Source organism: Triticum aestivum, chromosome 4D, assembly GCF_018294505.1.
Source record: "Triticum aestivum cultivar Chinese Spring chromosome 4D, IWGSC CS RefSeq v2.1, whole genome shotgun sequence".
Lineage (NCBI taxonomy): Eukaryota > Viridiplantae > Streptophyta > Magnoliopsida > Poales > Poaceae > Triticum > Triticum aestivum.
The window spans coordinates 307605895-307677983 of record NC_057805.1 but is presented as its reverse complement, the minus strand read 5'-3'; positions in this window follow the sequence as shown (position 1 = coordinate 307677983).

Genomic DNA, 72089 nt, shown 5'->3' with positions numbered 1-72089 from the left:
CAAGTTCTAAAGGAAAAGGCGGCACACTTACGACTCGTACGCGTCGCAACCCCGACAGTCCGGCTCGCACGCCGCTCACCAGAGGGGACACGAGTTGTCTTGCAATTTCACTGACATGTGGGACCGTAGTTGAATAAACCGTCGATAGCCGAAATCTAATCGCTCGGCGGGCGTCGGCTGAGAAGAGAGAAACGGGGGAGGGAGAAGAGATCGCCCGCCCGCCGCGCACGGACTCCAAGAAATACATGGTGATAATGTGAGGTGGGCCATGCTGGAGTCCGGACCGCTTCCGGAACCCGCTCTCACCGCCCTGGCCCCTCAAGACGCCAGCTGCCCGCCGCATGCATGCATAGCAAGTAGTACTCCTTATGTGGAGGAGAGAGAGGCATTGACAAAGTCAAGGAGTGGGCTCTGCAAGAGCCCGTCTGTACACGTGCTCCTAGGTATAAAAAAATAATTCTAAAAAAGGCATAAAAAACAATTGTGTCTTAAAAAAAGAAAGGAAAAAATATTTGAGAGGAAATAGATAAAGAGAAAGTGAGAAAAAGCTGTAACCTGGGCATTACATGAGGAAGGAGGGAGTGGTGCACATGCCAAGTTCACTGGGCTGCCATTTTTCACACTCCTCTGTCGTAACAGTGGAGACAATAGCTTTCATCAAAAATAAACAATGAATACTCGTTGCTCGTCCACTATATCGGAAAGAATACTTTCATTCGCCGACATGTGGGACGTCGACCATCCTGGTCCACCTGCCATGCACAAAATTCTCCTGGTCTACCCCGGTCGTATCGCAGGCCCAACCTTTCCCACTATAAGTTGTTCGGACGAAGGAACCATCATGACTTCGTTGAATTCCGCTTCTTCAAGAAAACTTACTGTACCCGCAATACTTCTACCACACGCGAAGACTGGACGGCACTGTACCACGTCATATCACTGAAACCCACTAGGCCAAACTAGCCCGCCTAGGTCATCTATTTTGGAACGGAGGGAGTACGTCTCTGCACTACTATGATTTTGTGTTGCACGTTCTCTGTACTTTTGCTACGATTTTCCTACCCTATGAACCAAATAAGGCCTGAATGTATGTCGACTATTGTCTGATCGATCGCTAAGCCTACAATTTTAGCAGCTAGGGCTATTGGTTGATCGACGAGGGATAAGTATAAGCGTACCACGAGCTCATCAGCCCCAACGTTTCTCTTCGGTGAGTGTTTCGCAAGTACTATAGCTCGCACAGTAGCTAGCCTACTAACACCAAGAATCATCAAACAAGCCCTGCTGATATGATAAACTGTTCAAACTTACATCTAAGCATGCCATATATTACATCAAAAGCTGGTGAGGATACATTTGTTTCCATAACTCAGAGAGGGTTCGCATGATTCACTATCAAACAAAAGTAGGAAGATCCGCCCACACAAGATAGTGCACTAGCCCTAAGATGGTTTGATAACACGCATCGTTCTGGTAATTAAACACGGGGCAATGCAAACTACCCTGAAGGATTAGTGCGACCAACTATTTCTTGTCATCGATCTCTCGGGCAATGACCACAGCACGGACAGCGGCATGGGAATCGATTTCTGGGGCGATGTCCACAGGACTAACCGCGACATCGGAATCGATCTCTGGGGCGATGTCCACAGGATGGACAGCGGCATCGGAATTGATCTTCAGGGCGATGCTAACAGGACGGGCCACGACATCGGAATCATCAAGGACGTCCACCGGCACCTGCACAACCCTAACATATTAGCAAGCACATTGCAAATAATCAAAAACCACAATTATGGTAATAAGCCATTATTTTTTACCTTGTGCAGCTCACCGGGGGATCTCATCCCTCCGGGCGCCATCTCCTCGTCCTCGATGGGGGCCATCACCTTGCTAGGGGAATACTGCTTCTCAACGGCGACTATCTCCTCAAACTCGGTCTTGAGCCTCACATAGGTGGCAATCAGAGTTCCTGGGGTAGGCACGGTGGGGCCCTTGCTGTTCTTCCAACTTTCTTTGAGGAGTTCGTCCGCCAACGTCCTCAACTATTTGGTCAGTGCTTGTTTCTTGGAGTTCTTCGTCTCCATGGGTTGGCCCGCCAACATGGTCAACTCGTTGGTCGGTGCTCGCTTCCTGGAGATCGCTGTCTCCAGTGGGTTGTCCGTCGGCAACTCTTTGCCTAGTGCTCCAGGATCCATTAATTAACTGACAAACAAAAAGCAATCGAAAGGAAACCACAATCGCAATGAAAACGGGAAAAGAATAGGATGTGAGAATCAGACAGTGCTTCGCAAAAAGAAGATTCTTGGAATGAAAATATAGCAGCATAACTGATTCGCCCACCTTTCCTTCGTCGGTACAGAAGAAAAATGGCAGAAGTGAGTAGCCTGGAGTGAGGTTTTCTTCAAGAAAGGGAAGAAAGGGCTTGAACGAGCGTTCCAGTGAAATGATGGTTGCTTCGTCCAGTCCAACTTGGAGGCCACCTTACCACTGTTGGTAAAGGTTTGGGTTTTGTGATATGACGGGTCATGACGGCCACACCGGGGTGACAGGTGAGTCTCGACTGTAGCACCTCGCTGTGATTTGGTGGATGGCACGCGGGCCCGGATGCTTTGAAATGTCCCACATGTAGATAGAGCGGCTAGTCATATAGGAGTGCTCAATATTGTGCACCGCGACCAAGGCGGAGAGGAAAACGAGAGAACTACGTAATTAATGCATGAGTTTAATTAGGGTAGTTTTGTAAAGTACGAGATACATTCCTCCAATTGCAAAATGCCTTGGTTCATGAGATTTGAGATTTGAGCCCTATAAACCGGAAGGGAGGGAGTACTGCACATGGTGTAGTCTAGACACTTGTTGAAATCTCTAGAAAGGCAAATACTCCTTTCCGGTTTACAGGGCTATACTACTCCCTCCGTCTAGGTGTGTAAGTCATCTTACGAAAACCAAATAGTCCCAAAACACTTAGGCGCGGTGCATTAACTTCTACCTTGTTTCTTGTTTCTTGACATATCAACCAATAAGAGATGAGAGGTGTGCAAGCTTTTAATGACTTGCAATGGCTAGTTCATTGCATGCAATGCTATTAATTAGCAAATAAACATTGGTGACCCCAGGAGGAAACGGTGCTAAGCGTGTGGACCTATGCAGAATGAGTATCAACCAATGGATAATGGAGTTTAATTGTTAAACAATAGCAATTTTGTCTCATGCAAGAGCCTGGCTAGTACTCCAAGGAACCGCACCACGCGAGCGTTCGCAACTGCCACGTTCGGGTTGCGCTTGGCTCTTCGCCTCTTCGAGAAGACGAACAATGATGTTACTCCTACTTCTACAGTATCGAATCCACTGCTGCATGTCCGTCCACCTCGTGCGGGAGGGATAGCGTGTAGCGAAAGCTTCTACTTACTGCTCCTGCCTTTACGTCTATGACAGGTGGGCCCAACAGGTGGTTGGCCCTCCTGTCATGCAGCCAAAGGCAGGTGCAGTTAAGGCACCGGAGCTCAGTCCGCGAGGGACAGGGCGTTGTAGTAATCAAATTTCTCGGTCTTGTACGAGTTGACGCGACGCATCAAAGCACTGCACTCGATATAAGTCTTTTTACACATTTCAAATGGGCTACTTCGTATGTAGGAGTAGACATATTCTGCTTCGTATGTAGTCACTTGTTGCAATCTCTAAAAAGTCTTATATTTGGAAACGGAGGGAGTACAACGCATGCATGCATGCATGCCGTGACTTTCCTTTTGATACTTGCATGTGTTGATTTGATGCACCTTGCCAAATTTTGACTATAAATTTAACAACCAAATTTTCATGCATGTCACAAAAAATTACGGGGCTGTTTGGATTGTGAATATGTTTGTCTTCTGTTGCCACATTATTTTTCCCACACTTGCCTAACCTGAGTTGCTCAAATTGATAGACACACTTTGGCTTGCCTAAGGGAATCTTGCCACAATTTTTGTGTCTATGACATGTGGGGTTCACTGCTAATAAAAAAATTCTTGTCTTAGGTGTGGCTTATAAAAAAGACATATATTTAGGAACGGAGGGAGTAGAAAATATAAATAATAATGCATGTTGGGGCAACCCACGTTTCCGCTAATTTTAGCCATGGGCTTGTTCACAATTTTTACGAGGGGGTGGTTGTTCATTTAATGGAGGGACTTGTAGTACCAGACTTGAACGATACAAAGTGCGACCTGGCACACCGTAACACCACTTGGAACAAGCGGGTAGCTATCTCAAAAAACAATCAACAACTAAAAAAAACCGCGACCTGGCATGTAGTAGTACACAATTTTAAACGATTGTTTTGATGGAGTGAAAAAGGAAAACTACCCCACTATGTATATATAGGCCGGAGCCTCCGCGCTTGCTTGCTAGGGTTGCTCTATTCACACACTCTCATCCTCTCCAGATTTAAACAAGATAGGGGTAGTAACACTGTCTTTCTCCCTTCAAAAAACACTGGCTTTCTATCCTCACCGCTGGTTACAGATCCGGACGTATCCCCCTCCGCCGGTGAAGGGGAGGAGGGGCAGCGTTTAGGTCGTCGTCGACAGCGAGGGAGGAGACCCACTACCGGCCGCACCGTTATGTCTGGCTGACCGCTGGCGCGGGAGATCCCCCGATCCCTTCGTCATTGCCTGTGGGCGGATCCGGCCTCCCGCCGCCCACCTATCCACATCTCGACGACCTTCAGGTATATCTTCGTTCGAAACCACCTTAGCTCTACTTCCCCAGCTCGCTACGTCGCTGCATGTGCATCATTTTCTACCTCTCAGCCCCTCTCGATCGGATGGTCCAACGTCACATATTTTTTTTCTTCTATTGTTAGAGGTAAAGCTACTTCATGCAGTCGAATCTTGTACTCCCTCCGTCCGAAAATACTTGTCATTGAAATGGATGTATCTAGATGTATTTTAGTTCTAGACACATCCATTTTGATGACAAGTAATTCTGGACGGAGGGAGTACTTGGTTCAAACAAGAAATAAAGTGGGGGTGGGGGAATTTAGTATGTACATCGGACTTGGTACAAACAGGAAGGAAAGGGAGTGAAAGTAGTACAGACTGGTCATCCAACCGGTCTCTTGGTCGAAAAGGGAAATATAGGGGTAACGCTGTACACAGTGGTATGACCAGGACTAGATTTGCTATCCACACATAGGAGTAGGTGGCTAGAGTGAACAAAAATGGGACCAACCCAGATATGTTTCTTGGATGTTTGTTTCTCGGGGCAACAAACTATGAATCACCACTTTATGCCCCTGTTTACGTACATGGTGCTGGACTGCTGGTGCACCCACTGTCCCATGCCCTTATAACAGATATTTAGGCTCCGTTCGGAATAAAGGGGCAGAAAACATAGGTCTTGATGAAAATAGAGTAATAGGAAAGGAATGTAGGTATAAAACTATGGAACAGCGAACCAGAGGAAACTCTCAAGAGAATGTGTTCGGATGGACTACGAAATGTACGTATTTGTTTTTTTAGAGTAGCATGCTTGGCAGTATGTGATGCTATTTGTTTATTCTGCTGCACAGTGACTACTCTTATCCTCACCTCACGTACCACACATAGGTTGATTTTTTTATTCTGGCAACATAGCACAGCAACATGTCTAACGCATGGCAGCGAGCGCCTGCCTCGGGCTTCCGCCCAAAAAATAAGCAGCGCGTGGATGTTTCTAATCCTATGGAATCAGTACTACCAGACCAGCTTTCCTATGAAACACTATTCACCTTTCCCGTGTTCCGAACGGTTGGAAGGGAAAGAATACCGTAGGAATTGTGTTCCTACGAAAATCCTGCACCAAACCTGTGAACCGAACACAGCCTTAGCTGTTCTTAATCTAATGTCCCTGGTAAAAATGAAGCCATGCCACTGTTATAAGCCATGACAAGTTTAGCCAAATGTTTTTGCCTGTAATTGTTTGAGACTCTGACTGTTTCCTCTGTGCCTTTTTGTGCAAACAGGGATATCCAATTCACCTGGTTGTTGTTGTGACCTTTTGGTGCACTGCACAAAACTCTTCTTAAAAGAAGTGACTTTTGTGCTGTTTAACTAGAATGTCAGAATGGAACAGTTGGTTCATTTTGGTGGAACTGCACAAAGGGAGATCTGTGTTCCAATCCTCATCATCCATATTGGCGCCATAACCTTCCTTTAGGTAAGAATGATATTTAATGCATGTGTTCATCTCTATTTTCCGACTGCCATGAGAAAATAATGCTGTTTTTTTACTAGTACACTTGTACTCCCTCACTGACAAAACCAATTCTGAATTAGAAGGCCAATCATGTACTTGGTTTCACCAACTGGTGAGGAGAAAGAGAAACAAAGCATGAAGAGGAAGAAGAAGAATAAACAGTGGCAAGGCGATCTTGCTGAAGCCAAAGGCCTCAGTCGAGGCCATTCAAGGGCTCCGGCAACGACTACCTTACATGTGAGACGATCCTCCAGGGAGCCCTTCCACTTCTGCTGTCTCACTTAATTAATTAGGAGTACCTAAGTACCACTAATTTATTACTGCCTAATTTTCCTGTTGGAGTTAAACAAATCTTTAGTAGGACCCTATGCTGAATCATGTACGTGTGTATGTTTGTCTATGGAGGTGAATCATGTGGTGGAGCAGGGAGGGAATATTATTAGTGTCATGACATAATAGTGCTATTGTTTTGCATGTCAATTTATTGCCATTGGTTCAATGAGGCAATGTTTTGCGTATTGTCCATCATGAATTTGACGCTACTGTTTGAGTAATATGCTAATGTCTTCCTATCCTTTCTCACTAAGCTAATGAAGGTTTCACCTTGTTCCTACTTGTGCAAACAGGGATCATGTTGTGCCAATCATACATTTTAGTGGAACAACACAAGACAATACAATGAACTGTATCCCAGCCAGTGCTTTAACTCTGCTGGAAGTTCTTGATTATCTTTCGATATAATCTCAGCACTGGTAAACAAGAGTGATTTCAACCATACATTTGAAGTGCACAAAAATATATACTATTGTGTGATTCCAGTGAGTGCTTTATCATCTCTTATGGGACTACATGAATAAGCTTTTTTTCTCAGGTTGGTACGGGCCTAAGGCCTTCATCCATATTAGTTTGCTGTCATCTCTATTTGTATCGTGCTACTGTCATGAGAAGCTCCTTTATCTTTGCACGTTAAAGTTTTGCAACCTATGATAAATGGCAATGCTTTGAGTGTTGAGTTGAGCTAATTGGCACTGATTAAATAAATTAATACCTCTCTTTAAGCAAGACTACTATGTTGCCAACTTTACCCATTAAGATAATGAGGGTGCTTCTATTTGTTAGTGTATGTTTCATCAACTAGTCCCACTATTACAGTAATCTCACTCTCTCAATATATGTGCCAACAGGGATGCTCGATTTTGGTGGGACTGCACAAAAAATTTGGGTGCTTCATTGCCTCGACAGCTTCCGTCCTTTCCTGTCAGTCGCTAATCTCCGCTTGCTTTCTTCCTTTGCTGTCAGTCGCTTGGCTTATCTCGGCTTCCAGTCAAAGGAAATAGTAATTGATATGCTACCTCACACAGGTTGGTACTGGTCTTTATCCTGATTATTGTGCCTGTCATATGTATTGGTAATTTGGTATTGTGCTACTATTTGCCGATTTCATAAAGGAGTAATTTGGAGCCTGAACTCGCAGGCAAATCATTACATCGGGTGATTTCAGTAGAACTGCACAAAATGATCAGATGGACAGGTACTTATGCTGCTGCTATGTACTCCAAAGTTCACTCAGACAAGCATTGATGTTGACAAGAAGTGCCTATATTCATTCGAGTATCAACCGGCGTCAACCAATTGTCAAACTCCAAGTATTAGGAGAGTGAACGCCAAAAATATTGCTTGGTGCATAGCCCAGAAAAACGCAATCCAGTCTTTGGTCCCAACTTGTGCCTTTTGGTTATCGGCACATATGGTAGCGAACTATATGGCATGGAGTCTAAAGATTCCAGAAAAGTTGGTTGACGCGTATATTCATCTGGCACTTAATCAGTCTGCACGCCAAGGATGCCCCATTTCAGTTGAACTGCACAAAAAATTTGGGTGGTTCATTTTCTCAACCGCCTCCTTTCTCGTCTGCAATGTAGAATTTTGGCGAGATACAGGACCAAGATGAGCCAGTAAACTAGTTGGATGAAAGTAGTGGCCAAGTTGCTCAAACCTCCCTCGGCACGAGGCCACTATTTGAGGATTAACCTACAAGCAAAGTTCAGATTGTCTGTGCTGCCTCTTATGTACTCGAAAGTTTACTCGTACAAGAACTAATTTTAGCAAGAAGTACCTCCGATTGAACACCATTTACCAGTCTGTACCCTAGATAATTAAAGTTCGTCCATGGATCATATTGGCTGTGATCTCAATCATTTGGATGCATAAACATACTGAACATGTGTATATCTGAATCTTTTTGTGAATTATGTATGAATATTGTCGTGTGATCTATCAATCATTTGGATGCATAGATATGCTGAGCTTGTGTATATATGAATCTTTTGAGTTGTTGATAGTGAATGTTGGCTATGAATATGAACGTGTCCAGTGAACCTGAGTTTGATATGAATTTTTACCTTTTCTGTTGTATTTGTGTGTGAACTTGTTGGTATGCCTACTATGGGGTATAAAACGCAGGTCTTTTATAAAAGTAATGCTGTGTCCAATTTATGTTTTCCCTTCTAACCACATTATATATATTTATATTAGTACTATTATCGTATATTTTATAGAGACTTATATATACATTATAAAAACATCCCACGTGTTATTAACTTATAAGTAAATGTTTAACGGAAGTTGGCAAGGAAAATCCTGGTTGTTTTTGACTCACAGGCAAGGAAAATCCTGGTGATTGCGTACAAAAGCTTGCGAAGATTTTAAGGACCAATTTAATAATAACGCGCTCATTTTTATTTTGAGAAATAACTCGCTAATTTCTTAATTATATATATATATAATGTGCCTCTCCGGTTTTTTCTTTGATATTAATTGCTCCTTCTAACATAACATTATATATATAACGAGCCCACCTAATACGTGTATTTCAAGGAAGTGCAAATGGGCTGGGTTTTCTTAGAAAATATAAATAGGCCTGATTGACGCGAAATTATTTGTTCACCCAGCCTAGCAAATGGACTGTACATTCTAGAAAACATGGGTTAAATATATGCCAGATTTTTGCAGGCTGACATGTGGGCCAATAGGTCGAAGCCTACGCAGGGCGTTGTCAACTTGGTCAACAAATGATTGTGTTATCCACAGCCATTGGGTTTATATCCAACGGCCGGCATGCACCTTCAATCTCTCGTCTTCTTCCTCCAGCGTCGCCGGGACCGCCTGGTCCGGCCTCCGGCGGCTAGCAGCTCTGCTTAGAACGCATCGCTGCGAAGCGCTACCCCACCGCCGGCCAGGCTATCCCTCCACCCCTCGACACCTCCTGTGATTCTCCACAGACTACAACCCCACGCCGCAAGAGAACCAGTTATAACCCTTCTCCTCCACTCAATCTGCGACTCCACTGCCGCGTTTTCCCATCTCCGAGTCGTTCCCGTCCGTGGCCTCGCCGTCGTCCACCGCCTCGCTGCGTTCAGTGTGGCGTGGTCAACAAATGAGAGTCATCGGAAGAGGACTGTACGTGGAGAGCTTGATGGCTGGGACCCACGAGGTCCATGGTCGCATGCAAGGAAAGTTCCTCCTTATTAAGCTGAAAAAATGTTTCCTCCACCTGACAGCTGGGACCCACCGGCTGTATCTTCGCAAGGAAGGAAGTGCCTCCTTGTTTTGCAAAAAAATTATTCATCCCGTTGACAGCTGGGACCCGTCAGATTTGGTGACTGACTTGTGGGCCTACTAAGCGAACGTGTACGCACGGCTTTGTCAACTTAATCAACAAATGATTCTAGCAGCTGGACCGTTGGATGTTAATCCAACAGCCATGCTCCTTCTTCAACCTCTGTTCTTGCTCCTGTCTCCCGTGGGCGGAACCGCGGCTGTGCTGCTGCGCACCCGAACCAGTGAAGTTTCCCACTCCTCTCCATCTGCGACTCCACTGGCCCGTCTTCCCCATCTCCGGGTCGTTCCAGTCTGGGTGCGCTCGGCACGGTGTGGTCAACGTGGTCAACAACCGAGAGTCATCGGAAGATGACTGTACGTGAGAGGCTGACAGTGGGGACGCACCACGCCCATGGACGCATGCATGCAACGGAACGCGGCGAGGTCAACGTGGTCAAGGAACGACTTCCATCGGAAGTATACTGTACGTGGAGAGTCTCATCTGGGTCCACAGCCGCAGCAAGTAAGTGCCTCCTTATTACGCGGAAAATAATGATTCCTCCAACTGACCGCAGGGACCCACTCGACGGGCCACCGTATTTTGCGAAAAAACGTTTGCCCCCTGACTGCTGGGACCCACCTGACAGGCCACCGTATTTCGGAAAAAAACGTTCCCCCCGCTGTCAGCTCGGACCCACCGCAGCGCCGGTCATGCCGCATGCTCCTGCCTCCCGTGGCCGGCTGTGCTGCCGCGGAGGCCTCACCGCCTCCTACTATTCCCACCGCTGGCCAGGCCCTGCGGCGATGGCAGCCTCACACCGCAGCCGAACCAGTGAACCCTCGTACTCCTCTCCGCGCGGGCTTCCACTGCCGCATCTTCCCCGGCTCCGCCTCATCCCCTTCCTAGGCCTTGCCATCGTCCACCGCCGTGGTGCTCTCTGCGCGGCGTGGTCAACGTGGTCAAGGAACGACTTCCATCAGTAGAGTACTGTACGTGGAGAGGCTGACAGCTGGGTCCACGGCCACAGCCCAGTTTTTTTTTGTGATTTGCCAAGTAAGTCGCTTTGTCAGGCCTGTTGGGTTGCAAATCTTTCAAGACGAGGAGAGCTTTCATTCGGCTGGCCGAGAAAATGGCCCATCAGTAATGAGAAATGGGCTGTACATTTTTAAAACACATCAAACCGGCAATTAGTTTCAAATATCTTTCTTTTTTCATTTCGAGATTTTAAATTACATTAATTTTTATGCGTGGAGAATTTGTTGGATTTTATATTGATATACATTTATTTTTAAAATCAGTTTGAATGTGAGTCGAAATTTCGGGATTAAAAACAGTTCGGACCGCACCGAAATATGCAAAATTTCGTATAATTTTTTAACCGTGGCCACAATATGGGCTGTAATGCTAACAAAAAGAATATGGGCTCCAAAAAAAACCTTAATAATTAGTAAATGGGCTGTAAATTATTAGAAATAATGGAAGATGGGCTGTATGCTGTTTTCCACAGATTTGAGGCTTTCCTAAAAAAAGGTTGACGCACAAGCAGTCACTGTTGGATGGCCATCCAACGGCCGTCGTGCTTCTTCAATCTCTGCTCTTCCTGCTCCAGCCGCTCAAACAAGCGCCGGCGGGACTGCCTGCTCCCTCCTCCCCGCGGCCGGCTCTGCTGCCGCGCAGGACTCACCGCCCCACCGTACTCCCATCGCTGGCCTAGCCATCCCTCTACTCACCCACACCTGTTGTTATTCTCCGGCGACGGCAGACGAACCAGTAAACCCTCGTACAGTCATACTCCCCTCCGCGTGGGAAACAACTGCCGAGTCTTCCCTGCCTCCGTGTCGTTCCCTTCCTAGGCCTCGCCGCCGTCCACCACCCTGGTGCTCTCGGCGTGGCCTGGTCAACGTGGTCAACGACCGACATGCATCTGAAGTGGACTGTACGTGGAGAGGCCGACAGCTGGGTCCACGGCCGCACACAAGGAAATGCCTCCTTATTACGCGCAAAATAATGATTCCTCCACCTGACATCAGGGACCCACCGAAAGGGCCTCTGTATTTTGCGAGAAAAGCGTTACCGCCGCTGACAGCTCGGACCCACCAGCTATATCTTCGCACGCGAGGAAGTGCCTCCTTATTACGCACAAAAAAATGAATACTCCCCCTGCTAGCTGGGACCCACCATGGTGGGAGGCTGACTTGTGGGCCTACTAAGTTGACTGGGACGGGGGCCTTTGTCAACTTTAGTCAATATGAACGATTCAAGCTCCAGCGACCGTATGATGTCCATCCAACGGCCGTAGTGCTTCTTCAACCTCTGGTCTTTTTGCTCCAGCCGCCCAAAGCAGCGCCGGTCGTGCCGCATGCTCCTGCCTCCCGTGGCCGGCTGTGCTGCCGCGGAGGCCTCACCGCCCCCTACTATTCCCACCACTGGCCAGGCCCTGCGGCGACGGCAGCCTCACACCGCAGCCGAACCAGTGAACCCTCGTACTCCTCTCCGCGCGGGCTTCCACTGCTGCGTCTTCCCCGGCTCTGCGTCGTCCCCATCCTAGGCCACGCCATCGTCCACCGCCGTGGTGCTCTCCGCACGGCGTGGTCAACGTGGTCAAGGAACGACTTCCATCGAAAGAGTACTGTACGCGGAGAGGCTGACAGCTGGGTCCACGGCCACAGCCCAGTTTTTTTGTGATTTGCCAAGTAAGTCGCTTTGTCACGCCTGTTGGGCTGCAAGTCTTTCAAGACGAGGAGAGCTTTCATTCGGCTGGCCGAGAAAATGGCCCATCGGTAATGAGAAATGGGCTGTACATTTTTAAAACACATCAAACCGGCAATTCGTTTCAATTTTTTTTTTCATTTCAAGATTTTAAATTACATTAATTTTTATGCGTGGAGAATTTGTTGGATTTTATATAGATATACATTTATTTTTAAAATCAGTTTGAATGTGAGTCAAAATTTCGGGATTAAAAACAGTTCGGACCGCACCAAAATAGCAAAATTTCGTATAATTTTTTAACCGTGGCCACAATATGGGCTGTAATGCTCACAAAAAGAATATGGGCTCCAAAAAAACCTTCATAATTAGTAAATGGGCTGTAAATTATTAGAAATAATGGCAGATGGGCTGTATGCTGTTTTCCACAGATTTGAGGCTTTCCTAAATAAAAGGTTGACGCACAAGCAGTGATTGTTGGATGGCCATCCAACGGCCATCGTGCTTCTTCAATCTCTGCTCTTCCTGCTCCAGCCGCTCAAACAAGCGCCAGCGGGACTGCCTGCTCCCTCCTCCCCGCGGCCGGCTCTGCTGCCGCGCAGGCTTCACCGCCCCACCGTACTCCCATCGCTGGCCTAGCCATCCCTCTACTCACCCACACCTGCTGTTATTCTCCGGCGACGGCAGACGAACCAGTAAACCCTCGTACAGTCGTACTCCCCTCCGCGTGGGAAACAACTGCCGAGTCTTCCCTGCCTCCGTGTCGTTCCCTTCCTAGGCCTCGCCGTCGTCCACCGCCCTAGTGCTCTCGGCGCGGCCTGGTCAACGTGGTCAACGACCGACATGCATCTGAAGTGGACTGTACGTGGAGAGGACGACAGCTGGGTCCACAGCCGCACGCAAGGAAATGCCTCCTTATTACGCGCAAAATAATGATTCCTCCACCTGACATCAGGGACCCACCGAAAGGGCCTCTGTATTTCGTGAAAAAAACGTTACCGCCTCTGACAGCTCGGACCCACCAGCTATATCTTCGCACGCAAGGAAGTGCCTCCTTATTACGCACAACAAAATGAATACTCCCCTTTCTAGCTGGGACCCACCATGGTGGGAGGCTGACTTGTGGGCCTACTAAGTTGACTGGGACGGGGGCCTTTGTCAACTTTAGTCAATATGAATGATTCTAGCTCCAGTGACCGTACGATGTCCATCCAACGGCCGTAGTTCTTCTTCAACCTCTGGTCTTCTTGCTCCAGCCGCCCAAAGCAGCACCGGTCGTGCCGCATGCCCCTGCCTCCCGTGGCCGGCTGTGCTGCCGCGGAGGCCTCACCGCCCCTACTATTCCCACCACTGGCCAAGCCCTACGGCAACGGCATCCTCACACCGCAGCCGAACCAGTGAACCCTCGTACTCCTCCCCGCGCGGGCTTCCACTGCCGCGTCTTCCCCGGCTCCCCGTCGTCCCCTTCATAGGCCTCACCGTCGTCCACCGCCCTGGTGCTCTCGGCGCGGAGTGGTCAACGTGGTCGAGGAACGACTTCCATCGGATGTGGAATGTACGTGGAGAGGCTGACAGCTGGGTCCACGGCTGCAGCAAGGAAGTGCCTCCTTATTACGCGGAAAATAATGATTCCTCCACCTGACAGCTAGGACCCACCGGACGGGCCACTGTATTTCGCGAAAAAACGTTTCCTCCTGACTGCTGGGACCCACCACCAGCTACATCTTCGCACGCAAGGAAGTGCGTCCGGGCAAAAAAAATATTCGCCCCCCTGACTGCTGGGACCCACCAGCTACATCTTCGCAGGCAAGGAAGTGCCTAACAGTCGGGACCCACTGGTCGAAGCGTACGTAGCATTGTCATTCTGGCGTGTATGTACATACTGGTCGATGTTGAGGCGCGCACGTGTCGTAGTAGAGGCACGCACGTAGCATGTACACGTACGTACATCGTCCAGTGTGCAAGAAAGAAAATACGGCCACGTACGTACATACGGGCAGGGTCTTGAACGCCTACTCGCGCATACGTACGGCCAGGGCTCGTGTACATGGCTGGGTCGAAACGGAGATACAGCGTCGTCGTCGTGTTCATGGGGAGCCAACCGGCTGGGTCGGAACGGAATGCGTCGTCGTGTTCATCAGGAGGGCTTGGACGGAACAGCCGATGGAAACGAGGCCTGGCGTACCGCAGAATGGAGGAAACGGCCTTGTGTTCGACCGGCCACGTTTGAAATGGGATCCTGTTCATCGGGAGGGGTCTGGCGTAGCGCAAAATGGAGGAAACACACCTCCTACGGTCGAAACGGGGGTCCTGTTGATCGGGAGGGGTGTGGTGTACCGCAAAACGGAGGAAACGGACTTGTGTTGGAGCGCTACGGTCGAAACGGGGGTCCTGTTCATCGGGAGGGGTATGGCGTACCGCAAAACGGGACTCCACGGGACACTGTCCATCTCCACCGTCGACCCCCTCCCGCCTCCACGGGCTACTGTTCATCCACCATCGACCTCCTCCAGCCTCCACCTACGACAGTTCATCCACGGGCTCCTGTTCATCCAGCCTCCACCACGCGCTACTCCACTGGCTACTATTCAACTAGCCCTCTCCACGGGCTCCTGTTTAACCACCCCTCCACGGGCTCCTGTTCATCCAGCCCTCCACCGTCTACTGTTCATTCTGCCCTCCACGGGGTGGTCCTGTTCATCCTGCCCTCCACGGGGTCCTGTTCATCCAGCCCCAACCGGCTCGATCGATCGGGGTCCTGTTCATCCAGAGGCAACACCACGGGGTCCTGTTCATCCACCCCCACCGGGAACTGTTCATCCAAACCCCCCAGCAACGCTCACTGTTCATCCAGAGGCAGCATCGATCGGCTTCAGTTAGCAGCAGTACCGAAGGAATCGCTCGATCGGGTTCAGTTAACAGCCATCGATCGATCGCTCGGGTTCAGTAACGCGTAGCCTGCAGTGCATTCACTCGGGTTCAGTTAGAGCCCAACGCCTCGCTCGGGTTCAGTTAGAGCCAACGCCTCGCACACACGCGCGTACGTGTACGAGAGAAACGCGCATCACTCGGCCCCCGACCTCCCACCGTAACCGGGAACTCCCCAAAATTTTCCTCGCCCTCGCTTCTACCACGGGTTTTTTCGTCATGGACGGCCCAAAGAATGTCATGCAGTTGCGTCTCCGGCCCGCCCAGGACAAAAAGCCCATTTTCTGTCATGATTTTTTGTCATAGAAGTAGGATCCCACCACATCTATGATGATACCGGGTTTTGTCACAATTATCGTCATAGAATTGTCATATGTATGACAGAAAAAATTTCGTTCGTCCCAAAATGTCACGGATGTGTCTTTTTTTTTTGTAGTGCTAGTGTGAGGACTTAGTCGTGAGGCCAACGCATCTATGTGGTAGCTTGAGAGGGGTTGAGCAGAATCGAGAGACGCAAGACAAGACAAGGATTTAGACAGCTTTGGGCCCCGGGAAACATCATCCGGTAACAACCCTACATGCTGTTTGTGGCTAGGTCTCATTATCATCACGAGGGAGTCACCGTAAACCGGCTCTCCTAGTTGTGTCTAGCCCTAAGATTATTTCCTCCCTCCTCTTGGGGTGCCCTACCCCTCCTTATATAAGTTGAAGGGGCGGGTTACATGTAGAGTCCAACTCGGAGTAAGACTTAAACTATTCTGACTTCTCTTCATGGGCTTCTTAACATCTTGGGCTTCTTAAAGTCTCGGGCTTATTAACCCCAGGCGACTCTGTGTGCTGGGTTATGACTGTCTGCCGGGTTATGATTGTCTGCCGGGTTATGATTGTCTGCCGGGTTATGATCTGACTTAACACCTGCCGGGTTATCATCTGACTTAACACCTGTCGGGTTATCATCTGACTTAACACCTGCCGGGTTATCATCTGACTTAACACCTGTCGGGTTATCATCTGTCTTAACACCTGCCGGGTTATCATCTGACTTAACACCTGCCGGGTTATCATCTGGATTAACTGTCTGCCAGTTTACCACCTGTCGGTTTACCGTCTGGCTTAGCCATCTGTCTTAACTGTCTGCCGGTTTACCAAGTCCCAGCCGGGTTATAACTCCAGCTGGGTCATACCGCGAGGTATATCCCCGACAATACCTCTGACCTCCAAAGATACTCTGCAAAAGAAAGGCCTTACCAGCCGCTATCTGCCTCGCCTGATGGATCTCTTTGCGAGCACTCCGGGACTCGCTCCACGCCTCTTTGGCATCATGGAGAGCCTTGGAAAGCTCGGACGAGTGGTCCGAAGTCTTCTGCTCCAAGGTTTCGCATTTGCTGATGGCATCCTTCAGCTCCTGCTTGACTTCAGCCACCCGAGCTTCGTGTTGGCGGCGGGCAGCTTGCTCGGCCTTCAATTATGCAGCCGCTTTGTTAGTGGCTGCCTTATTCGCCTCCGCCTCTTTCTTGGTCTGGGCGAGGGCACCTTTGAGGGTCTCAACCTCGGCTGCGCCAACTATGATCATAATCAACGCATTCTGTGAGCTAAACTCTAAATATACATATCACTCTTGACATGAAAAAAAAAATTAACATCATGCGCATACCTTGCGTTTCGTGAAACCGCTTGTTGATACGGTCGACTTCCTCATTTGCCACCTAAAGCATCCAATTGAGTTTGGAAACTTCTGCGGCCTAGGCAGTTGCCGCCAACATGGAGGTCTGTTACAATAACAGCACAGTACGTTACTCTCCCGAATACTATGCGGATCCTCTGTCTGGTTTCTTCTATACTGGACAGAGTCCCGGGGGCTACTGTTTGTACACAGGTTTATTCTTCTATATGAAAAGTTTTTAGAACATTACGTCGCATACCTCAAAGCCTGTCAATAGGCTGCAGAAGGCTTTGTTCAGTCCGTTTTCAGCAGACTGAACCTTCTCCATAACCACACCCATCAGGGTGCGGTGCTCCACCACGACGGAAGCACTTTACAGTGCTTCCTCCAGAGTGTTGGGTGCCTCTGGATTAATGGAGGCTATCGATGGAGCTGTTGCTCCTCTGCCCTCTTTCGAAGGGGGCCGCTTATCCGATCCCGAAGCCATGCTGGCCTCCGGAATGGTGTTCGGCTGGGGCCCGAATTGTTGGGGCTCCCCACCGTCAGTTGTCATAGCGGATGCCTCCCCTAGGTCTTCGGCGACCGAGGTATTAACCTCGGGCGCTCTCTCGACGGCTTCGTTCGCCCCCTCTCGTCCAGGAGATGTCCTTCGGGACGACACTTCGGTGTCCTCCACGGTGACAAGCGAGGGGGCTCGTGGCGGCGCGTCACTCTCTGCCATTTTGGGCGGCAGAGAATTCCCCTCCGATAATGGGGTATGCGGGAGCACGCGGGGAGGGCTGAAAGGCGAATGACAAAATAACTTACATAATGGAAGCAGGTAGACCGAAGATAGACAATAAGTTTCTGAATACAGCAGGGAAATACAAACGCAATCTCAAGAAGTAGCAGACATTAATTACCAAAGTCACCCAGGGAGCACGTGTGCTTTCAACCGCGCTCGCACGCCCGCGCGCGCCCGCCACCACGCCCCGCGAGCCCCGAGTGCCCCGTGCACCGCAAGCCCCAGGCGTCGAGCTCCTGCCGCCGCTCCCGCAAGGAGGACCCGCGATTGGCGCATGCTTGAGAGGCTGGTGCTGGTTGTTCCGCCAGCGGGGAGGAGCACCGGCTCGGCCGTGCTCGACCCGCTGCTCAAGGACAACACATGCAGCTGCATCTAGCACGCTGCGACTGTTGCTCTTGCCTGGGCAGGAGCGGGGGAAGAAGTGGCAGCGGCGCGTGCTGCGTAGCCAAGCAGGGGCGGCGGCGGCCAAAGAGCCGGTGTCGACGCGGTGTCAGGCTCTCCAGAAGCAGCCATGCATGTGTTGGTGGGTTTGTGCAGAGAGGGAAAAAGGAAGAGAGAGAGAGTGGTGGGAGGTGGGTTGGTGGCTGACAAGTGGGTCAACCCCGAACCTGCACAGATGCGGAGGACGCAGAAAGTGTTCATTTGTGTCCACTTTGGACGCAAATTCGGTGCAGGTTTTGTTTGGAAATGCGGTCAGACGGACCTGAAACAGACAAAATTATGGGATGAGGGTGCACATCGGGTTTGAAACAAATTGTCTGTATGCGACATACGAACACGGACAGACGATTTTGGGTCGCCCGTTGGAGTTGGCCTTAAGGGTAACTCCAACGGACGACCCCAAATCATTCGGGTCTGTCCGTTTGGAGGTAAACAGACAGACAAGACGGCCCAGCACGCGACCCCATCCATAGAAGCATCCAATCCGACTCGCCCCATCCTGGGCGCAAAATCAGTGCGGCTTTGCGTTGAAACGGACATAGACGAACAATTTCTACGCCATCCTCGTCCGGGCAGTGTCCTTTGCGTGTGAGCCCAGGCCCGCCTACCCACCCACCTACCCCCTCTCTCATTTCTATACTCTTCCCTACCGTGTCGGCTCCGGGCTCGAGCACGCCAGTCCCACCAACAACACCCGTCGGCTTCGATACTCTTGGGGCTGCAGGGCGGGGCTGCGGTGGCATCGGCGGGGCGGGGCTGCTGTGGCATCAGCGGGGCGGGGCAGCGTCTCGTGCTCTCCTGACGGAGCGGCGTGGTGGTCGGAGGTGCGGAGAGCTTCGAGCGAGCACGGCGAGCAGGGTGGGTGAAAAGTGCAACTAATCCCCGGGTGGTTTTGGTAATTCATAACAACATATATCTCATTGAACTAATGTCCATTCAAGATAAATATTTTAGGAAGTTCATTGATTGGCATGGCATGGACTAGAGATGTGGACCCCTCAAAATGATAAGGACAAGGATTGCCAAAAGCTCAAGACTCTACATTTTTGTTTAAGTGATCCAAGATCACATTGAGTCCATAGGAAAGCCAATACTATTAAAAGCGAATGAGGTGTTGCTTAATGATCTTGTTGCTCAAGTGCTTAGTGATATTGCTCCAAAACCCTAAGCCACTTTCTCTATCCACATATGTCCAAAACCTAATTTCCAACTCAGCCCCACCTATATTTCCCATCCGGAGCCACCGAGTTCATCTAGACTTAGCCACTGCCAAAACCACTAACAATTCGGTTCCACCGATATGGATCTCGGTCTCATCGAGATGGCCTTGCCAGCGCTTTGTGACTTGTTGCAATCATTTCGGTCTCACCGAGAAGTTGCAAATCGGTCTCACCGAGTTGGCTTGACTGATTCTCTGTTGCTTATTACTTCACTTCGGTCCCACCAAGATGATGCAATCGGTACCACAGAGATGAGGTTTTCCCTAAGCTCTAGCACATCGGTCCCACCGAGTTGTTCTAGTCGGTCCCACCGAGATTCCTAATGTTCATATTTTTGCATAGATCGGTGCCAGACCGAGTTTTCTGATCGGTGCCACCGAGATGGGTCAAAAGTGTGTAACGGTTGGATTTTGTGTGGAGGCCATATATACCCCTCCACCCCCTCTTCGTCATAGAGGAGAGCCATCAGAACGTGCCTACACTTCCACCATTCATTTTCTGAGAGAGAACCACCTACTCATGTGTTGAGATCAAGAGATTCCATTCCTACCATTTGAACCTTGATTTCTAGCCTTCCCCAAGTTGCTTTCCACACAAATCCTTCTTCCACCATAGCCAAATCTGTGAAACTGAGTTGATTGTTGGGGAGATTATCATTTGAAGCACAAGATCAAGGAGTTCATCATCAACACACAATCTATTACCTTTTGGAGAGTGGTGTCTTCTAGATTGGTTAGGTGTCGCTTGGGAGCCTCCGACATTATGTCGAGTTGAACCAAGAAGTTTGTACGGGCAAGGAGATCGCATACTTCGTGAACATCTACCCGAGTGAGGCAAGCCCTCCATGGGCGACGACCATGGTGGGATAGACAAGGTTGCTTCTTTGTGGAGCCTTCGTGGGTGAAGCCCTCCGTGGACTCACGCAGCCGTTACCCTTCGTGGGTTGAAGTCTCCATCAAAGTGGACGTATGATAGCACCACCTATTTGTACCACGACAAAAATCTTCGTGTCTCAATTGCGTTTGGCTTCTCCAAACCCTTCCATTTACCTTCATATGCAATGTTTTACATTCTGCTGATATACTCTTAGAATTGCATGATTAGGTTGATTGCTTGACTTGTCATAATTGCTAAAATCTGCCCACAACTAAAATTGGAAAAATGAAAGATTTTATTTGGTCAAGTAGTTGATGCGGTTTTTAAACTTCGTCGATATTTCCCCAAAGAGGAAGGGATGATGCAGTATAGCTATGGTAGGTATTTCCCTCAGTTGTGAAACCAAGGTATCAATCCAATAGGAGAACCAAGCAACACTATGTAAACGGTACCTGCACACAAAGAACAAATACTTGCAACCCGACACGTAAGAGGGGTTGTCAATCCCTCCTCGGTAAAAAGATAGATAAATTTGTATGAGTTTGGATAAATAGGTCTGAATAAAACATGAAATAAAATAAGTAAAGAAAAAGTGTAGCAAGGTATTTTTGGGTTTTTGGAACAATATATCTAAAAACAAATACGGCAAAAGATAGATCGGAAAGCAAATATGATAAAAGATAGACCCGGGGGCCGTAGATTTCACTAGTGGCTTCTCTCAAGAAAATAACACACGGTGGGTAAACAAATTACTGTTGGGCAATTGATAGAAGAACAAATAATTATGATGATATCCAAGGTAATGATCATGAATATAGGCATCACATACAAGATTAGTAGACCGACTCTTGCCTGCATCTACTACTATTACTACACACATCGACCGCTATCCAGCATGCATCTAGTGTATTAAGTTCATGGAGAAATGGAGTAATGCAATAAGAACGATGACACGATGTAGACAAGATCTATTCATGTAGGAATAGATCCCATCTTTTTATTCTTAATAGCAACGAAACATGCATGCCTCGCTACCCCTTCCGTCACTGGATGAGGACACCGCAAGATCAAACCCATCACAAAGCACCTCTTCCCATTGCAAGAAAAATCAATCTAGTTGGCCTAACTAAACCAAAGATTCAGAGAAGAAATATGAAGCTACAATTAATCATGCGTAAAAGAGATCAAAGAAGACTCGAAGAATATTCATGGATAAAAATCTGATCATAAACTCGAACTTCATTGGATCCCAACAAACACACCGCACAAGTCATTACATCAAATTGATCTCCAAGAGACCATTGTATTGAGAACCAAAAAGAGAGAAGAATCCATCTAGCTACTGCCTATGGACCTGTAGGTCTATGGTTAACTAGTCACGCATCATCGGAGAGGCACCAATGAGGATGATGAACCCCTCCGTGATCGTGTTCCCCTCCGGCAAGGTGCCGGAATAGGGCTCTAGATTGGATCTTGTGGTTCTGGAACTTGCGGCGGCTGGAATTGTGTTTCATCGACTCTCTTAGGGTTTCTGGAATATTTGGGTATTTATAGAGCTAAGAGGCTGTGGAGGAGAGCCTTGTGGGCCCGACAACCCATCAGGGCGCGCCAGGGGCCTCTGGCACACCCTGGTGTCTTATGGGCCCCACAGGCCTCCCCGCAGGTGCTTCCTTGGCTCCCAAGTTGTCTTCTGGTCCAGAAAAATCTCCAAAAAGTTTCGTTGTGTTTGGACTCCATTTGATAGGGATATTCTGTGAAGTAAAAACAAGCAAAAACAGCAACTGGCACTGGGCACTATGTCAATAGGTTAGTCCTGAAAAATGACATAAAGTTGCTATAAAATGATTGTAAAACATCTAAGAGTGATAATATAACAGCATGGAACAATAAAAAATTGTAGATACGTTGGAAACGTATCAGTAGTCTAATCACCCCCCTCTAGACATACTTTCAATCCTACAAGTGGTATCAGAGCTTTGGTCTCCGTAAGCCTTGATCCAACTTTGGTTATCATAGCCTTGGTTTCACGACCTAGGAGAGCATGGAATCTAGCAAGGGTAACTATCACCGTAGAGGTCCTTATTTTGATGGTACAAATTTTGCTAGTGGGAAGCATAAGAAGAAAAAGCATATTCTTGGTCATAACCTCGCCGTTTGGGTTGTTGTTCGTATTGGCTTGCAAGGTAAATTCTTTGAGGATGGTAGAGAACCAGATTGTGAAGCGACGGTGGAAGAATTGAAGATGTTGCAATACAATGATCAAGCTTGTGATATTCTCTTCAATGGATTGTGCCCCGAGGATTTCAACAGAATCAACCGCCTTGAGAATGCAAAGGAAATTTGGGATACTTTGGTTGATATGCACGAAGGTACCGAGTCCGTCAAGGAATCCAAGTTGGATGTGCTTCAAAGTCAACTTGACAAGTTCAATATGAAGGATGGTGAAGGAGTCGCCAAAATGTACTTTAGTCCTGCTCTTATCACAAATGAGATTGCCGGCTTGGGAAGTGAAGAGATGACCGACAAATTCATCATCAAGAAGATCCTTAGAGCTTTGGATGGAAAATGTGATACCGTGTGCACATGGATCCAAATGATTCCCAATTACAAAGATCTAAAGCCCACAGAAGTCATTGATACAATTGTTGCCCATGAGATGTCACTAGAGGATAAGGAAGAGCTCCACAACAAGTCAAGTGGTGCATACAAAGCTTCAAGTGATGCTCCTGCAACATCAAGTGACAAGCTAGTCTCCAATGAAGAATTGAGCTTAATGGTGAAGAACTTCAACAAATTCTACAAGAGTAGAAGCAAAGAGAGAAGCTCCAAGTGAAGGTCCTATAATGACAAAAGATCTTCTAGTCGTGATCATAATTGCTACAATTATGGAAGACCCGTACACTATTCCAATGAGTTTACGGCTCCCTACAAGAAAAGAGAAGACTCACTAAAGAGGAGGAGTAGAAGAGATGAATCACCTCCAAGAGAGAGGAGTAGAGATGATCGTTATGAATGAAGACTCTCTCGAAGAAGAAAAGATTTGGAAAGGAAGGACAAGTCATCAAAGAGCTACACAATACGAAGACATCAAGCTCATGTTGGTGAATGGGTTTCCGGCTCCGACTACGACAACTACTCCGAGAGAAGCTATCACTCTGACTCCAAATATACTCAAGATGAAGGTGTTGCCGGACTTGCTCTAGTATCATCTAACTCCCACGACATATTTGATTCACCAAATGAAGGAATTGGAAGATTCTTCATGGCTAAAGGCCCCTAGGTATCACACCCCAAGTATCTTGATTTCAATAGTGATGAAGATGATTTGCTAGGTGATGATGATTTACTTGTTGAAAAAACTAGTGATGAAAACTACAATGAACTTGCTAGTGATCATGCTAATCAAGATGAAACGAATGACAATGATAGTAAGGAGATTGAGCGTCTAACTAAAAAATTAAACACTCTTAAATCAGCTCATGAAACAACTCAAGAGGATCATAGAGAGCTCCTAAGAACTCATGAGAAGCTATGCTTTGAGAAGCTAAATTTAGAGCAAGAGCATGAGTTCCTAAAAGCTATCAATGATGATCTTTGAAAGAAGAGTTCTTCTTACATTGCCAAACGTCTCCTCTTGTCTACTTACATGCCACAAGTTAAACCTAGTAACAAGAGCAAGAGAGATTCTTCTTCCAGTAGTAACAACAACCATGCTAAATCAAATATTGTTGCTTCTAATAATTCTCTTGATTCCACTAATGATTCTCTTAGCCAAGTTACACTTGAGCAAGAAAATAGCTTATTGAAGGGAATTAAAGAGAAAGGTGTTTACAAGAGTCATGCCAGGACTAATCAATTCGAGGAAATTGTATGCAAGCAAGGAAGACACCGGAAGAATCAAGGTGTTGGTTCTGAACGAAAGTTCAATGCCAATGGAATTGAATGGAATATGATCAATACCCCAAAACAAAGTTTGTTCCTCAATAAGAAAAGTATGACCCCACTTCTTTTGAGGGAACACAATCTCAAGATGATCTTCCACCACAAGACTGTCGGTGTCAAAACCGGCGAATCTTGGGTAGGGGTCCCGAACTGTGCGTCTAAGGTAGATGGTAACAGGAGGCGGGGGACACAATGTTTAACCAGGTTCGGGCCCTCTCGATGGAGGTAATACCCTACTTCCTGCTTGATTGATCTTGATGATATGAGTATTACAAGAGTTGATCTACCACGAGATCATAGAGGCTAAACCCTAGAAGCTAGCCTATGATTATGATTGTTCTTGTCCTACGGACTAAACCCTCCGGTTTATATAGACACCGGAGGGGGCTAGGGTTACACAGAGTCGGTTACAAGGGAGGAGATCTACATATCCGAATTTGCCAAGCTTGCCTTCCACGCAAAGGAGAGTCTCATCCGGACACAGGACGAAGTCTTTAATCTTGTATCTTCATAGTCCAACAATCCGGCCAAAGTATATAGTCCGGTAGTCCGAGGACCCCCTAATCCAGGACTCCCTCAGTAGCCCCTGAACCAGGCTTCAATGACGATGAGTCCGGTGCATAGATTGTCTTCGGCATTGCAAGGCGGGTTCCTCCTCCGAATACTCCATATAATATTTTGAACAGAAGGATCGTGTCCGGCTCTCCAAAACAAATTCCCATACCACCATAGAGAGTATAATATTCCACAAATCTAATCTGCTGACAACTTTTCATAACGTGACATCCTGCCGTGGTCCGGTCATTACGAACCATTTTTCCCAGCCTGCCACTGCACGTGTTGCGAGGCGGTTTTCTTGGCACGTCTTGCAGAGATCATGTCCCCTTATTACGAGATTCTCATCAATACGGGTGTGGGTAACCCAATCATGCCTGCTGGTGCGACTCCTTGATTTCAGGCAAGTTCCAAACGGCCACGCGGAGGACGCTTGATATTCGCCCCCTTATAAAGGGGCCAAGGCTTGTCCTTTTCTTCTCACGCTCGATCCTTCTCTCCCCCCACCTCGGATTCCAGCACCCAAGGTTCAGGCTAAGCGCTTCGGACCTTCAATCATGTCTAGATCCAACCTTCAAGGCCGGTGGATGGCCTCCTCTGTCACAGAGGAGGACATCAAGAAGCTAAGAGGAGCCAGGTATTTGACCGCCGAAATCTCGCATAGGCTGCCTGCTCAAGGGCAGGTCACCCCCACTCCCGAACCCAACGAGAGTGTCGTATTTGTTTCCCACTTCCTCCGAGGGCTAGGCTTTAGTCTGGATCCCTTTGTTAGAGGGCTTATGTTCTATTACGGGCTTGATTTCCATGATCTGGCTCCGGATTCCATCCTTCACATCTCGTCGTTCATCGTCGTGTGTGAGGCCTTCCTCCGCATCGCCCCACACTTCGGCTTATGGCTCAAGACTTTTAATTAGAAGCTGAAGATGATTGATGGGCGACATGTAGAATGCGGAGGTGCCATAATAAGCAAAGGCGCCGATGCTCCATGGCCAAAGGGTTCCTTCCCGGAGACGTCCAACTTATGGTAGCGGGAGTGGTTTTACATCACAGCTCCCCGAAGTACTAAGTGGGTAGCTGCCCCCGCCTTCCATTCGTGCCCCCCGCCACAACTGGCGTCATGGGTCAACAAGGGGCTGGACTGGGGGTCAGTTAATGACGTGCCGACATTGCAAAGTCGCATCCGAGATCTCCTCAAGAGAGATGTCGGTCTTGTCAAGGTAATGCAAGTTATGCTAGTTCGTCGGGTCCTGCCATGCCAACGTCGCTCTCTTCGTATGTGGGAGTTCAACCCGGAAGGACCGTGAACTATTCAGCAATTCTTCGGCGTGACGCTCGAAGAGATGTATGGATTGTTCTTAGGATCACGAATAAAGTGTCCGGACACCACCGAGGAGGCGGGTCTCGACTACAACCGTCCAGATACCCACGTAAGTAATTCTGCGGCCGAACATGCTGTCTTTTTATTTGTCACAACATTATTCTGAAAAAATCGCTCTTTGACTAGGACTGGATAAAAAAGGCGAAGATGATCAGGTGTTCGGCCCGCCTTCCCGAAGGCTCACCGGATACTGTAATAGCCAGGATAATTGAGCATGCACCTTATCAAGTGCCATCAGAGGAAGATAAGGAGAGGAATAAAGAAGCCGGAAGCGGGCCTCACGCATTACTCATCCAAACCGGGGGAATTAGTGTATCCGCGAAGGAGGATAATCGGGGAGAAGACTCTAAAATCCCCTCTCCCGAAGGAAGGAAAAGGACCGCCTCTGAAGACTTGGAAACGAGGGTTTCCAAACAAGTGAAGAAACCTTCGCCAGGAGGCCCCGCCTCGGGGGGCATCCTTGCCGCACAGTGTCCGCAAGGGGGCCAGCCCTCCACCGAGCTGTAAGTGAACAAGAGTACTTCGGTAAATATATCCTGCTTTATCTCTGAGGAAAATAACCGAGACATATATCTTGCAGTCCGGCTCGCAGCCCTTCTCGACAGAGTTCGTCTTCGGGGGATCATCTTCCAGAGATGATGGAGAGCGAAACGCCTCCCCTTGTCTCCCCGCCTCATGGGGCGGACGACCCTGAGGTGTCGTCACGGAGGATTTCTCCTAATCCGCCAAAGTCAAAAGGTAACCCTTTGGCCACCTGAAGTCCGGAGTATTCGGCTCCTAGGGAGAGCCACAGAAATAATCCGGGACTGTCCGGTGCACAACCGGACGTACTGATGGGCCTTCTGGAGCAAGCGGCTATCTCAGTGGTTCATCGTACCTTAATGGGTACAGTGGTTGAGAGGATTTCATCTGCCAAAAGTGGGTTGCATGAAGCTTTTATGAGCCTGCTAAGAGGCTTTGAGGTACACAAAGTAATATATATTTTTTGACGGTACCGCACACGCTAGGTGTGCCCTATACAGACAATAGCCCCTGAGACTCTGGTTGCTGTCCAAAGGGGGCAAATAGAGGATCATAGTCCCAGGTAATGATCATGCTGCTTTCATATGCAGGCGGCTGAGGATCCAGTGGCTGGCCGGACTGGTGAGTTTGCCGAACTGAGGCGGCAGCTTGATGCGGCAGATGCCGACATCGTGCTTGTAAACAAGCGGCTTGACGAGGCACAGGGTATGTATTTTCCGGTGGTCAACAGATATTAAGAGGAGCATGATGCTAGTATCTGTAATATGCTGTGACTGCAGATGGAGCTACCGTCGTTGAGACCCTTCGGGCGGAGCTTGCCCGAGCGAAGGAACAAGCCAGGAGAAGTGATGCGGCCGCACTAAAGGCGACCGAAGAGTTAAGAGCCGAACAGGCTGCTCATCGCCAGAGCGAAGATAAAATAGCGAAGATGGCTGTTGAGCTGAAGGATGCCGCCGACCAGTATGAGCTTCTTGAAAAGGAAAGCCAAGCGAAAACGGCGGACCTAAAGAAAGCCATGGTAGCGGCCAAGGAAATCCGCTCTAAAATCAGAGCGGTGAAGGAAGAGCTTCGTCAAGCCGGAGATATCACGGCTGGGAAGCCCTTTTTGTTGCGGACGAGGTTCGGAGATCCTAAGTATGCCCCTCTGGATCAATTATGGAGTGCTGCAGACGTGTACTTAGACTTGGCAACGAGTGCTGCCGATGGGACCGAGTTTTCCAAAGATCAGAAAGATCATGAAGTGGAAAGATTATTCTGGTCGCAGTTCAGTACTCCAACGCGCCCGCTGCTGTTAAATGAACAAATGGCCGAGTGGGCCGAGCTCCATAGGTTGTCCGGACTTGCCATGAGGTCTGTAGTAGATCATCTTTGGCCGGAGGGACCGAGGCCGAATAGTTATTTTGGTTTAGTGCAACGATTCCTTGGTGTTGTGCTGCATATCGACGCTATAAAGAGGTCGGCGTGCATAGAGGGTGCGCGGATGGCTCTTGCCCATGTTTAGACATATTGGGTAGAGATGGAGGCCACCGCTATCGCAACCCAGGATCCGGCCGTAGGCCAGGTCTCGGCCGAGCACTATTTTGAAGAAGTCCTAGAAGGTGCTCGTTTAATGGAGGCTCAGTGCTCGAAAAGTATCATGTTCGAGTGACATGTATCCCGATTGTAAAAACAATGCTATTTGGATTATAAAGGTCGTGTTTATACTTTTTGCCTGAAAGTATTATGATGCCTCCTGTGCGGCCGTTTATGTATGTATATAACCTGAAAGTTTGCAGTCGTCGGCTTCAGCCCCCACGCATATAATGCGGGGGTGTTCGGAAAAGCGCGTATTCACACTTGATCCAATGTCTTGGTCCATTAAGGAGGTGATAGCGCGGCAAACAAGGCAATCAGACTATATTGCTTTAACACTTTCACTTAGCCATAGGAGTTTGACAGCAGGGCTACTATATAGCCCCTGGTACTTCCGCGCTCGTCCGAATACGGTGCGCGTACATACATGACCGGGAAACCGGTCCTTCGTTAATGCAGAGGAATCGCGAAGATTCCGATGAGTCATCGAGTGGTTGACCAGTCTCGCGCTTTATCATGACAGTCAGTTTTCGGATTTCTCTACTGAGGTGCTCATCCAGATGAACCAGGGCACAATCGCAGCAGTTCCCCTGGTGCCACCATAGCCGATAGAGCGGAACGTAAGGTAGCAAAACACGGGAGCCGGGAAAACCCAACTATTGACCAAAGACATGATTCGGAGCTGATGCATATAAGGCCAAACTCGCGACGCCGAACACTCCCTAAGGTATTCGGACTTTACAACATATACCGAGCTAAGTAACGCCCTTGTTAATGAACCCTGAATTTCCAGGTATGTGCATTAGTCTGACGTGGCGAAATGCCAATAACGCCAGCATCCCTCTCGGTTGTGTTGAGTATCCGGAGGGTGTAAAGCAACAAGAGACAGTAAAGAAGGTTTACACATGGTCTTAATCTAAAAAGAAACCTTTGAGCGGGGCCCTGCTGCACGTCTGCGCCTGTGTCTCCGTTGTGCCGTATCCTGGAAGGGTGTAGCACGATGATCATTTGTAAGAGGGAAAAAACTCAGGTGAAAGTTTTCGTGCAAAAAATTGATTATTCTTAATAAACCATTAAAATTCAATCTAAGTAAGGTCAAGCCGAACTGTATCCCTTTTGACATGCGGGAAGCCCCTAGCACCATCTATGGGGGTATATCCATCTACCCAATCTCAGGTTTATCTGAGCTGTTACAGCTAGTGGTGCGCTGGACTCGTCAAACCGTGTCCGCGGTCTTGACGACCGATCAATTATTCTGGTTGGAGAGGCCGTTCAGTGTTCGGCTACTAGAGCCGTGGCACATTCTTCCGCACGTAAGGGACGCTCTGTGTTTCCGCTAACTATGATGATGCCATGTGGACCGGGCATCTTAAGCTTAAGATAAGCGTAATGCGGTACTGCATTAAAACGAGCGAAGGCCGTTTTTCCGAGTAGTGCGTGATAGCCGCTTCGGAATGGAGCGATGTCGAAGGTTAGTTCTTCGCTTCAGAAGTTGTCGGGAGATCCGAATACGACCTCTAGCACTAGGGAGCCCGTACAGCGTGCCTCTGGGCCTGGTATTACTCCTTTAAAGGTAGTATTGCTTTGGCCAATTCTTGTCGGGTCTATCCCCATTTTGCGGACTGTGTCCTGATATATCAGATTAAGACTACTACCGCCGTCCATAAGGACTCGGGTGAGATGGTATCCATCGATTATTGGGTCTAGCATCAAGGCAGATGATCCTCTGCGTCGGATACTAGTCGGGTGATCCCTGCGATCAAAAGTGATCGGGCAGGCTGTCGGATGTGGGGTTCCGGCAAACCCTTAAGGTTCGAACACTGGGGTGCGCGCGAAGTCTTTCCCTCCTATCGATCTACGCCCTAGCTCGCTAAGATCTCGCGGACGAACTCGATGAACTCGCAACACAGAAAGACACGAGGTTTATACTGGTTCGGGCCACCGTGGTGGTGTAATACCCTACTCCAGTGTGGTGGTGGTGGATTGCCTCTTGGGCTGATGATGAACAGTACAAGGGAAGAACAGCCTCCTGAAGTTGAGGTGTTCTTGTGGCTAGGCTCTCGATTGGATTGGATCAAGCTAAGATGAGATCGTCCCGCCTACTGTGGTGGCAAGACCTATTTATAGAGGCCCTGGTCCTCTTCCCAAATATCGAGCGGGAAGGGAGCGAACAACGGCGAGCCAATTTGAAGGGGGACAACTAGTACAAGCTATCCTGACAAAAGCAGTCTTCGCCTGCGAAAAGCTCTGGTGGTGACGCCGTATTGGGCTCCACGATGACCTCCGTCTCGCCGTCCTCCTGGTCTTGGTCTTGTTGCACCAATATAGCAACCTTTGCCTGATGCCTCGGTACTCTTTGCCTACGCTGGCCTCCTTAGCACCAAAGAGGAAACAAGGACGCTAGGCGCGCTGGCGCCCGCCTGGTGTCGATCGTCATGGCTCACGTCACGAGAGCCTCGTGAGGTTTGCCCCGCCTTGATATCTCCGCTCCTCGTGAGCCTACCTAACTAGGCCACTCCTGAGGAGGTCTTGCGTCGCCCGCTTCGCAAGGCTTGGCCCCTCACGAGGGTCTTGGATGCCTTGTTGATGAAGATGGGCCGTACGGCCTGCTGACTTAGCCACGCCGTGGGCCACAGGCAGGCAAGTCTGGGGACCCCCATTCCCAGAACACCGACAGTAGCCCCCGGGCCCAAGGTGTGCTCGGGCTTGGCTTCGCGGCGAAGCCAAGGGTCAAGTTCGGAGCACCGCGGGCCCAAGAAGCATGCGGCCTCGGTTGACGCGTGGCGGTTGATTGGACGTGGGCGTCCCCGCTTCCCCATCCTGCCTCGGCAACTGCTTGAACTAACAAAAGGCTGGCGCGGGCAGTTCTTGCCTTCATTGCTACTTCCATGCCTTGCTCCAGATCCCCTTTCTTGCTCCTCGCCACCGCTACCTCCAGATCCACTCCAATCTCATCCTGCACCCGCAATCCATGGCGCCGCGCAAAGTCAAGACTTCTTCCGCACCAGCTTGGTATGAGCCGGCCCTTGAGGCGCCCACCGTCACGGAGAAAAGCCTCGCCTCCGTGTGCCCGCTGACGGCGGGCGAGAGCAATGAGTGGGGGAAGACGGAGCTTCGGCTCGCCTCCGACGAGCCGGAGTCCAAAGGGAGCACCTTCTTCCCTTTCTTCTCGAGCAGCGTCGTTGTTGGGTTGGTCCCCCTTTCTCTGATTTCTTTTATGAAGTCCTCGACCACTACGGTCTGCAGGCGTTGCATCTCCATCCCAACTCTGTCCTCCTCCTGTCCATCTTCGCCTACTACTGTGAGGCGTACCTGGGCGTGATGCCGTCTGTGGCGTTGCTTCGCCATTTCCTCTTCCTCAGTGTCGGCGAGGGTCACATCTCCGGATGCGCTAACTTCATCGCAAGCGGCAAGGCCAACTCGATCTCGAGCACCGGGATGAGGGCCGACAACATCCGATCCAACTGTCTTAAAGCAGCGATGCGACCCGCCAAACGCTGAACGTCATTTATACACGCCGGCTTAGCCAGGGAGGTGATGGCCTTGATCTTCTCCGGGTTAGCCTCAATGCCTCTGTCAGAAACCAAAAAACCCAAGAGCTTGCCTGCAGGGACACCAAAAACACATTTGGCCGGGTTAAGCATCATCTTGTAGACCCGGAGGTTATCAAAGGTCTCCCTTAAATCATCTATCAGGGTTTCCTCTTTTATGGTTTTAACCACAATATCGTCCACATAAGCATGAACATTGCGCCCAATCTGTTTATGAAGACAGTTCTGTACACAACGCTGGTAAGTCGCCTGTGCACACTTGAGTCCAAAGGGCATAGACACATAGCAGAAGGCTCCAAAGGGAGTGATGAACGCCGTCTTCTCCTGGTCCTTAACTGCCATCTTAATCTGATGATATCCAGAATAAGCATCCAAGAAACTTAAACGTGCACAACCTGCCGTAGCATCAATGATTTGATCAATACGGGGGAGGGCAAAAGGATCAGCCGGACACGCCTTGTTTAAGTCCGTGTAGTCCACACACATCCGCCAGGTGCCGTTCTTCTTGAGTACGAGCACCGGGTTAGCCAACCACTCTGGGTGAAAGACTTCAACAATAAACCCGGCCGCCAAGAGCCGGGCCACCTCTTCACCAATGGCCTTCCGCCTCTCTTCATTAAACCGCTGAAGGAACTGCCTGACCGGCTTAAATTTTGGATCAACATTGAGAGTGTGCTCAGCGAGCTCTCTAGGTACACCTGGCATGTCAGAAGGCTTCCATGCGAAGATGTCCCTATTCTCACGGATGAACTCGATGAGCGCGCCTTCCTATTTTGGATCCAGATTGGCACTGATGCTAAATTGCTGAGATGAGTCTCCTGGAACGAAATCAACAAGTTTAGTCTCATCAGCTGACTTAAATTTCATCGCCGGCTCCTGCTCCGTAGTCGGCTTTTTCAGAGAGGTCATATCTGTTGGGTCAACATTGTCTTTGTAAAACTTCAACTCCTCTGTAGTACAAACAGATTCTGCATAAGCCGCATCGCCTTCCTCACACTCCAGAGCCACTTTCCGGCTGCCGTGGACCATAATGGTCCCATTGTGACCCGGCATCTTGAGCTGTAAGTACACATAACACGGCCGTGCCATGAACTTGGCGTAAGCCGGCCGTCCAAATATAGCATGGTATGGACTTCTTATCTTGACCACCTCAAAGGTCAATTTCTCCACCCTGTAGTTGTTCTCATCACCAAAGGCCACTTCCAACTCAATCTTGCCGACTGGATAAGCCGACTTACCAGGTACCACACCGTGGAAGATAGTGTTTGACTGGCTGAGATTCTTATCAACCAACCCCATACGGCAAAAAGTCTCATAATAGAGGATGTTGATACTGCTGCCTCCATCCATGAGCACCTTTGTGAACTTAGATCCTCCCACTTGAGGAGCCACCACTAAGGCCAAGTGGCCCGGGTTATCCACCCGGGGAGGGTGATCCTCCCTACTCCACACTATAGGCTGCTCAGACCAGCGCAAGTAGTGTGGGACCGCCGGCTCAACAGCATTCACTGCCCTCTTATGAAGCTTCTGATCTCGCTTACACAGACTGGTGGTAAACACATGATACTGTCCACCTCTAAGCTGCTTTGGATTGGTCTGATAACCCCCCTGCTGCTATTGATGACCTTGGCCACACTGCTGATTAAAGCCCCCTTGACCGTTCTGAGGACCGGAATTTGAGCCGCCGCCCGGGCCATGAAAGCCGCCGGCGCCTGAGCCGTCGCCCGGGCCATTGTAATTCTTAAAGGCCTTCATGATTGCACAATCCTTCCACAGATGAGTCGCTAGCTTCTCTCTAGAGCCATGCCTTGGACAAGGTTCATTCAACAGCTGCTCCAGCGTCGGACCTGACCCGCCGCCTCGGGGAGGGGCCCTCCCTTTGCGTCGCTGGTTATTACCTTGTGAGCTGGCGTTGGCTACAAACTCTAGGCTGCCATCGGCCTTGCGCTTGCCTCCTCCTTGGTTCCCCGGGTAAAACTGAGGACCCTTGCCATTGCCGTTCTTCTTTCCCTTCCCTGTCCTTTCATCATCTGAAGGGGGATCCTTGGTACCATCAGAATCGGTGTACCTGACAAGAGCCGCCATTAGTGTACCCATATCACTGCAGTCGCGCTTAAGCCGCCCGAGTTTCATCTTCAGGGGCACAAAACGACAATTCTGCTCCAGCATTAAAACCGCTGAGCCGGCATCCATCTTGTCTGACGAGTGTATGATCTCCTTAACCCGGCGAACCCAATGTTTCGTAGACTCACCCTCCTGCTGCTTACAGTTAGTCAAATCCACAATTGACAGGTATCTTTGAAGTTTTGGATGAACCGGGCTTTCAGCTCAGCCCAAGACCCAATGGAATTCGGTGGTAGCCCTTTCAACCAAGTGCGGGCAGTCCCATCTAACATCATGGTGAAATACTTAGCCATGGCCGCCTCACTGACCTCCAGCAGCTCCATAGCCATCTCATAACTCTCGATCCAGGCTGCAGGCTATAAGTCTGCTGTGTTATTAGGCACCTTCCTAGGGCCTTTGAAGTCCTTGGGTAGACGCTCATTGCGGATAGCTGGTACTAAACAAGGGACACCCCCAGTCCTGGTGGGGATACCCACGTCGACGGAAGTCGTCGGATAAGCCGGGGGGGTCTGGTAAGCCGTCAATTGAGGCATTTGCTCCGCCTCTTGCCGTGCTCTGTCCTGGTCTGCTGCGTGAAAGGCTCCATTATGAACCGGGCCGTGGCCAGGGGGCGGGTCATGGCGTCGGACGTTACTTGAGCCGGTTGCTGAGACCATGTGCCGGCTGTAACTCGGGCTCTGGCCTGGCCGAGGGGTCGAGTGGATCCTGTCCCGGCTGTAGGAGTACGCCTCTTGCTGCGCCAGTGCTGTCTGAAGAAGTTCCCTGACCCGGCGGGTTTCAATAGTCATCGGAGAGTTGCCGTCGACTGGGAGAGCCGCCAGCTGGGCTGCCGCTGCGACCATGTTCTCCAGTGGGTTATTATAATGACCCGGGGGTATTGGCACGTACTGAGGTGGGGCAGGGGGCACCTGGGGAGGCCCCATCACCATTGGCTGAATAGGGGTTCCAGACCCGGGCACCACGACCCCTGGCGGGTTACTAGACCCTGCACCTGGCGTGTTGAAGAGATTGCGTGGATCGTAAACCGGAGGGAGTCGAGATTGGGTCTTTTGATGCCTCCTCCTCATGACCTCATTGGACGCGTTCTGATCCATCGTGAGTTGGAAGGACCGCGCCTGGATCAACTGAGTTTGGGCCTCGAGAGCCGCCCTCTCCGCAGCCATCCTGATCCCTTCCGCTGCAAGCTCCTCCTTAGCTTTCACTAGATCCAATTTTAACTGTGCCATCTCCGCATCATGCTGAGCTTGATCCGCCGGGTCAACCGTGGCGGTTATCAGGGCCGTCATCTTGTCCGTGAGATCCATCAGTACCTGAGCCGGAGAAGGCACCGGGTTTCCCGCTCCAGCAGCGGGGTGCTGAACAGGCTGCGCGCCAGCCATAAAGATTCCAACCTGACTTGGCGGCTCAAACGGGTCCGGAATACTGTCACCATCGGAACAACCCATGAGCCTGCCATCTTGAAGTTGATACAACGAGTTTGACTCATCGGTGGCTGACTCGCCGTCAGAGCCGGCGGCCGCCTCATCACCGGACCCAGACAGATCAGAGGGCCCTCCATGGATACATCCCACAAACGCGCGCCTTAAGGCAGGCCGGGCCCGGGCGGGTCGTGCACGCTGAGCCGTTTCGATGAGATCGGCGCAGAGATCCGGCTCGGGGCCCGGCTCACCAATCTTGCCAATGAAAACATGAATTCCGCCGAAGGGGACCCGGTACCCGTACTCAATTGAGCCGGCGTCGGGGCCCCAGTTTGCATCGTCGATGTAGAGCTTGCCGCGACGACTATTGGTCATCCGGCCCACAGCGTATCCCTTGAGCCCTTCGAAGCTGCCCTTCAAGAACTCAAATCCACCGTGCGCTGGCCCCACGGTGGGCGCCAACTGTCGTGGAATTGTCACGGCAGATGTCCTTGAGCTAGGACTTAGTCGTGGAGCCATCGCAGCTAGGAAGCTTGAAGGGGTTAATGCGGGACAAGGAACACGAGGGTTATACTGGTTCGGCCCCTTACGGTGAAGGTAAAAGCCTACGTCCAGTTTGATGTGGTATTGATTAGGGTTTCGATAACCAGGGAGCTAAACTGTTATCTCCGGCTCTCGATGAGATTGTTGTCGCCCTTAAACTACTGCCGGGTCGTCCCTTTATATAGGGAGGCTGACGGCCTGCAGCTCTCAGAGTCCCGGCCGGCTCATAGGAGTGTCCGGCTCGGACTCTCAACTATTCTTGCCTTACACTACAAGTTCTACCATAAAAATGATTGTAACTACGGGCCTTAAGAGGAGATGGTGTTGTTGAAGATGTTCATGGAGATTGCTCTCCCCAAGATGGGAGAGTTGTTGGTGATGATGATGACAATGATTTCCCCCTCCGGGAGGGAAGTTCCCCCGGCAGAATTGCTCCGCCGGAGGGCGAAAGTGCTCCTGGCCAAGTTCCGCCTCGAGACGGCGGCGCACCGCCCCGAAAGTCTTCTCCTTATTTTTTCTAGGTAAAAATGACTTATATACTAGAAGATGGGCACCAGAGGTGGGCCGAGGAGGCCACAACCCACCAGGCGCGCCTAGGGGGGCTGGCGCGCCCAGGTGGGTTGTGCCCACCTGGTGGCCCCCCTCTGGTAGTTATTGCCTCCAATATTTCTTAAATAATCCATAAAAAATCTCCGTGAAGTTTTATATCATTTGGAGTTGTGCAGAATAGGTGGCTTGACATAGCTTTTTCAGGTCCAGATTTCCAGCTGCCGGAATTCTCACTCTTGGTGTGTACCTTGCAAATTATGAGAGAAAAGGCATTAGAATTACTCCAAAAAGAAGTATTATGGATAAAAACATTATAAATAACAGTAAGAAAACATGATGCAAAATGGACGTATCACTTCTAAGAGTGGAATTTTGTCGTTTTAGTAGGAAGACCCGATTAACTTGACCCATGGCAGATCATGGTGATTGTAGAACTTATGTAGGTACTTAAGGTGCAATGCGCCACTCTGGATCCTAAGGTTTATTATTCCAAGACCGCCACTTCGTTTTGGTTGACATACCATACTCCAAGCTGCCATAGAATTACATTTATCCCCTTGCTCAGTCTTCTTTCTCCAAAGGCATTTCCTTCGTATTTTGTCCAAGAGATCCAAAATCTTCGGTGGAAATTTGAGTGTGCAGAGGGCAATAATTATCAGAGGCGTTATCACTGTGTTGAGGAGAGAGATCTTGGCACTATATGACATCAGCAAGAGCGTGCTAGTCATCCTCCTATCCACCGTGCAAACAAGAGGCAGCAAGTCTTGCACCGTTGGTTTGGTGATCCCGAGGGGTAAACCCAAGTAAGTGAAGGGCATGCTTCCAACTTTGCAGCCAAAGATATTAGATATCTCATTATAACATCTTTCATCACAGTTGATGGGGATTAGTGTGGACTTGTGGAAGTTTATTTTTAGCCCAATGGAAATAGCATAATCTGCAAGAATATCCTTAATAGTTTGTGCTTGGTTGGGGCAGTCCGGGAGTATTATGATCGTGTCATCGGCGTATTGGATCACCGGGTAATCTTTCTAGTTCTGCCTTTGGAACGGGAGCTGGAATTTTCCCTTGCCTGAAAGCATCATTGATGGCAGCTTGAAGCAAATCGGCTGCTAGCACGAATATAAGTGGAGATAATGGATCACCTTGTCGAACACCACATTTGCACATGAATTGTCTGCCCGGGACACCATTTAGCAGCACCGCAGACTTGCCAGAAGAGAAGATACATTTGATCCAACCAAGCCATTTATCGTTAAAGCCCATATGCTCCATGATTTTAATCATTACATCATGTTCAATCGTGTCAAAAGCCTTGGAGAAGTCAAGCTTTAGGAGAACAATTTTTTCTTCCGAGGCTTGGCATTGATGGATATATTCGAACACCCAAGCGAGGCAGTCCTGGGTTGATCTACCTTTGATGAAACCATATTGATTGCGGTGCACAATTTTAAGTATGAGTTTCTGAAGTCGGTTGGCTAGGACTTCAGTGATAATCTTGATGCAGCAGTTGAGTAGTGTGACGGGCCGGAAATCTGACACTGTCTCTGGTGAGTGAACCTTGGGTATCAGCGTAATGTACCCCTCATTGATGCTTTCAAGGCTGAGGCCACCATCAAAGAATTTGTTACAAAGATCATAGAAGTCTTCTTTGATGATAGGCCAACATTTTTTCAAAAACACACCGGAGAATCCATCCGGACAAGGTGCCCTGTCAACTGGCATCTCATGTATGACAACATCAATTTCCTCCTTGGTGAAGGGGACAGTTAATTGGTCCAGGTCCTCCACCTTTTTGATGATATTTTGAAATTAAATTTCATTTGAAAGTCACCAGATTTGCCTAGTCTTTCTTTGAATGCTTGATATATGATTGCTTCCTTACTTGCATGGTCTTCCACCACAGTATCATCCAAGAGTTTGAGTGTTGGAATGGTGTTGCGTCTATATTGTTCAGAGGCCAAAGCTTTAAGTAATTTAGGGTCTTCCTCACCCAGTTTAACCCATCTTATAGTGCATCTCTTCTTCCAGTATTGTCGTTGATAGTTCAGCAGGCGTAGAATATGCCTCACTGGTGCGCGTCGGTCCTAAACAAACAGTTTTTAACCCCTTTCCGCGACGGCATTTGGAACCGTCGCCAAGTGAGTGTGTGCGATAGGGTGTCCTTCCCACACGACCCAGAAACCGTCGGGGATATGGAGCAGTGATCCACAGGCCTTCCAAAATGTAATTGTGTGCAATGCAGCACACACTAAATTCTTTCGCACGTGTGCTATCGGTGATTAAGCGTTTCTAATGACACAGTGAAACCATACGGTCTGTCGTAACGAACCGTTTGGGAAACAGTATGTAAGGCACACGGGCCAACATATGAACTATGTGCGATTTGAGCCTCATCGCACATGAGTTTTCTGCGTAACCCGTCTGCCATGCTAGACTCCATTGCACACGTTTGCCAACAACTACCGTCTACGATAATGTTCTAACACAAATGGTTCAGGAGCCCCTTCGCACACATACAAGTGCTGCAGACCATTTGTGATTTGTTGGGTATCACTAACGGTTGCCGCAAGAGTGACATGTGCTTTTCGTTTGGGATCCCACACACTTCCTGAAAAAATTATGACTGGGATTGTATCTTTCATTGGGCACGGTTTACTCCCAGTTCTTGTGTGCGATAACGCGATATCACAAACGGTTCCGGAGACCCTACACACACGTAGTAGCGCTGCAAATTGTTTGCGATCTGCTGTGTATCACTGACGGTTCCGCTATGACTGACGTATGCTTTCCAATGTGGATCGCACACACTCATTTAGTTGAACCGTGTGCGGAGCAATTGCCAGGTTAAAACAAAAATATCCCATTTTGAATCGGCACGCAAAAAGCAAATTCGCCACAATATTCAATTGAACAAATAAACAAAAATATCCCATTTTGAATCGGAACGCAAAAAGCAAATTTGCCACAATATTCAATTGAACAAATAGTGTCCACAGGAAGAACATTCATCAAATTTCACAACAATTGCAATTGAACATATGGTAGCTAAATTCCAATGATTTGTCCACACATATATGCATTACATAATTAATCATAGTGTACGAAATATGAAGACCTCATCAGATGGAAAACAATGGATCCATGCGTTATATGTTTAGCGGCTAACTCTTACTCAATGTTTCAGGAGAACGCATGCTGAAATCTTCATTATCACCAATGGGATTGATGTAGTGATCCAGGAAGAAGTCGCTGATAAATCTTCGAACCATCAGCAATTCACCAGCCGGGAGCGGTCCAGGGGTCCTCGGTTTTAAGATGAGCTGCAGTATTTTAAGATCAGAATGTGCCATATGAGTGGAGTAGAAGATATTAATTAAGATAGACTTACTGGTACTAATTCACGAGGATCGTCACACCTATCAGCAGATTTGCAAATGGAGATCATGTGTCTGCAAACATAGTATCCACAAAGGTTGGTCCCTGCTTCTTGCTGAGGACACTGAATTTTTTTGTACAAAATTAGTCATGTATTTGTCCTGTTAGGAACAACCTAACCGGTGTTAGATGCATTATTTTTTATTTGGACAAAATAGAAAGAGGTTTATTTAGAAGCTTGAACATTTGACTAGCATAAGGAAAGGTATTTGCAGACTGTTGGATAAATTTTCCGAAAATAATGGATTTCTCTGTGTTACCAGAGAAACGATCTCGTGCTGCAGAGGTAGTTTCCTCTTGAACATGTTCCCTGGTTTAGTTTGCCACAATGCGAGCACACTGCAAATGATGATGAATTTTGACAACATCAATTATTGAACCAGGTATGAATGCAAATAAATTTCAACATCATAGAATTCAATACATATCCAAGAATTGTTGAACATGCGTCAGATCCTGAGCGTTTGTGACTCTCTGAGAGAATCGATGTAGTAAACTGTGTTCTTGTTTGGAACAATGAATACTGATACGTCTCCAACGTATCTATAATTTATGAAGTATTCATGCTATTATATTATCCATCTTAGATGTTTTATATGCGTTTATATGCTATTTTATATGGTTTTTGAGACTAACCTATTAACCTAGAGCCCAGTGCCAGTTTCTGTTTTTTCCTTGTTTTTGAGTTTTACAGAAAAGGAATACCAAACGGAGTCCAATTGACGTGCCAATTTTTGACAAATTTTTATGGACCAAAAGAAGCCCCGGGAGTAAAAGAGTTGGGCCAGAAGAGTCCCGAGCCATCCACGAGGGTGGAGGGCGCGCCCCCTGCCTCGTGGATGACTCGGAGGGCCCCCTGACGTGAGACCTAAGCCAAAAATTCCTATAAATACAGAAACCTCCAGAAAATAACCAAGATCGGGAGTTCCACCGCCGCAAGCCTCTCTAGCCACGAAAAAACAATCGGGACCCTGTTCCGACACCCTGCCGGAGGGGGGAATCATCACCGGTGGCCATCTTCATCATCCCGGCGCTCTCCATGATGAGGAGGGAGTAGTTCACCCTCGGGGCTGAGGGTATGTACAAGTAGCTATGTGTTTGATCTCTCTCTCTCTCTCGTGTTCTTGATTTGGCACGATCTTGATGTATCGCGAGCTTTGCTATTATAGTTGGATCTTATGATGTTTCTCCCCCTCTACTCTCTTGTAATGGATTGAGTGTTTCCTTTGAAGGTATCTTATTGGATTGAGTCTTTAAGGATTTGAGAACACTTGATGTATGTCTTGCATGTGCTTATCTGTGGTGACAATGGGATATTCACGTGATCTACTTGATGTATGTTTTGGTGATCAACTTGCGGGTTCAGTGACCTTGTGAACTTATGCATAGGGGTTGGCACACGTTTTCGTCTTGACTCTCTGGTAGAAACTTTGGGGCACTCTTTGAAGTACTTTGTGTTGGTTGAATAGATGAATTTTAGATTGTGTGGTGCATATCATATAATCATACCCACGGATACTTGAGGTGACACTGGAGTATCTAGTGACATTAGGGTTCTGGTTGATTTGTGTCTTAAGGTGTTATTCTAGTACGAACTCTAGGATAGATCGAACGGAAAGTATAGCTTCGTGTTATTTTACTACGGACTCTTGAATAGATCGATCAGAAAGGATAACTTTGAGGTGGTTTCGTACCCTACAATAATCTCTTCGTTTGTTCTCCTCTATTAGTGACTTTGGAGTGGCTCTTTGTTGCATGTTGAGGGATAGTTATATGATCCAGTTATGTTATTATTGTTGAGAGAACTTGCACTAGTGAAAGTATGAACCCTAGGCCTTGTTTCCTAGCATTGCAGTACCGTTTATGCTCACTTTGTCGCTTGCTACCATGCTGTTTTTATATTTTCAGATTACAAATACTCATATCTATCATCCATATTGCACTAGTATCACCATCTCTTCGCCGAACTAGTGCACCTATACAATTTACCATTGTATGGGTGTGTTGGGGACACAAGAGACTCTTTGTTATTTGGTTGCAGGGTTGCTTGAGAGAGACCATCTTCATCCTACGCCTCCCACGGATTGATAAACCTTAGGTCATCCACTTGAGGGAAATTTGCTACTGTCCTACAAACCTCTACACTTGGAGGCCCAACAACGTTTACAAGAAGAAGGTTGCGTAGTAGACATCAAGCAATTTCTGGCGCCGTTGCCGGTGAGGTTAGTGCTTGAAGGTATATCTTTAGATCTTGCAATCGAATCTTTTAGTTTCTTGTTTTATCACTAGTTTAGTCTATAAAAGAAAACTACAAAAAAATGGAATTAAGGGTGCCTCATATGCTTCATATTTTCTATGTCTTTCATGAAAATGATCGGAAGGAAAATTGTGCTCAAGTACTAGAAGAAGGATTACATAGAATGCTTGGCATAAAATATGTGAATGATGAGCATGATTGCAATGTTGTTAGTATGAAATCTTTGAATACCCTTGATGCTAATGATATGCAAAGCCACAAGCTTGGGGATGCTATGTTTGACGAAGATGATATGTTTAGTCCCCCAAGTTTTGATGAGCAAATTTATTATGATGAAAGCTTGCCTCCTATTTATGATGATTATTGTGATGACACGTATGCAATGAATAATAAAGATAACCATGAAATTTGTCATCATGATTTTAATTTTCAATTGGATTATGCTTCACATGATAGTTATTTTGTTGAGTTTGCTCCCACTACTATTGATGAGAATAAATTTGCTTATGTGGAGAGTAGTAAAATTTCTATGCAAGTAGATCATGAAAAGAATGCTTTATGTGCTGGTTATATGGTTGAATTCATTCATGATGCTACTGAAAATTATTATGAGAGAGGATCATATGCTTCTACATATTGCAATAATATCAAGTTTCCTCTCTATGTGTTGAAAATCTTGAAGATTTGCTTGTTTTACCTTCCTATGCTAGTTGTTTCATGTTTCCATAAATTGTTTGCTCACAAAATCCCTATGCATAGGAAGTGGGTTAGACTTAAATGTGTTAGTAATATGCTTCATGATGCTCTCTTTGCGTTTCAATTCCTATCTTTTTTTTACGAGCATCATTGAAATCATCATGCCTAGCTAAAAAGGCAATAAAGAAAAGCGCTTGTTGGGAGACAACCCAATATTTACCTTTACTGTTTTTGTGTGTTCACATGATTATACTACTGTAGTAATCATGTTTTATAGCTTTTTTTCAATAAAGTACCAAGTAAGACCTTTAGGATAGCTTACGGTGATAGTTGTGTTGATCCTGCTGAAAATCAGAAACTTTTGCGCCCAGTAAATTAGTTTTGATAATTCACAGAAACATGCTTTTGATCTGATTCTTTTTTCTCTGGATTGATACACAAATTGCTCAGGTTTTCCTAATTTGGTAGGATTTTTGAAGTTACAGAAGTATTCGGGAGTTACAGATTACTACAGACTGTTCTATTTTTGACAGATTATGTTTTCTATGTGTTGTTTGCTTATTTTGATGAATATATGAGTAGTATCGGAGGGTATGAACCATAGAGACGTTGGAATACAGTATATATTACACCAATATGAATTTAGAATGAGTTCACAACAGTACCTAAGTGGTGATTTAGTTTCTTATACTAACGGAGCTTACGAGTTTTCTGTTAAGTTTTGTGTTGTGAAGTTTTCAAGTTTTGGGTAAAGATTCGATGGACTATGGAATAAGGAGTGGCAAGAGCCTAAGCTTGGGGATGCCCAAGGCACCCCAAGGTAATATTCAAGGACAACCAAGAGCCTAAGCTTGGGCATGCCCCGGATGGCATCCCCTCTTTCGTCTTCGTTCATCGGTAACTTTACTTGGAGCTATATTTTTATTCACCACATGATATGTGTTTTGCTTGGAGCGTCATTTTATTTTGTTAGGATTTGCTTTCTGTTATTTAAAATAACGTTTTGCATCTTTATTTTCAATAAAAATGTCAAGGATAGCCTTTACCATGCTTATTTTGCAAATATACATGTTGCTGTTTCAAAATAGAAAGTTTATCGCTGTTGCAAAAATTCCCTAGAAAAGCTAGAATATGATAAAATGTTGAAACTTTTTGCATAATAAGCTCTAATAATTGTTCTACAGTATGGTAGAATTTCGTAATGTTTGGATAAAGGGAAGTATTGATACTCTTGCATTCTTTACAGACTGAACTGTTTTGGCAGATTGCTGTTATGTTTGCATTGTTTGCCTATGTTTGCTTGTTTAATGATTCTATTTGAGGATAGAAATATTAAATATGCAGAGGCATTTAGTATGCAATGTTGAATAATATTTTTTGTGATTTGCTACAGTACAGAATGATAAGGTTTTTGCATTGGTTTATACGAACTTATCTCACGAGTTCTTGTTGAGTTTTGTGTGGATGAAGTTTTTGAGATTTAGGGAAACCGTTATATGAGAGGAATTAAGGAGACACAAAAGCTCAAGCTTGGGGATGCCCAAGGCACCCCAAGATAATATTTCAAGAAGTCTCAAGCATCTAAGCTTGGGGATGCCCCGGTAGGCATCCCACCTTGCTTCTTCAACAATTCTCGGTTAGTATCGGTTGAGCCTGAGTTTTTGCTTCTTCACATGATGAGTGCTATCCTTGAAGTGTCGTTTTATTTTGTTTTGCTTGTTGTTTGAATAATATTCCAAGATCTAAAATTCTTAAATGAGAGAGAGTCTTCACATAGCTACATAATTATTTAACTACTCATTGATCTTCACTTATATCTCTTTGGAGTAGTTTGTCATTTACTCGTGTGCTTCACTTATATCCTATGAGTAAATGGTTGAATGATTTGAATATAATAAATCTGAAATTATATATGTTTCATATGCTTATCCCATGGGGAGTAATGACTTCACTTATAAGAACTAGAGGTGGTAAATTTATTGAAGGTTCGCAAACATTGTATTGGTCACTTGAACAATTCATGAAAGAATATTGAAGGAAGAGAGATTTCACATATAAATATACTATCTTGGACATCTTCTATGATTGTGAGCCCCATTAATTATTTTCAAACTTGATCAAATTAGTTGAAGTTGGACAAGGAAGACAACTTAATGAGTTGTGTTTGGGTATATTTGTATATAAGTTATATTGTTATAGATCCTCCAACATGTGGTGCTTGCTATTTAGAATCCTTTGCTAGCCAAAAGTTCTGTACTAAGCGGGAATACTGCTTGTGCATCCAAATTCCTTGAACCAAGTTTCTTCCATGAGTGTCCACCATATCTACCTACATGCGGTATTTACCTGCCGTTCCAAGTAAATTTGCATGTGCCAAACTCTAAACCTTCAAATAATAATCAATTTTGTATGCCCGAATCGCTCATGTAGCAACTAGGGGCTGTCAGTATCTTCCATGCTAGGTGGGTTATTCTCACGATGAGTGGACTCCGCTCATCATTCACGAGAAAATGGCTGCTAACTGGGATGCCCAGTCCTATGATCAAAAGATCAAAAACAAAATCACAAATAATTTAAACAAAACTCCCCCAGGATTGTTGATAGTTGAACGGCACCCGTTGTTTCGGACAAGCCGTGGAGTGTGATTGTTGGTGGAGGGGGAGTAAAATCTTTACCTTTCTGTTTGGGAACCGCCTATAATGTGTCTAGTATGGAAGATATTGGGAACTCTTGGTCATTATGTTGACAATGAAAGGATACCTCTCAAAATTATTTTCATCTCCGTTTTAAAGCTTCGAGCTCTGGCACCTCTGCAAATCTCTGCTTCCCTCTGCGAAGGGCCTATCTTTTACTTTTATGCAAGAGTCAGTAGTATTCCTTCTCATTCCAACCTACTTTTTAGTTGGCAAGCATCATGTGATGGGGAAAGATCTAAGCATATATCGCCATTCAAATATATTTGATCATGAATTATTATTGTTGACAATTATCTATATGATAAGTAATTTGGGAGGCGAAACATTAAGCCCCTATCTTTCTCTGTGTTTGATGGATGCTATTTGTTCTAAAAATATGCTTTGAGTGGTACCAATCATGGAAGACTATATGATAGTTGAGTATGTGGGATTTGCTAAATCAAAGCTCTTACATAGACCCTTCCTGAAAATAAGATGAATTGCAATTGTTTGATGACTGAGAACGTAGTTTAGTTTTCAAGAAAGTTTATGGTATATGCTAGTTACTTGATCATGAGAAGTTTTATGAGATGAGCTACTGTTATGACATATAATGATGCTAGAAAAGGTGATTGAAATTATCATTGATTAAACGTGCACCTGCTAGCATTCACACTTCATAAATTATTTCTTTTATCATTTACCTACTTGAGGACGAGCGGGAATTAAGCTTGGGGATGCTGATACGTCTCCAACGTATCTATAATTTATGAAGTATTCATGCTATTATATTATCCATCTTAGATGTTTCATATGCATTTATATGCTATTTTATATGATTTTTGGGACTAACCTATTAACCTAGAGCCAGTGCCAGTTTCTGTTTTTTCCTTGTTTTTGAGTTCTACAGAAAAGGAATACCAAAAGGAGTCCAATTGACGTGCCAATTTTTGACGTTTTTTATGGACCAAAAGAAGCCCCCGGAGTAAAAGAGTTGGGCCAGAAGAGTCCCGAGCCGTCCACGAGGGTGGTGGGCGCGCCCTACCCCCCTGGGTGCGCCCCTGCCTCGTGGACGACTCGAAGACCCCCCCCTGACGTGAGACCTACGCCAAAAATTCCTATAAATACAGAAACCCCCAGAAAATAACCTAGATCGGGAATTCCGCCACCGCAAGCCTCTGTAGCCACGAAAAACAATCGGGACCATGTTCCGGCACCCTGCCAGAGGGGGGAATCATCACCGGTGGCCATCTTCATCATCCCCGCACTCTCCATGACAAGGAGGGAGTAGTTCACCCTTGGAGCTGAGGGTATGTACCAGTAGCTATGTGTTTGATCTCTCTCTACTCTCGTGTTCTTGATTTGGCACGATATTGATGTATCGCGAGCTTTGCTATTATAGTTGGATCTTATGATGTTTCTCCCCCCTACTCTCTTGTAATGGGTTGAGTTTTCCCATTGAAGTTATCTTATCGGATTGAGTCTTTAAGGATTTGAGAACACTTGATGTATGTCTTGCATGTGCTTATCTGTGGTGACAATGGGATATTCACGTGATCTACTTGATGTATGTTTTGGTGATCAACTTGCGGGTTCAGTGACCTTGTGAACTTATGCATAGGGGTTGGCACACGTTTTTGTGTTGACTCTCCGGTAGAAACTTTGGGGCACTCTTTGAAGTACTTTGTGTTGGTTGAATAGATGAACTTGAGATTGTGTGATGCATATCGTATAACCATACCCACGGATACTTGAGGTGACATTGGAGTATCTAGGTGACATTAGGGTTTTGGTTGATTTGTGTCTTAAGGTGTTACTCTAGTACGAACTCTAGGATAGATCGAACGGAAAGTATAGCTTCGTGTTTTTTTACTACGGACTCTTGAATAGATCGATCAGAAAGGATAACTTTGAGGTGGTTTCGTACCCTACAATAATCTCTTCGTTGGTTCTCCTCTATTAGTGACTTTGGAGTGACTCTTTGTTTCATGTTGAGGGATTGTTATATGATCCAGTTATGTTATTATTGTTGAGAGAACTTGCACTAGTGAAAGTATGAACCCTAGGCCTTGTTTCCTAGCATTGCAATACCGTTTACGCTCACTTTTATCGCTTGCTACCTTGCTGTTTTTATATTTTCATATTACAAATACTCATACATCCATATTGCACTTGAATCACCATCTCTTCGCCGAACTAGTGCACCTATACAATTTACCATTGTATTGGGTGTGTTGGGGACACAAGAGACTCTTTGTTATTTGGTTGCAGGGTTGCTTGAGAGAGACTATCTTCGTCCTACGCCTCCCACGGATTGATAAAAACATTAGGCCATCCACTTGAGGGAAATTTGCTACTGTCCTACAAACCTCTGCACTTGGAGGCCCAACAACGTCTACAAGAAGAAGGTTGCGTAGTAGACATCAAATACCAATATCCAGTGATTACTACATATTAGCCATGAACTTACGAATGATGTCGAAATCCGTCAGCGTATGTGTGGTTGTTTACTTGACTTACCGTTCATGATATGGCCAAAGAAATGGTTCTGCATGGGACGTGTTTTCAAAGATACGGACGACTGTGTTAACGGCCCAGTCCCGTCGATCCTTACCATCTAATGTTGTGCCATTTGCTAATGCAGGATCTGTGAAATACACACTCTCCCTTTTTCTTCTCCGCATGTTCAATCCCCTGAAAGGAATAAAATGCAGTTAGCTGTTTATCTTTTACAGCCTTGTATGGAGAAATTGATCAGAGTTTGTTAAGTACTTACAAAATCAGGCATCTAACAAGATTGGCATCGAGCACGTTGAAGTTGAAGAAGAGATGTAAGTCCTCGAAACTCACATTGATGGAACTAGCATCGTCTCAGAAATGATCTCTATTGTAGTGGACTAGCAAACCATGATGACCTTCTGACATTTGATCCATGCAATATTCATGTAACTCGCGGCAACTGGAGCTGCACTCATCAAAGTATTCTCCAACAAGAAATGGCTGGCCATGGACGTAATTGCGTGCTTCAAGTACGTCTGCTTTACTTTTAGCAAGCAACAAACGTACTTCTTCATCATCCATGGCGTCAGAAATAATATTACTCCCCGATTCGAACAAGCTACTGTTAATTTGGTTCTGGGCGATGAGTGCTTTAAGTAAGAGGCAATCGTTCTCTTTCCTCTTCACTCTTCTGCTGCGCTTCCTCGTGGTCGTGGGTGTAGCCTTTTGGCCACTTCCTTCTTGATACTTGAAGCATTTCTGGTAGAACGTCTGGTTGCCTGCAAGGTAGTATGCCGAGCATACGGTGAAGCTTGGACGGACTGCTTAGCAGACGGTTTATCTATGCCGAACTGCTGAGCTGGCGGTGCTGCTGTGACAGACTGCTGGGCTGTAGGAGCAGAGGCATCGGACTGCTGACCATGCGTTGAAGCTATGTCGGGTTTCTGCGCAGGTGGTGCCAACTTGTCGGCGTGCTGAGGAGGTCGTGCCAACGCGTTGGTTTGCTGAGCAGGATGTGCTGACGCATTGGTATGCTGATCACGCAACTGTGGAGCGACGGATTGATGAGCAGTCGGTTCTGGACCTACAGACTGCTTAGCACGCGGTTCCGAAGCATCAGACTGCTTAGCAGTCTGTTCCACCAGGTTGGTCTGCTGAGCATGTGCTGCAGCTGAGTCTCCCCCCGCTGCTTCAGCGGCCGGCGTCTGAACCGGTGGTGCGTCATCAGCAGTTGTAGGCCTTGCCACTAGCTGCTTTGGGGCGGAGGATGACATGGCCTATACGCCACAAAGTCGGGCCGGCTGATCACAGGTTGATGCATCAGCCCGCGAGAGCTGCTGTGGCAAGGAGAGCGTCACCGGTTGAGGGCGACAGTGGTTGATTGATATATTGAGCTGCTGTGGCGGGGCTTCAGGAATCTCATCGATGAACTCTATTTCCTTTCGTGGCCACTGGATGTGATGTAACAGTGTTTCTCCCAAGGTCCTTTGCTCATCGAAGTCTCCTAGGACATTCTTCAGGGCAAATTCATTGAATCCAGGCTTTACTTCAGTCACGTAGCACTTCACACAGCCCGGCTTCAATGGCACATTGTCCAAGTAGAGGCCATCTTCCAGGAAGGGTGGGCAAACCCAGGCTGTTGCACATTTTAATGTACCTTCATAATGTGTAAGCACGCCCTTCAGTCTGTCTTTCATTCCAGATAGATCAGATATAGCATCATCACGAGCAGCCGCAGTCTCAGTGTCGCTGGGGTCAGATGATGCACAGCTACTTTTGTGCAGTGTTGTCGCGCAACAAGCAGCATCCTCCATGCCCGCCTCCCCTCCCATCTGCTGGCTATCTGTTAGTGTTAGAGTCTTCTGCATCATCATTGACTCCTCAACATCCTTTCGAACAGCCAGATAAATCTCCTTCTTCAACTTTTCATACAATGCATTTTGCTTCATCTCACTCCTTGCTTTTTTCATGCTGAGCCTCTCTTCTTTGCTGAGTGTGAAAGCCCTCTTGTGCGGGCCATTAACACCTATACCACTTGCACGGACAGGGGTTTCTTTTGTGTCCAGAGCAATGGACAGAATGTCACATGGCCCTGAGTTCCTGTAGAACCTTCCAGGGATCTTGGAAGCCTCTACCATCACTTCATATAGTTTGGCGTCACGTGCGTTTTCGAAGTAATAAGTTTCGTCATCATGCCTCTTTGCACGTGCCCAAAAGTAGTCTCTGGCGCGTTCGCCCGTTAATTCAATAAAGGCCGGATTCCCACCCGCCGCTATTGCTTCTTTGTCCTCCTGTTCCCATATCAGTTTCATGTCGTAGTATCCTGCCACACCCATACGGTGGGGGTGTATGTTCTTCTTCTGAAGTTCCGATTGCTTGAAACTCTTCTCAGCAAACTCTGGAGTTGCCCTGACCCTTTTGAATTCTGCCCAGTCTGCCTTTGTAATTTGGGGGTATGCAGGGATTGGGTCCTTGCCTTCACTCAAGTACTTCTTGTACAACATGTGCTTCCAGTTTCTCCAAGCATCCCTAGCCTTCTTCAGTGCAGCGTGTTCCACCTGCATTCTCCACTACTCTGGAACGTTGAAGTGATCCATGATCTCCCGGACTATCCTTCACCGTGTTTCTGTGTCAGCCTTCCGAAACCCCGGCAGATTAATGTTGAGCCTTGCCCTGCCAACAAATCCACACACACTCCTGAACCTCATGTGTGCTTTATCTGGTTTAGTTGGAGCCCAGGACTTTAAATCAATCTCGGTTACTTCATATACACCTTTAGGCTGGTGTGTGGGCTTCCTTGGAGCGTTCCTCCGTGTCCTGACCAGAAGGGTAATTGCTGCAGCTCTATCCCGTTCAAGACTACTTGATCCCTCACAATCTGCTGAAGACCTAGGGTTGTCCGACTCAGATGAAGATACATGGCCTGAATGAGTGTTTTCGCTGCTACTCGGCATCTACAGAGAACACATGCGAAACTCAGGAAAGGAGGATAAGCATAAAACTAACAATTTGGTATCAAACTTTCTAAACATGCCATGCAATAATTTAGAAAATGTACGGCTAATTTGTTAAGTTTGTGTGACTCGGGTGCCCACGATCTGTAAATAGGCAGTAACTTATTGGAACAAATACAACTTATATGTAGTAAGGAAGGTAGATAATGAACATATATACGCTCTCCGTTATTTTATAGCCAATTTGGGAACATACGGAATGAAATTGGAAGAGGGATTGCAAGGAAATATGCCTCACCGTGATGGAGAGCAGTAACTAATAGGCTTCTTAATGCAAACCCGGCCGGGCCACAGGAGAGGCGAGGGTTACTGCATCGATATGCTCGAGGGGGGCTGGCGAGCAAACGAAGACAGTGAGGCGCGGACCGCCGCGTGTTGGGAACGGCAGTGGAGGTAGGCTTGACACCGAAGAGCGGGCACACGGCCGGGGTGAGCATGGCGGCGCCGGAGAGGGTTCTGCTGTGGATTTTGGGGAGGGGGAGCTGGCGAAGGAGATTTGGTGGACTAGTTGAGTGAAACGCGTGCGGGCGGTGGGGGGTGTTGGGGACTCCGGGTGTTGGCGGCCTAGGTGAAAAGGGTGAAAAATATCCCCGGTCGCCACGCGCGCGGAAAGGCCTATGCAAACGGTTGCCTCTAAGCGCTCGTGTGCACAAACAGAATAATTTCATTTGAAATGAAGACGTACTAATTTTGAAATGAAGACGTGAGTTCATCGTTTCACCTCTAAATTTTTCCCACGTAAACCAATCACAATTTTACCGTGGGTTTGATTTGTTGGCGCATTTCAGGTCTCGTGTGCTATATGTAAGACATTTTTTGGCATTTACCGTGCGTGTTGGCATATAAATCAATTCCTAGCCGGATTGCATTTCCTGTCGAAAGGGATGAGGATTGCCGTTCGATCTGGGAGCATCCAACGGTGCAGACGTACGATCCGTGGGGTTTGGGTTCTGGCCAATCAGAACGCACGACTCAAATCGCGCGCGCAGCAAGGGGGGCATCGGCCATGGTTTGGTAGGTACACGGCTTTCGTGTGTGAACCGTGTGCTATTTGAAAACATTTTTTGGGAGGGGCTATTTGAAAACATGTACATGTGTTGTCGAAAGGGATGAGGATCGCCGTTCGATCAAGGAGAATCCAACGGTGCAAACGTATGATCCATGGGGTTTGGGTTCTGGCCAATCAGAACGCACGACTCAGATCGCGCGTGTGGCAGAGGAGTGGGGGTGCATCGGCCACGGTTTAGTGGACATACGGCTTTCGTGAGTGAACCGTGTGCTCTTTGAAAATATTTACATTACCTAACATCATATTTTTGTTCGAATGAAAACATGAGTTCATCGTTTCGCGTCCAATTTTTTCCACGGTAAGAAATCACGAGTATAGTGGAGAGTGTCTTATACTAGTATCATGAATATACAGTATATATGATACTAGTGTATGATGCTACCTTTAATTAATTATAGCGCATAGTATAATACATAGACTATAGTATCATATATAGATCATATTTATTGCCATGCATGACACAAATTAGCATCACATTTAACATGATACGGTATCTACCTATATGTTATGGTAACCCTCTCTATATATATTTAATTCTTTGCCACATCATCATACTTGCTATTTCCGATTGCATGACATCGTCGGCTATGATACCACCACTATGGCCAGCCTTATATAGTGGGGAGTATCATATACTATATATATAGTATCATGCATATGATACTAGTGTATGATACCACGTACGTACCTTCATAGTGCATAAATAGTATCATAGAGTAGTACTAGCTCCCTTTGTAAACTAATATAAGGGCGTTTAGATTACTAAAATAGTGACCTAAACGCTCTTATATTAGTTTACGGAGGGAGTATATATCATAGATGACCGTATTTATGGCCATGCATGACACAAAGTAGTATAGCATTTATTATATATATATATATATATGTTACGGTATCTACCTATGTTACTGCTTCTTTGCCACATCATCATATTTTCTATTCTCGGGTGCATGATACCGGCTATGATACCCCCACTATGGCCACCCTAATAAGGCTGGTCGTAATATGGGAGTATCAAGCGGTATGATGCATGCCAACTAGACTTTTTGGATGATGTGGCACACAGTTAAATGATGAAAGAGAAGGTGTGGTATCATATCATGATACCGTATCATATTAAATGTTGTACTACTTTCTGTCATGCATGGTAATTAATAAGGAACCTAAGATACTAACTTATGATACTATGCATGCGCGCATTATGGAGGTATTGCCGATCATATACTAGTATCATGCAGATATACTCCCTCCTTTCCAGTTTATAGGCTTATCTCAAAATTTTAGTTTTTCCATTTTATAAGGCTCAATTTGGTTCCCCATCACATGTCCAGATTCCATGGTGCATTAAATCATTGCATGCAAGTTTAAGAGAAAGTTGACCAATGCATGCACTTTATATATGCATGGATGTATTGCAATTAATGAAGGAAATATGCCCTAGAGGCAACAATAAAGTTATTATTTATTTCCTTATATCATGATAAATGTTTATTATTCATGCTAGAATTGTATTAACCGGAAACATAATACTTGTGTGAATACATAGACAAACAAAGTGTCACTAGTATGCCTCTACTTGACTAGCTTGTTGATCAAAGATGGTTAAGTTTCCTAGCCATTGACATGAGTTGTCATTTGATTAACGGGATCACATCATTAGGAGAATGATGTGATTGACTTGACCCATTCCGTTAGCTTAGCACACGATCGTTTAGTATTCTGCTATTGCTTTCTTCATGACTTATACATGTTCCTATGACTATGAGATTATGCAACTCCCGTTTACCGGAGGAACACTTTGTGTGCTACCAAACGTCACAATGTAACTGGGTGATTATAAAGGTGCTCTACAGGTGTCTCCAAAGGTACTTGTTGGGTTGGCGTATTTCGAGATTAGGATTTGTCACTCCGATTGTCGGAGAGGTATCTCTGGGCCCACTCGGTAATGCACATCACTTAAGCCTTGGAAGCATTTCAACTAATGAGTTAGTTGCGGGATGATGTATTACGGAACGAGTAAAGAGACTTGCCGGTAACGAGATTGAACTAGGTATTGAGATACTGACGATCGAATCTCGGGCAAGTAACATACCGATGACAAAGGGAACAACGTATTTTGTTATGCGGTTTGACCGATAAAGATCTTCCTAGAATATGTCGGAGCCAATATGAGCATCCAGGTTCCGCTATTGGTTATTGACCGGAGACGTGTCTCGGTCATGTCTACATAGTTCTCGAACCCGTAGGGTCCGCACGCTTAAAGTTTGATGACGGTTATATTATGAGTGTATGTGTTTTGATGTACCGAAGATAGTTCGGAGTCCCGGATGTGATCACGGACATGACGAGGAGTCTCGAAATGGTCGAGACATGAAGATTGATATATTGGACGACTATATTCGGACACCGGAATGGTTCCGGGGGTTATCGGATATTTACCGGAGTACCGGGAGGTTACCGGAACCCCCCCGGGGGTTTAACGGGCCTACATGGGCCTTACTGGAGAAGAGGAGGGGCGGCCAGGGCAGGCCGCGCGCCCCCTCCCCCTCTAGTCCGAATTGGACAAGGAGGGTGGGTGGCGCCCCCCTTTCCTTCCTCTCTCCCTCCTCCTTCCCCCTTCTCCTAATCCAACAAGGAAGGGAGGGAGTCCTACTCCCGGTGGGAGTAGGACTCCTCCTGGCGTGCCCCCTCCTGGCCAGCCGCCTCTCCCCCCCTTGCTCCTTTATATACGAGGGCAGGGGGCACCCCATAGACACAACAATTGATCTCTTGATCTCTTAGCCGTGTGCGGTGCCCCCCTCCACCATAGTCCACCTCGATAATATCGTAGCGGTGCTTAGGCGAAGCCCTGCGTCAGTAGAACATCATCATCGTCACCACGTCATCGTGCTGACGGAACTCTCCCTCGAAGCTCGGCTGGATCGGAGTTCGAGGGACGTCATCGAGCTGAACGTGTGCTGAACTCGGAGGTGCCGTACGTTCGGTACTTGGATCGGTCGGATCGTGAAGACGTATGACTACATCAACCGCGTTGTGCTAACGCTTCCGCTTTCGGTCTACGTGGGTACATGGACACACTCTCCCCTCTCGTTGCTATGCATCACCATGATCTTGCGTGTGCGTAGGATTTTTTTTAAATTACTACGTTCCCCAACAGTGGTATCAGAGCCAGGTTTTATGCGTAGATGTTATATGCACGAGTAGAACACAAGTGAGTTGTGGGTGATATAAGTCATACTGCTTACCAGCATGTCATACTTTGGTTCGGTGGTATTGTTGGATGAAGCAGCCCAGACCGACATTACGCATACGCTTACGCGAGACTGGTTCTACCGATGTGCTCTGCACACAGGTGGCTGGGGGTGTCAGTTTCTCTAACTTTAGTTGAACCGAGTGTGGCTACGCCCGGTCCTTGAGAAGGTTAAAACAGCACTAACTTGACGAACTATCGTTGTGGTTTTGATGCGTAGGTAAGAATGGTTCTTGCTCAGCCCGTAGCAGCCACGTAAAACTTGCAACAACAAAGTAGAGGACGTCTAACTTGTTTTTGCAGGGCATGTTGTGATGTGATATGGTCAAGGCATGATGCTAAATTTTATTGTATGAGATGATCATGTTTTGTAACCGAGTTATCGGCAACTGGCAGGAGCCATATGGTTGTCGCTTTATTGTATGCAATGCAATCGCCCTGTAATGCTTTACTTTATCACTAAGCGGTAGCGATAGTTGTAGAAGCATAAGTTGGCGAGACGACAACGATGCTACGATGGAGATCAAGGTGTCGCGCCGGTGACGATGGTGATCATGATGGTGCTTCGAAGATGGAGATCACAAGCACAAGATGATGATGGCCATATCATATCACTTATATTGATTGCATGTGATGTTTATCTTTTTATGCATCTTATCTTGTTTTGATTGACGGTAGCATTATAAGATGATCTCTCACCAAATTATCAAGGTATAAGTGTTCTCCCTGAGTATGCACCGTTGTGAAAGTTCTTCGTGCTGAGACACCACGTGGTGATCGGGTGTGATAGGCTCTACGTTCAAATACAACGGGTGCAAAACAGTTGCACACGCGGAATACTCAGGTTAAACTTGATGAGCCTAGCATATAACAAATATGGCCTCGAAACACTGAGACCGAAAGGTCGAGCGTGAATCATATAGTAGATATGATCAACATAGTGATGTTCACCATTGAAACTACTCCATCTCACGTGATGATCGGACATGGTTTAGTAGATATGGATCACGTGATCACTTAGAGGATTAGAGGGATGTCTATCTAAGTCGGAGTTCTTAAGTAATATTATTAATTGAACTTAAATTTATCATGAACTTAGTACCTGATAGTATCTTGCTTGTCTATGTTATTGTAGATAGATGGCCCGTGCTGTTGTTCCGTTGAATTTTAATGCATTCCCTGGGAAAGCAAAGTTGAAAGATGATGGTAGCAATTACACGGACTGGGTCCGTAACTTGAGGATTATCCTCATTGCTGCACAGAAGAATTACGTCCTGGAAGCACCGCTAGGTGCCAAACCTGCTGTAGGAGCAACACAAGATGTTATGAACGTCTGATAGAGCAAAGTTGATGACTACTCGATAGTTCAGTGTGCCATGCTTTACGGCTTAGAACCGGGACTTCAACGACGTTTTGAACATCATGGAGCATATGAGATGTTCCAGGAGTTGAAGTTAATATTTCAAGCAAATGCCCGGATTGAGAGATATGAAGTCTCCAATAAGCTCTATAGTTGTAAGATGGAGGAGAATAGTTCTGTCAGTGAGCATATACTCAGAATGTCTGGGTATAACAATCACTTGATTCAACTGGGAGTTAATCTTCTGGATGATAGCGTCATTGACAGAATTCTTCAATCACTGCCACCAAGCTACAAGAGCTTCGTGATGAACTATAACATGCAAGGGATGGATAAGACGATTCCCGAGATCTTCACAATGCTAAAGGCTGCGGAGGTAGAAATCAAGAAGGAGCATCAAGTGTTGATGGTGAACAAGACCACCAGTTTCAAGAAAAAGGGCAAAGGGAAGAAGAAGGGGAACTTCAAGAAGAACAACAAACAAGTTGCTGCTCACGAGAAGAAACCTAAGTCTGGACCTAAGCCTGAGACTGAGTGCTTCTATTACAAGCAGACTGGTCACTGGAAGCGGAACTGCCCCAAGTATTTGGCGGATAAGAAGGATGGCAAGGTGAACAAAGGTATATGTGATATACATGTTATTGATGTGTACCTTACTAATGCTCGCAGTAGCACCTGGGTATTTGATACTGGTTCTGTTGCTAATATTTGCAACTCGAAACAGGGACTACGGATTAAGTGAAGATTGGCTAAGGACGAGGTGACGATGCGCGTGGGAAATGGTTCCAAAGTCGATGTGATCGCAGTCGGCATGCTACCTCTACATCTACCTTCGGGATTAGTTTTAGACCTGAATAATTGTTATTTGGTGCCAGTGTTGAGCATGAAAATTATATCTGGATCTTGTTTGATGCGAGACGGTTATTCATTTAAATCAGAGAATAATGGTTGTTCTATTTATATGAGTAATATCTTTTATGGTCATGCACCCTTAAAGAGTGGTCTATTTTTGTTGAATCTCGATAGTAGTGATACACATATTCATAATATTGAAGCCAAAAGATGCAGAGTTGATAATGATAGTGCAACTTATTTGTGGCACTGCCGTTTAGGTCATCTCGGTGTAAAGCGAATGAAGAAACTCCATACTGATGGACTTTTAGAACCACTTGATTATGAATCAGTTGGTACTTGCAAACCGTGCCTCATGGGCAAGATGACTAAAACGCCGTTCTCCGGAACTATGGAGCGAGCAACAGATTTGTTGGAAATCATACATACAGATGTACGTGGTCCAATGAATGTTGAGGCTCGCAGCGGGTATCGTTATTTTCTCACCTTCACAGATGATTTAAGCAGATATGGGTATATCTACTTAATGAAACATAAGTCTAAAACATTTGAAAAGTTCAAAGAATTTCAGAGTGAAGTTGAAAATCATCGTAACAAGAAAATAAAGTTTCTATGCTCTGATCGTGGAGGAGAATATTTGAGTTACGAGTTTGGTTTACATTTAAAACAATGCGAAATAGTTTCGCAACTCACGCCATCCGGAACACCACAGTGTAATGGTGTGTCCGAACGTCGTAATCATACTTTACTAGATATGGTGCGATCTATGATGTCTCTTACTGATTTACCGCTACCATTTTGGGGTTATGCTTTAGAGACGGCTGCATTCACGTTAAATATGGCACCATCAAAATCCGTTGAGACGACGCCTTATGAACTGTGGTTTGGCAAGAAACCAAAGTTGTCGTTTCTTAAAGTTTGGGGATGCGATGCTTATGTGAAAAAGCTTCAACCTGATAAGCTCGAACCCAAATCGGAGAAATGTGTCTTCATAGGATACCCAAAAGAGACTGTTGGGTACACCTTCTATCACAGATCCGAAGGCAAGACTTTTGTTGCTAAATTTGGAATCTTTCTGGAGAAGGAGTTTCTCTCGAAAGAAGTGAGTGGGAGAAAAGTAGAACTTGATGAGGTAACTGTACCTGCTCCCTTATTGGAAAGTAGTTCATCACAGAAACCGGTTCCTGTGACGTCTACACCAATTAGTGGGGAAGTTAATGATGATGATCATGAAACTTCAGATCAAGTTGTTAATAAACCTCGTAGGTCAAACAGAGTAAGATCCGCACCAGAGTGGTACGGTAATCCTGTTCTGGAAGTTATGTTACTAGACCATGACAAACCTACGAACTATGAAGAAGCGATGGTGAGCCCAGATTCCGCAAAATGGCTTGAGGCCATGAAATCTGAGATGGGATCCATGTATGAGAACAAAGTGTGGACTTTGGTGGACTTGCCCAATGATCGGCAAGCCATTGAGAATAAATGGATCTTCAAGAAGAAGACTGACGCTGACGGTAATGTTACTGTTTATAAAGCTCGACTTGTTGCAAAAGGTTTTCGACAAGTTCAAGGGATTGACTACGATGAGACTTTCTCACCCGTAGCGATGCTTAAGTCTCTCTGAATCATGTTAGCAATTGCCGCACTTTACGATTATGAAATTTGGCAAATGGATGTCAAAACTGCATTCCTGAATGGATTTCTAGAAGAAGAGTTGTATATGATGCAACCAGAAGGTTTTGTCGATCCAAAGGGAGCTAACAAAGTGTGCAAGCTCCAGCGATCCATTTATGGACTGGTGCAAGCCTCTCGGAGTTGGAATAAACTTTTTTATAGTGTGATCAAAGCATTTGGTTTTATACAGACTTTTGGAGAAGCCTGTATTTACAAGAAAGTGAGTGGGAGCTCTGTAGCATTTCTGATATTATATGTGGATGACATATTGCTAATTGGAAATGATATAGAATTTCTGGATAGCATAAAGGGATACTTGAATAAGAGTTTTTCAATGAAGGACCTCGGTGAAGCTGCTTACATATTGGGCTTCAAGATCTATAGAGATAGATCAAGACGCTTAATTGGACTTTCACAAAGCACATACCTTGACAAAGTTTTGAAGAAGTTCAAAATGGATCAAGCAAAGAAAGGGTTCTTGCCTGTGTTACCAGGTGTGAAGTTGAGTAAGACTCAATGCCCGACCACTGCAGAAGATAGAGAGAAGATGAAAGATGTTTCCTATGCTTCAGCCATAGGCTCTATCATGTATGCAATGCTATGTACTAGACCTGATGTGTGCCTTGCTATAAGTTTAGCAGGGAGGTACCAAAGTAATCCAGGAGTGGATCACTGGACAGCGGTCAAGAACATCCTGAAATACCTGAAAAGGACTAAGGATATGTTTCTCGTTTATAGAGGTGACAAAGAGCTAGTCGTAAATTGTTACGTCGATGCAAGCTTTGACACTGATCCGGACGATTCTAAATCGCAAACCGGATACGTGTTTACATTGAATGGTGGAGCTGTCAGTTGGTGCAGTTCTAAACAAAGCGTTGTGGCGGGATCTACGTGTGAAGCGGAGTACATAGCTGCTTCGGAAGCAGCAAATGAAGGAGTCTGGATGAAGGAGTTCATATCCGATCTAGGTGTCATACCTAGTGCATCGGGTCCAATGAAAATCTTTTGTGATAATACTGGTGCAATTGCCTTGGCAAAGGAATCCCGATTTCACAAGAGAACCAAGAACATCAAGAGACGCTTCAACTCCATCCGGGATCTAGTCCAGGTGGGAGACATAGAAATTTGCAAGATACATATGGATATGAATGTTGCAGACCCGTTGACTAAGCCTCTTCCCCGAGCAAAACATGATCAGCACCAAGGCTCCATGGGTGTTAGAATCATTACTGTGTAATCTAAACTATTGACTCTAGTGCAAGTGGGAGACTGAAGGAAATATGCCCTAGAGGCAATAATAAAGTTATTATTTATTTCCTTATATCATGATAAATGTTTATTATTCATGCTAGAATTGTATTAACCGGAGACATAATACTTGTGTGAATACATAGACAAACAAAGTGTCACTAGTATGCCTCTACTTGACAAGCTTGTTGATCAAAGATGGTTATGTTTCCTAGCCATTGACATGAGTTGTCATTTGATTAACGGGATCACATCATTAGGAGAATGATGTGATTGACTTGACCCATTCCGTTAGCTTAGCACACGATCGTTTAGTATTCTGCTATTGCTTTCTTCATGACTTATACATGTTCCTATGACTATGAGATTATGCAACTCCCGTTTACCGGAGGAACACTTTGTGTGCTACCAAACATCACAATGTAACTGGGTGATTAAAAAGGTGCTCTACAGGTGTCTCCAAAGGTACTTGTTGGGTTGGCGTATTTCGAGATTAGGATTTGTCACTCCGATTGCCGGAGAGGTATCTCCGGGCCCACTCAGTAATGCACATCACTTAAGCCTTGCAAGCATTGCAACTAATGAGTTAGTTGAGGGATGATGTATTACGGAACGAGTAAAGAGACTTGCCGGTAATGAGATTGAACTAGGTATTGAGATACCGACGATCGAATCTCGGGCAAGTAACATACCGATGACAAAGGGAACAACGTATGTTGTTATGTGGTTTAACCGATAAAGATCTTCGTAGAATATGTGGGAGCCAATATGAGCATCCAACTCTTTATTCCATAGTCCATCAAATCCTCACCCAAAACTTGAAAACTTATTTTATCATAGGGAATGATAGGCGCTCCCACCCCCACCCCGGCGATCGCCACCACCTCCTGTGATCTCCTCCCCTAGCCACCAAATTTCATTTCCTCTCCAATAGATCTCTCTGGCGCACTGAGATCTACGTTCTAATACCCATCTCTATGGGTTCTACTGATGTATCCACCCTTGGCTTGGACTTCTCCAAGGGTCTGGTTTTTGCGGAGAAGGTTTTTCAATCTACGGGTTTTTCGGTGCACCCCATGGATGACACGGGCTTCTTCACCATGGTAATTTCTTTTGGCCGGCATGATTTTCGTTTGACTGAGGATTCGGTGGCAGCGGCACTTGAGGCGGCCGTCGGGGGTTCTGCTATTGAGTTCATGGTTTTTATGATCATGGAGAGGGTTTTTGGTTTTCAAGTTTCTTGCAAGGTTGTGGCTTTAATCATTCTCAGGCTCCGTTCTTTCTCTTGTGATCATTTTAAATGTTTCTTTCATCTTTGGGGTAATGGTGGCCCAAATTGGGGCCGTGAGTTCAAGCTTTGGAAATTGGAATGTGATGCCGAGTGGATCATTGTTAGGCCTTCCAAACGTGGAGCTACCCTTGGCATGTTGGCTATGCACACCAAGCCCCGTAAATCTTCGATAAAATCATCGCATGCCCCTGCCAAGAAGCTTTCTTTTTCACAGTTCCAGAATTATCCTGCTTGTCGTGGTTATCGTTATCCGGCCACACAAACTTGCATTCAAACTGTTGAGGATGCGGGGTACATGCTTCCTGCGCATGAACGGGTGGTCATCCACCCTTCGCCGCCGGCTGAGCTCTGGTGGACGACAACTACCCCCTCCATTTCTTTTGGAACGGTTAGGGATCTTCAACCAGCTGCGAATGGGTCGCCGTCTATCTCGGGCGGAAATTTTGGCTCTCCGAATGTGGACGTGCCATCCCATGGTGGGCCGTCATCTTCACGGTCCACGGTCCAGGTGGAGCCGGTGCTATCTTCTGGGCCTTCCATTCCATCTTCTCAGCAAGCAGACGAAGATTTGGATAAATTGGTTGCGGGCATGGTGGACGAAATTTTAACGTGTCAGATTTGCTTGTCTAAGGGTCATTTTGCTGCGGCGTGCACGTCTAAATTGCGTTGTACCTCTTGTCTGCGGATGGGGCATGGTAAAAAGGATTGCAACAAGTTTGCAAGCATTTTGGGTCTGGTTTGGAAACCAAAACCCGGTAACGTTGCAACTTCCGAGGATCGCTCAGCTCCCACCGAGAATATCTCTCTGACACAGCTTTTACCAAACTTGGACTCCTCTTGCACTTCCGCATTTACTGCTTCGCCCTGTTCCATCAGTCCTGGTCCCAAAACGCCTTCGACCGCGCCGCCTGAGACCCCTCCTCCGCCGGAGTTCTTGCCGTTTGCTTCCAGCCCGGGTTGTTCCTCTCCGATGGCCAACTTCCCTCTCGACCCCTTGTTGTATGTGCCGGCTGGCCATCACATTGTGGACGGCGGTGATGCTCGTCTGCCTCGGACCTATGTGACGCCACATACCCCACTTGTGCGCCGCCATGAGGAATTCATGCTTGCTGAGGTAATGCCCATCCCCCCTCCCGATCAGATTGGTGCTGCTAGAGAGGAAGTGGTCTAGTGGTTGCAAGCTCATGGGGTGTTGGTGAGGTCTGCTCAGCCTTGGATTAGATCGGTGGGTCTTTTCGAGCTTCGGGATGCTGCAGTCAGGTTTTCTCTTCTTCAGATGCCGCCCCAACCTCTAGGCAATGATCGTTTTGTGCGTTTTATGAAGCACGATGAGGGTGAATCTTTTAGAGGTGCTCAGGGTTTCCGTCAGGGACTGCTCATGTTCTTGGGGATTCCGCTCGATCTTCGCAATGAGGATAGTATTCGGGCAGCGGTCAACACATTTGGGAAGTTTCAGCATTGGATTAGTGAGGATCCATACCTTGTGCGCACTTTGGTCTTTGCGTCTTTTCCAGAAGATATTTTAGTGCCAAGAGATGTGGTGTTCATGGATTATGCTGCTTGGGGTGGTGCCCGGGTGTCTTGGACGGTGCCTCTGTATATCCTGGGGGCCAATTTTGCTGAATCTAGATGCCCCAAGATGAAGACTGGATGCCCATCAATGGCAATCCTCATCCCATGCCTGGTGTTCCCTTCCCGGAGATGCCACCTTTTATTCTGCCTCCATTCCCGGCTCTGGGGTGGAACGATGTGCCGCCACCTCCGCCTGAACCTGCACATAATGAGGTGCATGAGGACAATTGGGGCAACTGGGAGGAACCTGCTGCGGAGCCTGCTGTGGAGGATCAAGAATCTGTGGTGTTGAATGCCTCGGCTCAACCTAGTTCGGCTCACCAAAGTTCTGAAGCTCAACCTCAGGTGCCCCCTGCTCCTATTGTTCTCATTGATGGGGCTCCACCTGCTAACTTGAATGATCAGATGGAAGCACCGGACCTGGAGGATGCTAATAATTGGGCAATTGTGGTCTATCAACCTGCTCCTTTTGATGTCCACACTTTGGAGCAGCCTGTGGTTTAGATTCCCTTTGGTCCCCCTCTACCGCCTGAGATGATTTGGAGGCGCTCGTTTGAAAACCTGCTGAATGATCCAATGGTGTTTGAGGTGCCTAAACCCCTGCTGCCTAAACCCCTGTCGCCTGTCATTTTGACCAAGAGAACCTGGGACTTTGCTTTCCAGCAGGATGCCCTTCCTTTGCTGACATGGAAGGAGCCGGTACCTGCTCGACCTGTGGCTAGAGCATTATTTGTGGATGAAGCTGACAGGGTTGTGCCTGTTGTCCCTTCTCCTCCTGAGCGTGCACCTACAAGGAGGCCATGCAAAACTTTGGCGCCAACTCCACTTGTTGAAACATCTGTTCATAGGTGTACCAGAAGTTCGGCCCAGCGGGATGGGTTTAAGCCCACTCTCCATGAGCTGGTTCTGCAGCCCAAGAAGAAGAAGCCCAAGGCCAAGCCCCTTTCTGCGGAGATGTCTGAAGACCCTGCATTTGGAGATGTTCCTCCACCTACTCCCATCAGTCATCTGCAAGCTATTGGCAAGGAGCTGGAGATTGATGCAGCTCTGCTCATGGAGGATGCACTTATGGTGGACCCTTCTGCTACTACAAATCAAGCCTCCAATGAATAGTGTGCTCCTATTCTGCTGGGTTTGGCAAGCCCATAAATCTGCTTTATGCGTTTGGTTTTCTTTTTCTGATCCGGGGCTATGTAATAATGTTGGTTTGGAACTCTTATGTGCTTTTGGGCATCTGACACTGTGTGTCATGTGCATGGGTGACTTGATTTTGTTATTACTTTATGAATAATCTCTGTAGAAACTGAAATGTCCTGTGCTGGAATGTCAGGGGTTTAAATTCTGAGGCTAGGCAAAGAGCTGTTAGACAAAAGATTGACGAAAGCCACTGTGCTATTGCTTGTCTGCAAGAAACTAAATGTGCTTCATTCGATTCCCGAATGATTAAAAGCTTTTGCCCCAAGAGATTTGACAGCTTTGCTTTCTCTCCTTCCTTGGGGGCCTCTGGTGGAATTCTAGTTGTTTGGAACTCGTCTATATTTGGTGGGACTTTACTGCAAGTCCAACAATTTGCAGTGGTAATTGAGTTTGTTTCTAGGCACAACAATGAGCGGTGGACTCTTGTGGTGGTTTATGGACCTTGTCAGGGGGAAGCCAGGGATAATTTTGTAACTTGGTTGTATCACCTGAACATTCCTGTGGATGAGAATTGGCTGTTACTGGGGGATTTTAATTTCTTACGATCTATGGATAACAGGAATCTACCTGGTGGTGATTTGAATGACATGTTCATCTTTAATGAGATCATTGGACACCTCGGCCTTTTGGAATTGCCCATCAAAGGCAGGTCCTACCACTTGGTCCAATATGCAGGATGATCCACTCCTTGAGCAGCTTGACTGGTTCTTCACTTCTGTTGATTGGATCTCTGATTATCCCATGACTGAGGTGCTACCTCTTGCCAGAACTGCTTCTGACCATGTGCCTTGTATGGTTACAATCAAAACTTCTATTCCCAAGTCTAATATCTTTAGGTTTGAGAATTATTGGTTGGAGTTGGAGGGTTTTATGGACTGTGTTGATTCCTCATGGCAGAAACAATCCAAAAAGGGCCATATTACTGCCAGGATAGCTGACAAATTTAAGTCCTTGAGAATGTGTCTCAAAAGGTGGCAGAAGAACATTTCTAAACTGAAAACTCTAATTTGTAAATGCAATAGTGTTATCCTGCTCTTGGATGAGCTTGAGGAATATAGAACACTCTACAGACAGGAATCAAATTTCAGGATTGTGGTTAAATCCCATGTTGAGAAATTGCTCCACCTTCAATGTCTCTATTGGAGGAAAAGATGTACTATCAGATACATAAAAGTGGGTGGTGAGAACACCAAGTTCTTTCATGCTATGGCCACGGAGAGATATCGAAGAAATTCTATTGCTAGCTTAAAATTGCCTGATGGTACGGTGGTGACTGATCATTCACAAATGGAGGGTATTATCTGGGATTGTTTTAAGAACAGAATGGGTTCTTCCAAGGGAATTAACATGGGCTTTGATCTTTCTTCCCTTATTGAACCAGTTGTGGGATTAGATGTTCTCACTAAGCCTTTTGAGAAGGAGGAAATGGACTTGATTGTCAAGCACATGCCAGTTGATAAAGCTCCAGGTCCAGATGGTTTTAATGGTCTTTTCTTCAAAAGGTGCTGGCACATAATTTCTCAGGATTTTTATGAACTGGCCCAGGCTTTCTTTCAGGGTACTGCCCATCTGGAGAATATCAATGACTCTTACATAACTTTGGTGCCCAAGAAGCCCTCCCCTGAGGAGGTGGGTGACTTCAGACCTATCTCTTTAACAGGAATGGGTCTTAAGTTCTTGTCTAAGATGGCAGCCAATAGGTTTCAAGAGGTGATTATGCAGTGTGTTCACAAGAACCAATATGGTTTCATAAAAAGTAGAACAATTCAGGATTGTATTGGGTGGACCTTTGAGTATTTGCACCAGTGCCACCAGTCCAAGAAACCTATTGTGATTCTAAAGTTGGATTTTGAAAAGGCTTTTGACTCCCTTGAGCATGAGGCCATTGTGCAAATTTTGAGATATAAGGGCTTTAATGAGAAGTGGATCCTTTGGATGAAGCAACTTCTCTCCACAGGTACCTCCTCTGTTCTGCTCAATGGTGTCCCTGGTAGGAAGTTCAGGTGCAAAAAGGGTGTCAGACAGGGTGATCCAGTCTCTCCTCTCCTTTTTGTCCTAGCTGCTGATCTCCTGCAGACTGTAATTAATGACATGTTCAGAAGGAGCATTCTTCAGTTACCTATTCCTTGTCATGATCAGGATTACCCTGTGATTTAGTATGCTAATGATACTCTTATTATCTTGCCTGCTGACAAGGACCATCTCCTAGCTCTCAAGGATATGCTCAGGATCTTCTCTGAGTCCACTGGTCTGGATGTGAACTATCACAAATCCTTTATTATTCCCATCAATGTGGACACTACTGTCATGGCTGAATTAGCTTCTGCATTTGGCTGCCAGATTGGGAAAATGCCTTTTACCTACCTTGGGTTGCCAGTGGGAACTACAAGGCCTAAAATGCTGGATTTTATGCCACTGGTTGATTGCATGGAGAGGAGAATGACAGCTAGTTCATCTTTTCTGAATCAGGGGGAAAGGCTGCAGTTTCTTAACTCTGCTCTGTCATCTATGCCCATTTTCTTCTTGTGCAGTTTGGCTGTCCCAGCTGGAATTCTTAAACAATTGGAAAGAATCCAGAGACAATGCCTCTGGAGGAGGAATAGGGGTCAGCCTGCCCCCTCCCTAGCTGTGTGGGACCTTATTTGCAGGCCAAAAAACAGGGGAGGTCTTGGCATTCTCAACCTTGGTTCCCAGAACGTTGCACTTCTGATCAAACATGCCAATAATTTCCTTAATAAAAAGGATCTCCCTTGGGTTTCTTTAATTTGGGATACCTACTATCATAATAGGGTCCCCCAGGGAACTTCTGATTGTGGCTCATTCTGGTGGAAGGATATTTGCAAGGTCATGCATCATTTTAGGGAGTGTGCTTGGGTTCAGATTAATGCAGGGAACACTGCCCTCATGTGGTCAGATAACTTGAAGTTTGATGGTCAGGTGTCTAGCCTTCAGCTCAGATTTCCTAGGCTCTATTCCTATGTTAAGGACCCCTGGGTTACTGTTATGGAGTTCTTGGACTCTCAGGACATTTTCCAGCATTTCCACCTTCCTTTGTCCAGCCAGGCTCTTGATGAACTGACTATTCTCTAGTCCATGTTGGGTGGCCTTATTAGAGCACCTGGGCCCAAGGATATCTGGTTTTGGAAGGGCACTGCCAAGGGATACTCACCAAAGTTGTTTTACTCACATACTTTTGTCTCAGCATCTTTCAACCCTTTGACAGCTTGGATCTGGAAGTCCTCTTGTACAATGAAAATCAAAGTTTTTGCTTGGATGCTTATTATGGACAGGTTGAACACCAAGGACATGGTGGATAGGAGGCATTGGCATTTGGAGGATGGAGTGAACTGTGTCCTTTGCCCTTTGCAGACTAGGGAAACAAGGGATCATTTGTTCTTCAATTGCAACTTTAGTGTCAGAATTTGGAACTATCTGCAAATTGATTGGTCTTCTGGTGACTCCACGGCTCATTTGGTTCTTAATGCTAGCAGGAGTTTTAGGAAGCCCTTCTTCACTGAAGTGGTGTTCATTGCTTGCTGGAATATCTAGATCATCGGGAATGCTAAGGTCTTCAGGCATGAGAGAGCTAGATTTAATAAATGGAGATCTGCTTTCATCCATGACATCAGCTTAATGCAATATAGAGTGAAAGCTGCCTACAAAGATGATCTTCTACGCTGGATTTCATTCCTGCCACCTTGAGGCCATTAATCTGTATCTTTTAACTTGTTTTTTCTCCTTCTTCCCCTAGATACTTTGATTACCTCTTGTAATCCCCCTTTTGTACTTGTACTGTATCTCTTTTTCTCAATAAAGTTTTGATATGCTGTGGGGGTTTCCCCTATAGTTCCCAGTCAAAAAAAATATGAGCATCCAGGTTCCGCTATTGGTTATTGACCGGAGACGTGTCTCGGTCATGTCTACATAGTTCTCGAACCCGTAGGGTCCGCACGCTTAAAGTTTGATGACGGTTATATTATCAGTTTATGTGTTTTGATGTACCGAAGATAGTTCAGAGTCCCGGATGTGATCACGAACATGACGAGGAGTCTCGAAATGGTCGAGACATGAAGATTGATATATTGGACGACTATATTCGGACACTGGAATGGTTCCGGGGGTTATCGGATATATACCGGAGTACCTGGAGGTTACCGGAACCCCCCGGGGGTTTAATAGGCCTACATGGGCCTTAGTGGAGAAGAGGAGGGGCGGCCAGGGCAGGCCGCGCGCCCCCTCCCCCTCTAGTCCTAATTGGACAAGGAGGGGGCGGCGCCCCCCTTTCCTTCCTCTCTCCCTCCTCCTTCCCCCTTCTCCTAATCCAACAAGGAAGGGAGGGAGTCCTACTCCCGGTGGGAGTAGGACTCCTCCTGGCGCGCCCCCTCCTGGCCGGCCGCCTCTCCCCCCTTGCTCCTTTATATACGGGGCAGGGGGCACCCCATAGAAACAACAATTGATCTCTTGATCTCTTAGCCGTGTGCGGTGCCCCCCTCCACCATAGTCCACCTCGATAATATCGTAGCGGTGCTTAGGCGAAGCCCTGTGTTGGTAGAACATCATCATCGTCACCATGCCGTCGTGCTGACGGAACTCTCCCTCAAAGCTCAGCTGGATCAGAGTTCGAGGGACGTTATTGAGCTGAACGTGTGCTGAACTCGGAGGTGCCGTACGTTCGGTACTTGGATCGGTCGGATCGTGAAGACGTACGACTACATCAACCGCGTTGTGCTAACGCTTCCGCTTTCGGTCTACGAGGGTACGTGGACACACTCTCCCCTCTCGTTGCTATGCATCACCATGATCTTGCGTGTGCGTAGGAATTTTTTTGAAATTACTACGTTCCCCAACAATTAATACATTGGAAAACATAATTTTTTGAAGAAAACAAAAGCATTAATTGGGTGTTTTTTGCAAACTATAAAAAGTATTCCACCACTCACCATCTACCTTGGTTGGTGAGATTTTTGAATTGATCCCTATAAGGCTGGTTGTAATGGGGAGTATCATATATACTGGTATCATGCATATGATAGTGTAGGATACTACTTCCGTAATGCATAGTATCATAAGTTAGCATCTTAGGTTGCCTTACTAATTGTCATGCATCACACAAAGTAGTAGTACAACATTTAATATGACACGGTATCATGATATGATACCACATCCTCTCTTTCCTCATTTAATTGTGTGCCACATCATCCAGAAAGTCTAGTTGGCATGCCTGATACCGCTTATGATAATACCATTACAACCAGCCTAAACCGGAAAGGAGGGAGTATGAGACTAGCTAGCCACAATGGAGAATACACTAGTAACATACACATATCCCTAGACTATATATGTTACTACCTTCATAGTGGGTACTAACATAAGTTAGTGTCATGCAAAGCTTCATTTATTAGGTTATAGACTCATATTGCATTGGGACATGTGATGTTACAGTAACTAGCTAAGTTACTGAAACTATCTCTCTCCTCATTAACTTATTGCCACATAAGCAAGTTTGCTGAGTTGGAGTCGATGTTACTGCTGAAGTTACTCCCACTGTGGCTAGTCTGATACTAGCTAGTCATCTATGATATACTAGCTACCTCACTAAGAGCATGGTTAATAATACAGCCAAGGGTCAGCTATAAGAAGTTGCCATGTCATATAGAGCCAACCTCTTAGTGGGCATGTACAATAATAAGTTTTATATACGTACTAGTTTATCAATAGTTGGCCCACCTTACATCCTCACAAAGGGTCTTGGGTCTCGTGTTGCAGCTGGCTCTACTAACCAACAGCCCGCTTCTCTTCTCTTTCCTCCAACTAATAAGCACATATATATTATTCTATTCCTTATAGCCTGCTTAGACTACCCACAGTGGGAGTAACATAGGTAGTAACATCACACATATCTAGATAAAATAGATGATGTGGCAAGCAATAAATGAAGAAATGGAGGAAAGTGGATATGTGTGATGTTACTACCTATGTTACTCCCATTGTGGGTAGTCTTACTAGTAGTATGAGACTACCCACAATGGGAGTAACATAGGTAGTAACATCACACATATCTAGATAAAGTAGATGATGTGGCAAGCAATAAATGAAGAAAGAGAGGAAAGTAGTAACATAGCTAGTTACTAGTAGTATGAGTAACATCACACATATCAAGGCAAGATGTGTCTATAGCCTAATAAATGAAGTGTTGCATGTTACCACACATATGTTACCCCCACTATAGAGGTAGTAACATGGGCATGTTACTAGTCTATGTTACTACCCATTGTGGCTAATCTAAGTAACATCACACATCTCAAGGCAAGATGAGTCTATAGCCTAATAAATGAAGTGTTGCATGTTACTACACATATGTTACTCCCCACTATAGAAGTAGTAACATAGACTAGTAACATTCTATGTTACTACCCATTGTGGCTAGTCTTATGTCACTCTATTGTGTACTTGCTCTAATGCATAGTATCAGAGAGTAGCTAGTATCATATGTAGTACTTTATTTATATTGTCATGCATGACACATAGTAGCATAACTTTTATTATCATACGGTTTCATGATATGATACTTAACCCTCTCTTTCTTCATTTAATTAATTCTTTGACAGCTCATCAAAATTGCCTAGTTGGCATGCATGATACTAGCTATGATACCCTCTTACTATCAGCCTAGCAAAGGTGTACAAATCATTTGTGTGTCGCTTTGTGAGTTTTCATCCGTTTGTTCGAGAAGCGGGGATAAGTTTCAAACATTTCGGCCGCGAGGTGCGGCCACTGGCATAGGCCTAGTTGGTATTTTAATTATAGGAAATTCAGATGGAGTTAGGACATCATCAAAATCGATGTGTGCCTGTGGCGTGCTCTCACGACACTGTGGAAAAAAATTGGTAAAGTTTGGCACAGGTTTTGATGATCGCTCCTTCCAAACCGGAGCATCTCACATGAAGGATCATGGTTTTCCAAAAGGAGACGTGTCAATTCAAACTCCTGTGGCCGGTGACTTCATCATTTGGCCTCATTAAAATTTCCACGGTATGCAATCACCATTATACCACGGGTTTGATTTTCTGGCGCATTTTAGGTATCGTTAGCTATATTTAAGACATTTTTTGAGATTAGCGTGCATTTTGTGCATAAAAATAAAATTACAACCGGAACTGCATGTGCTGTTGAAAGGGATGAGGATCGCCGTTCGATCTGGGAGCATCCAATGATGCAGACGTACGATCCGTGGGGTTTGGGTTCTGGCCAATCAAAAAGCACGACTCAGATCGTGGGCGGGGTGGCGGGGTTTGGTCGGCACACGGCTTTCATCAACGAACCGTTTGCTATTCGCAAACCAGATTGCATATTTTTGTTCACACATACTGTAGTGAGATCGATTGAGTGTGCTACCTCT